The following is a 72,089-nucleotide window of genomic DNA, read 5'->3' as shown; positions in this document are numbered from 1 at the left end:
GTAAGGATCTGACCAGGTCATGATTACCACCAAAACAGAGAAGTTATTTCAACATGCTGTCAGTAACACACACTAAAGAAAATTAGTTTTCGCCACTGTGGCAAATTCTTGGTCCCTTGGCAACAGCAATGGTATGGAAATTGTTACACAAGGTGTTAAAAAATGGCAATGAGATCCATATTTCAGTCCCATCTGAGACAAGAATTTTTGAAAGCGAGAGATCTTTCTGTGTGTTGGTACTAAAGAACCTGCCATTGAAGCCTGGCAGTATTAAGATGGGGGATTTTAGTTATTTAAACTAAACTAGTTTAATCTGGTTAACTCCAGGTGTATGAATTTAGCCAACTTTTCCCAAAGTTGCTGTCTGACACTGTTTTTCTATGTATACATTATACTAGAGCAACATCTAGGAGTAACAAACCACTTGTCACTAGAAATATAAATCCACAACTGGCTTTGTGTGTTTACCCCCTGTGACTAAGGCAAGGAATGCACATACCTGGCTCCACATCAAGTGATCAAATATTTTATAGCTAACCAAGGACATGATTTTATGACATTAGCTTTCAGATTTTTTTTGCATTCAGTAATAAAGGAATGACATTTTTACCATCCCAAGCCAATAATCCTTCCTGATCTGTGTACCTTTGAGATACACATTATTCTAGCAAAAGAAATTTGATTATTGAAGAACTTGTAGCTTACAAGTAAAAACTGTGGCTAACAAGATACATATCAAAAAAGTGGACAACAAAAGTGAAGACAGAAAATTTTTCATTCTCAGTTTTTTGTTATGGAGGAGAAAACAGTAGCTGAAACCCTTCAAAACTGTTCGAAATGGAAATAAGCAGATGTATATGTTCAGTCTCCGAGTCCATAAAATTCTATGGTTTTCAATCTTGCTATTTCTCAATTAAGAAAAAATTACTTATCTTATTCACATAACCATTACAAAGGTTTTCAAATTGCGGTAAATGTGGAAAATGTATTTTAAGTCAAAATTTCAAGTATGAATTCTTGGGATTTAGTCTGAATGCCAGGGTCCTGACCTTTAACACTTCCTAGACCAAAAGGGAAACTATAACAAATATGTGTCAAGAGGTGATGACTCTCCTCTCTGTCATCTTAAGGAACTTAGCAGTATTCGTGCCTTCCAAAGCACAAGCATTATTACATCAATAACAAGTGATGTTCAGATGAAGCAAGAAAATCTTTAACTAATTAAGAATTAATCTGTTTTATATTGTTCATTATATGATGAGCTTTTATCTGGTAAATGCTATTGAGACCCTTGCTCATTTTTCTCATTTTGTAACTGATACCTCAAAAATAATCACAGAAACCTATTTTGATTGTCATAGCATTTACAACTATGAGAATTACAACTATGAGAATTACCAGTTGCTCTGTTAAGAATAAAGAAAATACATCTGCTTTCATTCTAGAGTGCTATTAATATAATACAGATGACTAAGTAAACTACTTACAGAATACAGTCTTGCCTGAACAAACTGGTGAGGAAATCTAAGAAAATTCCACAACTGGCTAAAGAATTTGGAAGTTAAGTCAGTTAAGAAATTTGTATAAATTAAATGCTCATCTGAAATAGATCATGTCACCTTATTAGGGTGGATAAAGTATTTTCCTTTTTGAGGTGATTATATGAAACTAGAGTGGTTTACCATGCCTAAGAGCAATTCAACTCCAAGGCTGGTTTTCTTTTTCCTAGAACAATCAGAGAGATAAGAAAATGGATTAAAAAAAAAAACAAAAAAACCCCCCCCACCAAACAGATCACTGTTTTCTTTTTTACAATGTGCCAGAAAGTGCAACAAAAGTACTGAAAACTCATCCAGGAAAAAATATGGTAAGTGGATGTTAATGGCCTTGAACTCAATTTTGACAAAGCGAGAGATAAGGATCTGCTGCAAGAACACAATGCTTATTACAGTGCAGGGAATATATCAGAAAATGCAGAATATCAGGAACATGGTGTCAAATCTTTACTTTAAGACTACAAAGAAGCAGCCAACAGATCAGTACATTCATCAGTAGCATTCACTTTACTGATAAATCCTGGAAATAAAATGATGTTTTCTCAGCTAAGCCTCTCATCTACAGATATGTTAAAAAAAAAAAAAAACCACAAAAAAACAAAAAAAACCCAAACCAAACCAACCAAAAAACACCCAAACCCAACACCCCCCCCCCAAAAAAAAAAAAAACCCACAAACCAACCAAACAAACAAACAAAAAAATCAAAAACAAACAAAAAACCTCTTACATTTTCCCTGGGTATAATGGAATCCAAAGAAATTTGCAAAGATGACTGACTCCATTTTGAAAAAATAACAGTTTGCTATCATGAATCATAATGCAACTAAACCTTGTAAGTCATTACAACACGACTGCTTGTCGGAGAAGGGAAAAAAAAAATCTCATTAGGAATGAAAGGGAGTAAAATAAGCAGAAATTGCATAGAACTACTGTCAGTCATGCAGTCACAAAATCAACCATTCTACTGTACTTGAGAGTTTGGCTAGTCTTTTCCTTGAGTGGTAAGTAACTCCATCTAATCATCTTTTTCCTCCTAGTAACAGCTCTGAAGTGTGGTCACCTTCCTTTTTTGCTAACAGACACAGGGTTTATTTCCTTGCTTCCTAGGAGACTGATTTTTCATAACTGAGAGGAAGAGAAAGGTTGAGGTATTGTTGACAAAGGATTCTGCTGTACACAGAAATATATGTACATATTTTATCTTAGGAATGATTTCATAATTCCCAATGTTTATGTCTATAAGTGTCCACCTATCATTTGTGAAGCAGAAGTTACATATCAGCTTGCATTCACTCGTCAAGATTATAAAACTATAAAAATCTACTACAGACAAGACTTCAGGAAAGATAATGAATTCTGTGAGGAATGACAAGATAGCCAACATCACCCTCATATATGTGCATAACACAGTAGGTTAAGATTTTATATCAGAATTGCTGGCCAGCTTAGATGCCATACCTCATTTCCTTTAATAAATAAAAGTACACGTACCAAAAAAAAAAAAAAAAAAAAAAAAAAAAGATTCATACTATTTATAGACTAATTAAACTCTTTAAGCTAGAGTTTAATGTGAAGAAGAGTGAAGAAGTTTAAAGGTTATTAATGGAACATTTGTAAACTCTCTTTCTATACTACAGGAAAAAAATTGGCATTTTATGTCCCATTTAGTACCATTATCCCAATGTTCTTCATCACTATCAGTAAGTACAAAAACACTGAAAAATATCCTCCTTTCATAATCATGAGGAAAAAAAAATAAAACAAGAAACCAACAAAAAATCTTCATTAAATGTTAAAAAAAAACCCCTTGACATTTTTTGAAAGAAAAGACAAAAATAAGTCCAAATCTGACAGTCGAATGCCATGAAATGTTATCAGACAATTTGGTTGGGGCTTTCATTGCTCCTTTTTTTTGTATTGCAATGCCCCCTGCAGGTATAACAGAGCCTCTGTTTCTCCATAGCATTTTCTTTAGCTCTTTGAGGAAGCATCTCATCTGACAAACCCATGATTTCTAAACCCCTTGTTAATTGCAAAATATTGTTTGAATCACAGGGGGAAAAAAAAATCAAAACAAACCCAAAAGAACAAAACCAACTCATAATGCAGAAAGCAGGAGAATAAAGGAAAAAGAAAACTCCATTGACTATGTGATTACCATTATCCTGCATAAGATACTTGGACAAATAGCAGATACTCATCCCTCTTTGACAGGTTTCAGACAGGAGTATGGAGCAGACAGTTGGAAAGACTGAGGAGACATGAATCTCTGACACCCAGGTGTGGGTCTGGTGGCCCTTGGCAGCAGCTGTGGTGGTATGATTACAGCGACTGCTGGTTTATCCCAAATACACTGTTAAAACTCGGTCATTTAAGGATTTGTGGTAATTGTTCACAGACTAGGAACTTGACTAAGGAAGCATGTCATAAAACGAGAAAGCAAGGAGATTTCACAGTTGTTGGCAGGTATTATTTGATTGTATTAGTTAAGTGTCATGTTTCCTACCTGTTAAATTCTGCAGGTATGTTAAACAGAAGCTCCATGAAGTAATTACAACATACTGACAACAGACAGGGCACAGTTGAAAAAGTTTCATTCTGGCAAGTCATAGTTGTTGATTTGTTTCTTACAAACAGCTCAAGAATGTTTCTTTTCACAAGCTGAAAGAGGAGACTACATTTCTTAAAAAAAAACCCAGCATGTCTGAGTGAAATTAGACTAAAGACATCTATCCATTCTTTCTGACTGAAAATGCTACAAATGAATCAAACATTTAAGAAATGTTTCACTCCAGCTTTATAAATACAGAATATTGAGACTGAGCAGCTACAAGATAATAACTGGCATAAGAATAAGTCTTGCTTTAGTATGATAGAAGACCATTGGCCTTTAGGAGTTTGTCAATTTCTTAAAAATTAGAAATCTGCTACCATGTTAATTTTTCCTTGGCTTAATTTATAATGATACACATTTTTTATTCAAAATAGAAAGGCAGAGAAAACTGAAACTTCAAGTTAATTCATGGAAGCAGAACGTTCTTTCAGTCTTTTCATACAACTCTGATTTAAACTCTCATACCTTCATCATCCCTATATTCCCCAGCAGGAAGCTTACCACTTGTTTCAGCATACACTAAGTCAGGCAGAAAACTGGATAATATTTTCTCAAAATCCCAGCCTATAAATCTTAATCCTCTGGTAGACAAAACTCGCAAAATAAGCACTTAGTTCACTTTTACCTTTCTGGAAAATTCAGTGAAATTTGTCAGAAAATATTACTACAGCAATCTTGATTAGCAAAGATATTTCAGAATGGCAGATTCAGATTCAATTTGCTATTTTTTGAGACATTAGGTAGTTTAAAGAAAAATATTACTAAACTGGTAATATTTCACAGTTCTTTTACCTCACTAAATTTCTTTGAGTATGGTAATGGTTATTATCAAGGAGTCTTGTTTGGGAAGTGGAGGACATACACAAATCACTCAGCACATTAATTTCAGGCAGGTTGCTTTGAAGGACAGAAATGTCACACCTATTCTGCCCCCTTTTTAAACTCCTTTTTGCATGACTATGTTGTATTTATGCACGTGTCTACTAGTAGAACTTAAAGTAATTTAACCAGATAATTACTTTAAATGTGCAGTCATTCTATGAGACTGGTGGTAGATTCTTAAGAAAGGCAAGGTCATGCAAACTCATCATACTTATGGCTTCACTGTCATAGAGTACAAATCAAATCTGACCTTTATGTACTACAGTAATGTAAAAAAAGTCCCAATTAACAAGTTTTTGCCTTAGGGAAAAGTTGTTCAATAGTTTTTAATGATGCTGCCAATTATCAAGACAATAATGTCCTTTTACACATTTTACAGTGATGGAGATGATATAAGCTAGTAAGGCTAAAATATAAAAGCATAAAATATGAAGGGAAATATAGAGCTGAAGCAACAGTCGAGCCACAGCAGAGACAAATTAGATATTTTTAAAAATTAACTAACACCATACACGCCAAAACAGATCAAAATACAAATTGGTAATGAGACAATTTTGTCTTCTCTTGCCTCCTATCTACATAAATTCTTATTCAGTTGCTCAAAGCCCCTTTCTATTGCCCTGCTCAGTAATTTTTCTTGTCTTGCACTGAACTTGCCACAAATTCTGTGAACAGGTTATTTTTAGATAAAAAAGAATATTTTGTGATAGTAAATCAACTAATACTTTTCTTCTTGCAGTCTCATGCTCTCTGAGGCAGAAAAGATGTTTAAAAGAGGTTCAGTGTCAATGACACTGTAAGTAATAGTATCTGCAGTAGTAAAAAGAGATGATGTGCATTTGAGGTGTGTTATGTGGTGAAAGAGTGGACACATCCCATCAGTTGCTAAATACATTTGTAAGCCCTTGGAGGCTGCGTGAACTCATCACATACTGCCAAACAGAAATACAAAGCTGAAGAGGAGCTTCCCCTACATGGAGGGAAGATAATAGGGCATAGGAAAATTAAAAATCTCCCCACAAAAAGCTGAAGCAATCATTTATGTCCTCACTATGAAGTCTGTCTTCAATTACTTTAAAAAAAAATTTTTCAAAGATCAAATTCGCATCTAAATAAAGGAATCAAAGTCTTATCAGTTCTTTTTACCTTTTTATGTGTAGAAATAGAAAACAAAGATGAAAGTGCTTTAATATGTCTTGAGAACTCTGTTTTAATATCCAACCATTTTTTTATGTCCACAAACTCAGCTATGACCTTTTTGATGCTGAATCAGTAGGTACAAAGAATTAATGGGGCCTAACTAATTCCCTCTATACTCACACCATTAGTTTATTTGGATTAATTTTCTTTATTGTTCTCATGTTCTCATAAGCTTAACAATGACTATTAAATTGATAGAAGGCATATTACAAAAAATAAACTGAGTGATGATTTGTTTCATGAGTCACTAAAAGACAAATATTGTTACAAAAAGCACTAAAAAATATGCTAAATGCAGTGGATGCACACAAAATACTTATATACAGATATGATGTAAGCACAGCTATTTTCATTGCTATCATACATACTTTCAACAGGTTTAACATTTAAAATATAAAGAAGGGAAGATAAAACAATGGAAAGGTGAGATAACAGCTCAAAAAAGGACAGATGGCATGAAGACTAAATATGCATATATATCTATTAATTCCTGGTAACTGAATATACAACACATTTTGCAATACAGAGAAGTTATTATTAGGATAAAGATTTTGAAATCTTTACCAAGCCACACAAAAATTACTTTTGCAAAATTAGTACACAACTGAGGGAAACAAAAGGTAATTTCATACGGAATCAGGGATAAACCTAGTAACTTATCAATCTCCTAAAGCTGAAGTATTACGGTCTGTGAAAGATGCAAAAAATCCTTACCTGCTTGCATATCAAACTGAAACTTGGAAACTAATGGTAGCCTACAGATCAATACTGATGATTAAGGGTTCTCACTGTTTACAAACACACCCCATTACCGTGCTGACCCTCAGTAACTTGTCTTTAATAGAAGAAACAACAAACAACATCTCCAAAAGGATATTCAGAGGAACAAAAATCACAGACTCATAGACTGGTTTGGGTTGAAAAAGACCTTAAAAGACCATCTATTTCCAACCTCCCTACCCTAGGCAGGAACAGGTTCCACTAGACAAGGTTGCTTGGGGACCCATCCAAACTGGCCCTGAACACTTCCCAGGGTGGAGCATCCACCGTTTTTGGGTAATCTCTTCATGGGCATAGCAGCTGTGAACCTGAACACAGGCATCCCCAAAGGCTGTGACAAGAGGAAAAAGAAATGGAAAAGGCACTTTAAATGAAGTGTTAGGAAATGAAATGAGACAAATTGTGAGCAGATGGAGCAATTTAAAAGCACTGAGCCATTCCCTTTCTATAGTGTCCATTTTCTGACTGAGTTTTCTATTTAATGGATGGTTTCAGGTTTTGCTCTCTGGCTTCCAGACAGTAATTCATCTCACCTCAGAATTTCAAGTGATGGCAGACTCAGCATTTGGCAGGCAAGAGAGTCTATCTACACCGACGCCAGGACAGAGGCTCCTTTTGCAAAACTTCAATCATTTACCTCTGAGGTGGTCTCCTCAGACCTTCCTCAGTGTCAATAAAGAAAAATAAACAGTTTTAGAGAATGATGCATCTAACGTATTTCAAAAGTGTACTCTATGCTGAAATTAATTCCTTTCCAAAAAGTGTCTTTTTCTCTTTGCTGACCACTGAAACAGCTCAGAATGACTAGCTGAAATACCCATGTCTAGACTGTATCCCACGCCTGCATTCCTTGGACAAATCCCACCCAAGATGTCAAAAAGTGAGAGGGAAAATATCAAACTGTCTGGTTATGCAAGAAGAAACAAAGAAAAAAAAATTGCTGGGCCCTTTAATGAATTATATGAACATTTATGGAAAATAATAGCAAATAAAATACATACCTTTGGGACACAAAAACCTCCTTTATTTGGGGGCTATTAAAGAACCAAGAGCAGCTCTAGATTGCCTGAAAAAAATATTCATTGTCAATTAGATATGTGGCTTCAGCTATGATAAAATCAAACAAAAACAGAAGAGAGGGGGGAAAAAAGAGTACAAAACTGCAAACCCACTACCCCTGCTGTGATTGTTCCCAATTTCATTAAATATTTCCATGCTGTGTTCAATAGGTCATAAGATTACTAGGAAATTTCAAAAGACAATTTTCAACATATGACAAAAATGTGCTTTATATTTACAGATTTATAATGATTCCTTGGAGTTTTTCATAGATTATTTTTCCCAAAGGAATCCCTTGGCAAAATCGAATCTTTGTTTTGTTTTGTGGTTTTGTTTGTTTTTTAGAAAATATTTTCATTTTGAATTTCTGCTTGACTCCTTGGCTGAATCAAGGGTCACTAGTCTCCCTCCAAAGCCATCCTTTTTTTTTTTTTTTTTTTTTTTTTTTTTTTTTTTTTTTTTTTTCTTTTCTTTTCTTTTCTTTTCTTTTCTTTTTTTCTTTTCTTTTCTTTCCCTGGGAGCACATATTTTCCTTTGAACTGACTTTTTGGGGGTACAATTCCCGTATATGCTTATCTGTCAACTTTTGTGTCCTGTAATCATTCCGAAGACACCTTAGCCAAACACAAACTGATTCTATGAGCAGGACATACTCAGAAGTATAAAAATTATTTATTGGTTATCACACCCAAATGATCACTACTAGTTTAGGCATTAATATACTCACCACTTTTTATAAGACATAAGCAGATTCTCTGATAGCCAGGTAGGCAAAAGTCAAAAAGGAGAAAGGGCAGCTCCTACAGCTCCCTGAAGCACAGCCACAGTCATGCCTCCCTCCAACACTCTGATTTTTCTTGATGATTTTATACTTGCCCATGTCAGTGATTTCCCTGTCTGCAATTTCAGCTTTCTCATCTCACATGAATCTCCTCTTCAGACTTTCTGACAGATTTTTTTTTCTCCCCTGCAACTTCACATTTTCCTCAGAATTCTGAGCCATGGTTGTGTACCTTCAGCAATGCACCTGGTATCCTCAGGCACAGGCATTTTCATGGACTCCAAGACAGAGGGATTTAGCACTGAGATGAAGGTGGCAAGGGCAATAAGGAAAGGAATTAGTTTTCAGTGGTCACCAGTCAAACCCGTGCCTTTTGAGTATCAGTTGCTCAGCACTATTCTTATGCTTATCCTATTAAAAAAGCTCATCTTTTCTTTGCTATGCACTACTATACATTTCTGCCATAAATCTTAATATAATGCCATAAATAATTACATTTCCTTGAACATTTCAATCCATGGATCAGCATTTGGATAAAGGCCAATTTGAATTAAATTGCAAGAAAATGCATTAAATCCTTTAATGACACCAATCCATGACTAGAATCTTGCATCCTCTCCATTAAAATTTATTCGGCAGAACTTACTGAAGAGACATATTTTTACATGTCTGTTTCTGAATTATACAGCATCTTTGTCAGGAATAAAAGAAGACCTTTAAGTTAAGTTTGACCCTCAATGATTTTCTTTATATATTTCCTCGTTTTCCATGTGGGCCTCCAATTTCTGAAGTAATAATTCAGTCTTACTGACAGAGACATGGTACAGTAGTCACACCACTAACCAGCTTAATTGTGCTGACCAAATACATAACTAAGTTAAAGTGCTGTTACTGAAAGCTCATTTCACTCCTGTAGCTCAGTTTGTTTCAGAAGATGATTTTACACACATTTCTAAAAACCTTGTTCCTTAAATATATGGGTGCTCCAAAATACCTGTTCTGACAAACACCATGTTGTAAAGCCATTTAAACACTTATGTAATTTATAAGATTTCTTTGGTGCACTTTGTTCGTAAGAAAATGTCAGAGAATTCCAAAGAACAACTTCTAAAGGAGCAAAGAATCAAAGATGTATGTAATGCTATAAAAACGTTGAATATGGATAAATTTATCTAAATGCTGCAGATGAAATAAACTTTGGCACTTGAAAGTTAAGAAAGATTACGTCTAGCTATGGGAAAGAGAATGGATTGAGTTGAGTTAGGGAGCCAAAGAATCACAGAATCAATGAGGCTGGAAAAGACCTCTGAGATCATTGAGTCCAACCTCTGACTGAACACCACCACATGTCACATAGACAATGACACTGAGTGCCACATCCAGAATTACCTTAAACACTCTCAGGAACACTGACTCCACCGCTGTTGGAGTCCAGGGCATTCCTTTGGTTGGAGTCCAGGGCATTCCTTTGGTTGCCCTGGAGGGTCAGGGACCTGGGCAGGGGGGTCTGGGACCCTGGCTTTGATCTCAGTCCATGGGAAAAACTTCCTACACTGAGAGAAGGTTTACAGGTCACAAAAATGTGAAAAATAATAGTTTAGCTTATCACAGGGTGAGAAAATAGTAATTTTAGGTTCCTAGCATTGAAGTGAATGGGGACAAGATGAAGAATCTGGGGCGTTGTCTCCTTCTTCTTCCCTCACTCCATTGCTGCATTGACGTGGCACAAAGTAGTTAGTGAGGACTGGGTCGAAGTAAAGATGACCTTTTTAGTAATAGTGATAGACATTGGTAAGAAATAGTAAACAAGAAATACGTAGTAATTAGTATAAAAGATAAGTACAACCCAGCTCGGGAGGAGACGTGAGGAATCCATGCAGCTGCGAACATCTTGTCGGACTCCGAGAAAATGGTAAGATAAGAAAAAGGTACACAACATTGAAAAAATCTAAACCTGAGAACTCCGTCTCTTCCTTCGGCTTGGCTCAGAGCTGTGCAGGGGAGCAAAGGACCCTGAAACCACCTGAAAAATGGGGAAAGCCCCTGACACACCGCTCCCCAGGGCCACCTACTCCAATGCTTAATCCCCTCCATGATGAAGTTTTTCCTGATGTCCAACCTGAATCTTCCCTGGCACAGCTTGATGCCATTTCCTCTCATCCTGTCACTAGTTGTCTGGGAGAAGAGGCTGACCCCCAGCTGGCTACAACCTCCCTTCAGGCAGTTGTAAAAAGTGATAAGGTCTCCTCTGACCCCCCTCTTCTACAGGCTAAACAACCTCAGCTCTCTCAGCCGCTCCTTACAGGACATGCACCCCAGACCCTTCATCACATTCCTTGCCCTTCTCTGGACATACTCCAGCAACTCATTGCACTTAAGAAGTCTTAAGGCCAAAGGAGGCATGAATGTTTCTCTTTCATGACCATAAACTAAAACACAAGAAGTTCCACCTCAACTTGAGGAAGAACTTCTTCACATTGAGGGTGACAGAGCAGTGGAACAGGCTGCCCAGGATGGTTCTGGAGTCTCCTGCTCTGAAAAACCCACCTGAATTTGTTCCTGTGTCACCTGTGTCAGGTGAATCTGCCTTGGCAAGGGGGTTGGATTAGATGATCTCCACAGGTTCCTTCCAACACCAATAATTGTGTGACTTCGAGCGCCAGCTCGATATGTGACACATCATCTCATTTGCTGTCCTTCACAATGACTTGCTGTGTTTATACCTGTATCTTACCTGGATTTAAGGTTTAATTGTACCCAACTCAGAAAGCTTCATCTACATCACATATTTTCCAATTTATTAATAGATTAGACACAGCACAGAAGGGCCAAGAGGCTAACTAATGTACTTGAGTCTGCATCCAAAAGAATAAGAAGGGTCCTCCTGACATGTTTGTGACTTGCTACAGCTGTCAACCAAGCATTAATTTAGATGCCAGTGTGGTCTTAATGATAGTACTGACCACTTAAAATTAGAACTCTGGCTTACAATTAAGGCAAGGTTTGTTTGGGTGGTGGTTTTTTTTTTTTTTTTTTTTTTTGGTTTGTTTTGTTTTGTTTTGGGTTTTTTTTTTGTGTGTTCCCCACCACTAAGCCTCATCTGGCCTTCTTATCTAAAATCTCAACCTGTAAACATGGGGAAAGAGTGTATGATGATGAAATCAGTAGGCAGTAACTCCACAAGATGGTGGCATTGCCGTAAGACAGTCCCAGGGCTCTGTTTTGTAACTGTTGCTCTTTAGCAATTGAAAGGCTGGCTAGACTCTGGAGACCTGTAGACAACAGAATATGCCAAAGTTCCACCAACACAGCTGCACCTCCTTCTATCTCAAATCCATCCCAGCATCTCCCAGATACTGGAAAAAAGCAAAGATAATGGATGCCACAAGTGAAGGAGACAAATCAGTGTGAAATCTAACACAGTGTTTTTTCACAAGTTTAGTTTGAACCCCAGTCAGTCAGACTCCAGGGAGAGTTAACACATCTACACTTCTGTTCCACAGGCATCTTTGCCCTCTCTTAAGCATGGCTTCTTCCTCTACTGCTGGCTGCATCTTGAATCTGCGTGCCGTGTTTGCTCTGGCTCGGGCCTGACAGAAGGCTGAGTGGATTCACCTTCGTACAACGGAAACACTGGGAAAAAAAAAAAAAAAAAAAAAAAAAAAAAAAAAAAAAAAAAAAAAGTAATGTTTTATCTTTATAATCTTTATTGCCCCTAGGCCACCTTGTCAGCAACAGGACGCAGCTGCAAGGAGCGCCGCTCGGCACAAGGGTGCTGAGGGTGCGGACACCGCCCACACGACAGCGGCGATAACCCCCGAGCGGGCCGGGCAGGGCCGGCGCCGCCGGCCGGGTGCCGAAGGCGGGGCGACGCCGCCTCGCCGGCCGCGGGCCGAGGCCCCGCCGCTCCTGCCGGGCCCGCGCTGCGCAGGCGCAGGGGGGGCCGGGCCGGGCCGGACCCGCCGCGATCTCCCGGTCCCGAGCGAGGTCGGCCGCTGCCGGCGCTGCCGCGGGGCCGCTGCCGGGAAGGTGGGGCCGAGGCGGGCACAGTGCCGCCGCTGCCTCGCGGAGGCCGCGTTAGCCCCCCGGGAGGCCTGCGGGGAGGCAGCGGGCGATCGGGACGGGGTTGAGGTGACTGACCTTTGAAGGGCCGTGTCCCGCGTAGGAATCGCCCGCTTGCTGTAAGTGTCCAAGCTTAGAAGGCGCGGTGGCTGCACTTTGGCATTGAGCGCCCCGAGGCTGTCACTTCACGTTCTGTGTTTGCTAGCTTTAGAAAACTTGTCTCGCCGTTTCGGCTGTTTTGCTTGTTTGTTTTGGTTGTTTGCTGAACAAAAGCGGAGGTAGGAAAAAATCCAGTCGTACCATAGGCCTGATCTCATGGCACACGAGAGGAAACAGAAAACCTTTAACTCACTTACTAGGTTGGGATTAAGTTGGAAGTTGGCGGTGTTCCGCCGAGACCTCTCCGGCACAGGGTCACAGTGGGGTTGTTTGCAGTGCTCGTCAGGCAGGAATCTACTTTTCGTCTGAACCAGCATAATTCCATACATTCTTCTTTATGGTCAAGGTGTTTACCAGGCTTACACTGGGTGTGTGAGTAACCCCTCTGCTGTTCTAGTAACAGAGAAGATAACGAGGCTTGCCTTGTACCAGCCAGCATGCTGGAGTGTCTCTTACTGGGGTCTTGACATCGGCTCTTCGTTTTAATGAACGTGCTGTTTGAAGGTGCTGGATCCACTGCATCTGCTAGTTTCAGCTGAGGTAGAAGGAGCAGTGTATTCACATTGTTAATCTTAAGGGACGATTTATTCGTTTGGGGTTCTCTGTTATTAACAATTTTACTTCTTCCTGTCTGTGAAATGAACAATTGACTTTATAGTCAGTGATGGATACGCGGTACCAGAGGGGGCTGATGAGGGGGAGAGAGAGGAGCTGCTGAACAAAACTTTCATTCTCAAGTGAATCAGCTGTTAATGCCTCTGTGTTTTTGGGCTGGATGAGTGTGGGGATGACCTTGTTACAATATCAAGGTCTGGATGTGAATCTTTCAACTACTTTTTCTCTTTTTCGTAATGTCTTTTAAACAGGTTATGCTTAAAAGAGAGTTTCTGCCGTGTGCTTTTATGGTATCCAAGCTCACCTATTGATGCTTCCTTTGTAACTTCATGGTAAAACAGCTGCGAGTACCAATTTGATTACCACATCATCTATATCCAGAGATCACTTTTACTAAAATGTGGACTGCCAAAAAACTTTGTAGTGCTCAAATACTGTTGCTCCAGGTGAAAGAAGGCCAACTGTGTAGTTGCATATTTTCCAAAACTCAGCAGTTCTGTATTGGAATTCCAAACTATTGCCCTGTAAGAGTGCCATATAACAGAGTTAAATTCCAGGTAAGTATTTTTGTGATTCTCTAAAGGTACAGGTGATATGCATAAAAACAGTGATACAATAATTCATTTTAGACTCTACAGAGCTAAGCTTCTGATTTTGCAGTGTTAATTCTGAATTGAAGATGCCTTCACTTTATCAAGGTAAAGGGGCAGGCATCAATAAGTGCTAGAATACCTGTGTTTCAGAGTGAATTTTTGCATCTGATAGTTCTAAGTTGGGGAGAAACGTTAATTTTCTTCAAACTGTACTTCAGACAGTAGTGCAGGATAACTGACAGGCTGATTAGTTAGAGTGACAGTCATTAAGTGAAGAATAGGACCAGAGTTCTCTGAAAAATGACTTACAGATGCAATGTTGTGCAACAGGGTAAGAAGGAAATGGATTGGTAAAGGAGGATAAAAATAGAAGAGTTTGATTATAAAAAAAATCTGTAGATATAAATGAAAATAGCAGTAAAGGACACAAAGCAAAGCTCATTTTGGATACTAGCATATCCAGATAGCAGAGTTTTCCAATATCTAGTTAATCTTTAAAATAAAAATTGCTGCAGGCATAAGTTGTGGAACATTGATGTTTGAATTGTTTCATGGTGGCTAAGCAATTGCAAAATTCATCTAGATGACTTCACAATTATTGTCAAATAATGTCATACTGCTGTTGTTTTTCTTTTTAATGGTAATATGTCTGACTTGCTGATTGTAGGTTTCCAAGATAAATGATAAACAATCGGTAGTTGATAGCAGAATGGCTACTAGTGCAGAGGGAACCAAAATAGCTGTTGGAAAAAGTCCCAGTGGAGTATGTGATGGGAGACAACATTCATTACAAGGTATTGAACCTTTTACCATTCTCTTCTGGAGAAGTCAGCTTTCCCTACCCTCTTGACATCTTAAGGATCAAGGTCTAGAATCTTAATATGAAAGTTTTGTATCATGTGATGTGTTTCTTTCTTTTAATTTTAAGGGGATTGTATGTAAATGTTATAGTTTGCAAAGACTTGTGATTTTCTTAAGGTTCTTAATGGCTGCTTAGATTATGTACTTACTAATTTTTTCCGTCAACTTTGTCAAACTCTTATATTCACTGAAGGCTATGAATTGTTATGCTAGTGCACTTTTTTTCCTGTAAGAATTGTGAAAAAACAAACATTTCTCTGTCAGTGGTGATTTTTGATTCGGGTAAATTAGTAGTTACCCTTATGACGTTTTCTTTAGCAGTGCTGCCGAGCTAAACAGTTTTTTTTCTGTGACTTTTCTGGTTTTGTCACTCGTTGCAAATAACTTATCCTCAGATGTGCTGTTATGCATCATACATTTTAGTTCCTGTGCTTCAGGGTGTTTGGTCATTTGCATTCTATGTATATTTAGATTCTGTTTGTAAAGGTGTTTGTACTCAGTTGCTTTGGGCATTTTCAGCTTTTGTTTACAAGTGGGATGACAGGGAGGTGGTTATGACAGGTTAGGACACTGGGATGGTACAATGTTTCTGTAATTACATTGTTCAGAAGGCAGCCCTATGAGAAACTGTTGTGCTATTTCATGTGCATGATAAGCAGGAAGACAGTACCTATCCTCAGAAAGCTGTGTGGTACTGGATCATAATTTTTCTGTACAGCCTTATCTCCTTATATACATTCTCTTGAAGGTTTGCGTTATAAAATGGATGGGATAGTGCTGAGTAAACAGAAATGCCCCCACCTCCCAGTAGATTTTTAATCACCAGTGGGTTGTTTTTTTTCCTGCAGATGTGGTAATCTTTTAAAGGGATCTCTTAGGTTTATGTTTATTCCTGAATGCTCCTGCATTATCTGCAGAATAATGAAACTGAATAGCCCCAGTGCTCTTGTACATCTCTTTTCTTACGCTTCTCTTTTTTCTTTTGTAGACAACAGAAGCATTTCTATCCCCTTGGCCAGTTGAAATCTTTATATTTTGAATTCTTCCAGTCATCTAAGATGACAACATTTTATGAAAAGCAGTGGCAGGAGTGTTTGCTCTGTCCTGTTTATGTCGTATCTCTACATTATGTGCATTGTCCAGCTGAAATGTACTTGTGCATCTTCGAGATTCATTGATACGTTTTCTTAAGACATGCCAATATGACAACTTTGTGTTAATAGGTATTAATATCTTTAATAGTCACAATTTATGTTAAACTCTCTAAGAATATTTGTTTTGAAGTCTTGTGAAACAGGTGCTTCATGCTATTTCTTAAGTAGTAAGATTTCTCCTCTCTGCTCTGGCAGCTGAAGGAAGTGGTTTGTCTCCACATGTGACTATGCCCTATTTCTGTTACTTTGTAAGAAATTGTCAAGGAATAGTAATAATGTATCCTTAATTGATTTTCTCTCTTCTTCCTCTTTGGAATTTTTATAATTATACTATATTGTTTTTTATCAAAAAGGCAGCGATCTATCAGATCATCAAAGCAAAAGACATTTTTGAATCATACTTTGTCTGAAATACACCATTATAACTTGCAAATTGAGTGATGCTATGACATATTTGCAAGAATTCTTTTAAAAGTGTCCTGTTTCCTATTACTTGCCTTTCTGATTTTATAAGACACTCATCTAACAAATGCTTTCTTATCTTTTCCTCTTTCTCAGCGGTTTGTTTGTAAGGTGAAGCAACACTGCTTAACAGTATCTATGAAGCAATTGTTCCTTACAGAACCGTGACTCCTATTTATCTGTTTCATCTTTGTCATGTGCATCCTTTGTAGGTTAAGTGCTTTTTTACAGATTTGTTGGAGAGGCCTCAGTTCCATCCACTTTCCTGTAGGTGGATGTATAGTACTGATTGAAGATATTAATGTTCTGTTTCCTCTCTGTAATGCTGAGTATTTGCAATACTCTACTGATTTTAATATTCTGAACAAATGAAAGAAATGATTGTTTCACCAAGCAACAGACAAATGCTAGGTATCACTTAGGAGCTAAACATTACAAGACTTTCAAATTAACAACCAGGTAAAGCCCTGAGTGACCAAATTTGATCTGATAGCTGACCCTGTTTTAAGCATAAGAAGGTTGGGCAGGAAGTCACTTGAATGACTCTATGATCCAGTGATTTTTCTTTCTCATTATTTACTCACTTAGAGGTTGATAGATGTATGTGCATACCCTGTTTCTCAGTCATGCAGCTAGATGTAACCAGTGGATCTGTCATTTGAGCATGAATGTCATCTGCCAATTAACATTTGTACTGAGGAATTTTAAATTTTTTTTTTGTGTATATGACAAATACTTAATGTATACCTGGGAATTGGTCCTAATTAGTAGAAGTGTAGTGTCTGGGTAACACAGCTATGCTATTGCTACCCTTAATTTGAGGTTCTCTTGGGGAATCTGTAAAACAATGTTGTATTGCATACCATACAAATCCAGTGGGTCAAGTATTTCTGTTCACCAAAAGTAAAAAAATTGTCTTTTTTTATATTGTGTTAATTTTTGGATTTGAAATTAGTCTACTCTTTACAGAGTGTGAGACTAGCAGCATTCTTGAACAGTATTCCTTGACTTGAAATCTTAGCGCTGTTTTTTTCTTCTCGTGTGTTCTTCTCCCACTGAATTGTTTTGTCAGTCAAGTGACTGATTCGAATACTCATTCAATAATCTCTCTTTTTTGTCTCTTGGGTAGGGAAATGAAGGAGGCAGAAAAGTGTGGGATCTAAGTGCTAAGAAATTAACACACATGAAAGAGTGAATGCCATGTATCCAGACACTCAAAAGAGAGTAGTGGTTACTCCCAGTAACTGATAATTGTAGCTACTCTTCCACAAATCAGATGAAAATATGTAGTTATGTTGTATATAAAGGTATATCTTTTTGATTGATTTAGAAAAGGATTTGTACTTAGGATTATTTTAGAGTTGTTTTCGGTTTTGGAGATACTAAACTAACTACTGATTTTTTGATGCATTTAGTGATCAAAAGCTTTTACTGTTCTCAAATAACATGTGTTTTCTTATATAGTTAGAATATGTTATGCAGAAAGAATGAATGTATATTGCAAGACAATTTTTTTCTGTCTGACGCTATTTCCGCAGCCCAAATGAAGCACATCAACCTGTCCTTTGCAGCTTGTGGCTTTCTGGGCATTTACCACTTGGGGGCAGCAGCTGCTTTTCACAGGCATGGTAAGAAGTTACTGAAAGATGTGAAAGCTTTTGCGGGAGCTTCTGCGGGATCTCTGGCTGCCGCTGTCTTGTTAGCAGTGCCAGAAAATATAGAGGTAAATTAATAACCTCGTAGGTATAGGCCATAATAATTTTCAAAGGACTTTTTATATATATATATAATCACCTTCCATTAAGTTTATTAAAATATTTTGTGTCTGGTTAATTTCTTCTTGTTACTTGCTAGGAACAGGACTCTTGTATTATGTTTTCATTAACCACATCTCTGACTCATGAGCAAAAATGTTAGTGATAAAAATATTTCGTATGAACTTTATATGTTAAGCTGTGTAAAATCTCATGTGTGTGAACCTTTATTTGTAGGCAACAGGTATTCTTTAATTTACCAAAATGTATATTTACTTAGTGATGGTACACTACAAAGTAGATCATTGTTCTGTTGGCTAGAAATAGGCTTTGCTAAACAAGTGCATAGTGCCACCCTTTTAATCTTTTCTGAAAGGAAATGAAAATGGTAGATGGAGTGTGTCTTCATAAACAACCCCACCTGCTCAGATCTTTTTTTTGCTGCGTGTGCACCATTGAGTAGCATTAAAGGTTTTTGCATCTCCTTTAGACTCAGTGCATCCCATGCCTTAAGAGCACCCTGTAGGATTATCCCTCACAGCATTCTGTTCTGATATGTCTGGGTTGATTCATCTCCAGGGATGCCACTCCTTTCTCACCTTAGATATGATGTCAAGCAGAGACAGCAAGCTTATATTCAGTGATTACAGTGTTACAGATCCTGTGGAGAACCTTACGGGGGTGGGGGGTTGATGTTTATTTGCCTGGCTTTCCCCATAGGTTAAGGCTGATTTGCCCTCCTGTACCGTATGTAGTGACTTTGCCGTAATAAATGTAGAGGACCAGGCATGGTCAAAATTTTAGTATTTCTTTAGTATTTTAGACTATTGTGGGGAAAACAAGCTGTTAGATTTTTGGTCTAAGTTACACTTAATGTTTCATTCCAAGTGAGCATTTGATAACTTTCTCTGGGACCTAGCTTATTTCACTACAATTGATTCAAATAAGAGTCCCAGCCAAACCCCGCATTGCCACTGATCTTTCTGTTTGTTAGTTGGTTATTTCTGCTGGGATATGAACTCAGCTTGCAGCATTAACTATACTTCTGTCGCTTTCAGCAGTAGGCTTTTCCCTGGCTTCTTTCCCCTACCCCACTCCCCTGCAAGCATTCTTTATATGACCTGGTATTAGGCAAGTTCCACTCTGTTTGGAGAGAACGTCATTGTATTCTGTGCAGTCATTACTCCCATTCTGTCACCTCTGACTGGTAGTTCATTTCAAGTTTGCCTGCTATAATGTGTATCTCTGACTTTAATTTCCTATGTGGTGAGCATGGCAACCCTTTGTTAGCCCAAGGAAATTTTCCTGCTTATTGCAGACCCTCAGTATGAGCCCTTGTTCTCATCCTGGTCCAACGTACAAAGATCTTTCTAAGTAAAAATATTAGAACAATTTTTAGTTTTTGTTTATGGAAATTAAGTCTATATTACATTGAATCTGTTGTATTTTTTTCTTGAAAATTTGTCATATTATTGCAAACTAAATAAATCTTCATGAACTTTTTAGTACTTTCTTCTTTTGTGTACGTTTTAGTTATTCTTTTGTATTGTTTAAATGGAAAGTTGAGAGTTCTTTTGTCAGTGGGAATAATTCTAATTCTCATGGTATTTAAGTAAAGGCAGTGTTCTGTACTGAATAGAATTAACTTTTCATATCAGGAAAATTATATTATTATCATTACTACATTTCTAGCTTGAATTATTTTATTTCAACAAATGTAGCTCCTAATCAGTTAATTTTTTTTTTTCTTTTTTCCCCCCTCTCTCCAGAGATGGCAATGTTAGATAAGCCATAATTAGGCCTTTCTGCATCTCCCAGTCTCAAAGCTGTAACGCAATCTGTCCTTATCTTGGAGAGAATGTAACATTAAAGATTTATTGTTTTGGCTTTTGCTGTTCTAAGACAGTTTCTATCATATATTGGATTTTTGTCACTGTAAAGGCGTGGGACTTGAGAATTCTAAGGGGGCTTATTTATTTAGTTATGGATAGATAACTATTTTAAAATTACCTTGGTCATGTTTGATATCAAGTTTGCTTAACTCAATACAAGCAGTTACAGTTGCTAAACATGGTCTCAGTGATTATTTAAAATGTAGATATATTGTTTAAAGCTTCTAGCACTCAGATTCTAAAATAATTAGCTTTAAGAAGTTGTCCCTTTTGAGAGCAGAAATTGAGAGTCTAATACAGTCTATTCTTAGCACTTGCAGTATGGAAAGTAGTTTTGTGTCATTCCCCTGGTCTGGTACTCTTAGCTCCCCATAGCTTTATTTAAACATCTTAGATACAAAGATAGTATCCATATAAAGAAACCTGATGCCAGAACTGCATTTCTGTCTTCCGCTTAGATGAGTGCTTTGTCACACAGGTGATGTGAGGAAGTTTAACTCCTTCATTTAACTGGCTCTGATCTCATGCTAATCCTCACCATCCTCACTCCACCTCCTTCCTTGTTTTCCTTTCAATAGATTCTGTATCCTCCTCCTCCGTGGGATACATTCATATATATATATATATATTTTTTTTTTTTTCCCCCTTTCCTTTCCTTAGTCACTCAGTCATTTATTTTGTTACTGGCAACATATTTGTTCTTTATGCACCTAATAATCCAGGAATCCCAAACTATCTTTTATTCATGTGGTTATATAGGTGAATGTGGGTGAATTTATAAAGTACCAATTGAATTTAGTTTTTTTCCAAAGTCCCTAAAATCATTAGAAAAGCCTGCATGAAAGGGTAAAAAAAGGATTAGAAATACCGAATAGTGAGTCTTAAGCACTCAGGGTCATAATTCATTGTTTCAGCATGTTATGGCTGAAAAATAAATTATGCCAATTCCTTTAGTGTCCCATTGGAGTTCTTATGACTCACACTTCAAGCTGTTTTTCTGCAGTCATTAATGCTGGGCATTTCAGCTTGCGTAAAAGGTTCTCTGTGCAGGAATCAGTTGTCTGGTTTTCTGCAGTTTATTTTCTTCCTATGTCATCAATCATAGTTTTCCATTCATTAAATACTTGTATAGTATTTTTTAAATGAAATATGTGTATTTCCTAGTAGCTTATTTTTTGCATTAGTGAGAAGACATTGTAATTTTTTTTATTATTATTTTTTTTATTGCTTATAAACATCTTAAGGTACTGGTGTCTGGTTTAAGGTCTAAAGTAGACCTTAAAATAAAAGGTGGCTTTAGATTTTGAACTAAATAATTGTTCTTGTAATGGCATGATCTAGGGAACTGATTATTTAGCTGTGGTAGTATACAGAAAAATAGCCTTTAGCTTTCCTTGGTTGTTTAAGTGCTATCCTTGGAGTTTATAATTTTTTTTTTCATTAGGGTTTTTTTTTTTTTCCTTACAAATTAATCCTTAGAAAAGGATCAACATTTTTTTATGCATGTCTTGTTACAAACCAAGCACATATGGGAAAATCCTTTAGTTTGATCTAATAACTCTTTTATTAAAGCTTTAGCCTCCAATGTATTTTAGGTACTGCAGATGAACATGCTTCCCATCACTTAAACATCTTTAATGGTTAATGCTTTTCATTTCCAGAAATGTAAGCACTTTGCCTATGGATTTGCACAGGAAGTCAGAAGATTGAACTTTGGTGCTGTAACGCCTGGTTATGATTTTATGAAAACACTTAGGTACCTATCTTAATGCTTCTGTAAGATAATTCTTGCATTAGAAAACTCTCCAAATGCAAATGGAGAGGTTGTGTATTTCTTCTGTGCTGTGGGGTGCTCACCCCTAGTGCATTTGCAAGGGTTTTAGATAAAAGTGGTGAGTAATGCTGAGCATTTTCTTTCCTCTAGGGAGGGCATAGAGTCTATTCTTCCTTCTGATGTTCATGAGATAGCTGAGAACCGGCTCTATGTGTCAGTCACTAACTCAAAGAGTGGGGAAAATCACCTGGTTTCAAATTTTGCCTCCAGGGAGGACCTCATTAAGGTAATCATGTTGAATATGGCAGTTATAAATAAAAACACTGGAGATTCTTCAAGGCTTAAGAGACTATTTTTAATTGTACAGTAAAATCACTGTTTCATTCAGGTATCCACTTCTCCCAGTCACGCTACAAGTATAATATAAACAATGTTTAAAGCAGAATTTGATCCTAGAGCTTCACAAACTTTGCTAAAATTTATTTGGTGTTTGTGGGTGTTTTCTTCATTGGTAATTCAAATTCTACCTTGTATGCAAAGTGTTTCTAAAAGTAACAGGTAACTAATTGCTTCAGTAAATGAGAACTCAGTAGAGAGTCTAAAAATGTTGTGAAAATGTTTGCATCTCTTAATTCACTGATATCATTATGTTTCATCACAAAAGAAAGTAAAGGAAATTTTTTAAAAAAATGCAACAATTCCTACAGGTGTTTGTGGATAATGGTTATAAAGTAATGCTAAGTACTGCATATAAGCTGCATTTTAACTGTAGCTGGAAAGTATATCTTTCACTGCCATTCTCTTCATCTGAGTGCCACATTTTAAGTTTGAATCAGGATTGAATGCATAAGCTGGTATGAGATGGTAGGAGCAATTCAGATGCATGTGAAGCAGATCTTCTTTATAGAAATTGCTTGTATCTTAGTGGAAGACATAATAAGATATAGCAGAATAAAGGAGAAAATAGAATAAGAAGGAATTCCTTCTTTCTCTATCCTTGTGGATGCTTAGAGCTAATAAGGGTTTCTTTATAGTTATCACTTTAAAAAAAATTACACTTGTTAGTAAAACCTCAAAGTGTGCATTGGGAGTTTGCCTTTAAAGTATATTTTTAAAAATTTTGATCCATTTATATTCTACATAGACAGTCCTCAAACTTTACCGGACTTTGTCATGCAAATATAATTATGTGAAAAGTTTATTTCAAGTTATGCACTGTTATTTCTAGCTATAGTGCACAATGGTAGCAAGCATGGAGATTTTTATTCTTTATGTGTTTTTGCAGTGAAATCTAACCTGGAGACAATTAGAAGCATCAGGGTGACTTTTGAAATGTGTATATTTTACTACTATTTCAATGGGTTTTTTTTCACTGATTTAGCCATTTCTGTTTTATTCTTTTGTTTTCTATGGTAGCAGTAGGGTTGGAGTAATAGAAATAAAATTACAAATAACTGCTCATTGGAATAACATTCATGTTGTCTGATCTTTCAGTCCAGCTCCTAATACCTGTTTTTGTGCATGCCCGCAGCCCTGCCTATATCATGAGTACAACTGTCTGAATGCTGGTGGCTGCCACAGGAGCAGGGAGGGTAGAGCTTGTTAGGTTATTTTATTGTATCATACCTAGGCCTGACCTACATCCAAGGCATAGATAAAGGTACTGCTGGGCAGATTGTTTTCTAAACAGCAGAATTTGCCAGAAATCTTTCAACTTCATATAGACTTGGTTTCAATGTTTAACAAATAAGCCTTATGGTTCCAGAGTTTTTCATAATGGCTAAAGTGAATGTGTGTTGCTATAATGCTAAGCTTTTGTCTTTTTTTACTATTTCCTGTGGACTTGGAAAGGCAGGTAATAATCTCCCACTTTAGAAGTGTCTCTACTATATGTGAAGACAATCATCTTGGATCAGCATTCCTAGATTTGCAGTTCTTAAACTGCAGGTGAGGAGGAAGGGAGGCATGATTTGTGTGTTTGTGAGGGAGCAAGGCACAGGACACTGGTAATAGTTTGGGAAAGTAAGGCAGTGCCTAAAAGTCCACACTGGTCTGTTAGTGGTAAGAAATACTGAGTGTTTGTTCTTCATACTTGTCCCGTCTCTCTTCTCTCAGGAGATCTAAGTGACTTTATAAGAAGAAAAACTGCTTTCTTCAGTCCTCTTAAAAAGAACTCAAACTTTGCAGGAGTCACCTGGTTTTGACTCCATTCACTAAATCTTTTTTTCCACATTTTTCTTAGTTTAGAAGGGCCAATGTCAATGGGATGGAGTTGAGGAAGAGAGGAGAAAAAGATGCTGGGCTGGAGAAGAAGTCAATGTTGGGAACTTAGGAATCTTGTCTTAGGCTTTTGTGAGCAAAAGGCCTGTTTGGTAGAGAAATAGCTGCAGTTTCACATTAGAAAACTGCGTGAGCCTTTTTATCTGAGCTCAGGCAAAGCTCTGCATCACTCGGTAGAGAAATAGGCAGGAAAGCAGTTCTCAAAGTGGGAGTCGAAGACCTCATAAACATACACAGTCTAAATTAAAACTTGTTAGGGGAGCAGAGCGGTTTAATAATGAAATAGCTTAAATTTTGTAGGAGTAAATGTAATTCCAGCCAAAAGAGCTCAGGCATTTTCTTTCATAATCTCTATGGATTTGGGTTTTTTTTTCTGCACCTGTTCATCTTTCACACAGTGTATGCACCAGTTTGTGACCTGCTTCTGTTCCCTAGGTTGGTCGTCCATGCCACCACACAAGCATGTGCATGTTCTCCCTATTTAGCTGGATGAAAAATTCTGATACACTGCACTTTGTCCATGCATTTACCTCTTCTGGAAATGCTGTATACTGATTGCATATCAGTATGGGTGGATACAGAGGTATAGAGATATCCACACTGTCTCATAGGTATTGTTATGAATGGATAGAAAGATATATGTGTGTGTACAGTTGTACATGACAGAAGAGGTGTCCTGGTCTAAAAAAATTAAAATAAAAATTGAAAGCAGCTATACATATGTGACTTTCCAGGATGTTCATAGTATTTTTGAAACTTTGAAAATCGGGTGTATTAGAAAAGGAAACACTGTATTAATATGCTAACAGACTGACTTGGTCAGCTTCTTCTTTAACAATATACTGCTTTTTTTCATCATATGCATATTTAATTTCTTGAAAACCATAGATTTACTTCACACTGTGCAAAACTAAGTCCATACTCTAAAATCACATTAATCATTGAGTTAATTTTTGATATTTTGTTTTGAGAGTTGTCACTGTCAAGTCACAAACCCCCAAACCCTGTTGAATAATTTTAATCACATTTTGACACATCACAACAAAAACACATTTTGAGATGACAGTGGATTTATGTAAAACTAATATATTGACTGGAAAATATATGTGAAAATATGTATTGGTTCTAAATTACTTGGTTATAATTTTTTTTTTTCTTGATTTCTGCTTTCTTCCCTCTAGGTCCTGCTAGCAAGTAGTTTTATACCAGTGTATGCAGGAATTAAGCCAGTGGAATTTAAAGGACAGGTAATTTGTCATTGGCTACAAACTTTCTTTTTATATGTTCTTCATTTACGGTGTAACTATTTTGTCTTAAGGGAAAGCAACTTCAATACTATACTTTGTATTTCTTATAGGAAAACCTTTTTACAGTTGTCTTTACTCATCTAGCTCCTACAACTTTTTTGTCTTTCTCACATAAACATATTTAACACCTTAGGAATAATTTTAAAAGCATGAAAGTGGCTATTTCTTCTTTATGATACTTCAGTTCCCCATTCATACAAATGAGGCCTCTAGAACCTTTATAACGGTCACAGCCCCTCCGCCAAAAAACCCCACAAAACCATATGTATTTGCTGCTAGCTAGGTAGTCATTATATCAGAAAGCTTGTCAGCTTTAGAATTATAGATACAGCAATACATATCAGCTGAAATACTGGAGGGGTTTAAATCAGTATTGTTTGACTGCTTGAGTTAAATGGAGACTGCTTGCAACTTCCCAGGGTCTGGAATTTTTTTGATTGAGTCTATATGTTGCTTGTACGATTTCAATAGGGAATATATGGCTATTTTAGGTTCATTCTGCCATTAAAGGGAAGTTAAAGGGAAGAAAATGTCATTATTAAATTTCTTGTGGTATTCTTTCAATTAAGAAATTGAAAAGTTGGCTCAGAGCATTGTCCAAAAGTTACTTGAAACCCGTTTTACTGGATGAACAGTTCTATTATGATTTGCATAGATACTGTGATATTTAATGAAGCCTTTTTAGATTTTTATTTTAGCTTTGTAGTATTTTACTGCAGACTTTTTTCTAGGGGACAGTTCTCATTCCTGAGTATTTTTTGCATTCAAAAGTTAAATCAATGAAAGTTTCATGGAAATTGGTTCTTCTGTTTCTTGAAAGCTTCATGTCATTCCCAAAGCTTCTTGCTGCTCTCCTTTAGTAAATTCAGAATAAGTGGTTTCTGGGATGAGGTTGCTTTCGTTTATTGTTACTTGTTGTAATAGTTAGTTCTGCACGTCTGCCCTGACTTTTCTCAGATTCTATAAAACAGTGAATCTGTGGACTGGGGAGGTTTTTTGGGGGTGTTTTTTGAGAAAGCTGTTGCCTGTAAATGCTTCTGACTTGCATTCTTATGTCCCAGATGTTTAGCTCCGGGTGAGAGCTCTCACTTGCAGTAGCATTTCTTTGTTCTGGAGTCGTGGGTAGTAAGGATGTGTGGGTGTGTGGCAGGGGCCCCCAAGCGCACGCTGTAGTGCCAAATACATGGAATGTACTGTCATGGCCCAGACACGAGCACCAGCCCAGTAAGGTGCATTGGGTATGGATTTGACTCTGCAAGGTCACCTATCAAAGAGCATCATATTCCAAGTTTCCAGAAAGCTTCATGTAGCAGACCAGGTTCTGTCTGTCTGCATTTACCCTGGTTTCAAGAGGTAAATTCCTTAGGCCATGGGTCCATGGCAGCATGGAATCAAGATTACTTCCTGTTAGCTGCTTGAGTCTACTGGCCTTATCTGTACTTTAGAACAATTGATCTGCATTTTCTCTGGGCTACACGTGTCACCTGCACACACATCACCAGGTGACCGAGGAGTGTTTCTAGAATGTATTTCACCGTGTTACTTGTGCTGTGTTATCAGCTAGCATTGTTCAGATAAGTAAGGGAGTATGGTGCGCTTTTGCTGAATTAGTCAAATGTGTTGCTAACCTGCCCATTTGCCTAGAGATTGAACCCTAGGGTAAACATTGCACTTTAGTTTTATTTTTAGGAAGAGTATTTTTTGGGGAAGCATTTGGCTTCACAGGGGATTAGCTAGTTTACGTGTAAATATGCATGCCTGCAGGCAGGACTCTTGGGATGAATAAGCTAGATTTCATGTTAGTATGGACAGAACATTAGTCTGCTCATAGTATGTTTTCTGATTAATGAGCCAGAAAATAATCTGATAAAGTCTAAGATGACATATGAGAATTTATAGTCTGTTAATGTCCTGAACCTGATAGGACTAGTTTATTGCCAGGATTGGGGATTTCAGATATCCTGGAATTGAGCTTCCAGTAACACTAGTGCAAACTTGCTCCATGTGACATTATCTTTCTCTGACCTGGTTTGGTGTCCTCTGAGTCTCTGACAAGGTTAATTTTCAAGACAGATAAAGATCTGCAGATGATGGAGTTGGCTGTGTCTGCTGATGAGTCTGTAGTTGGTGTGACTGTAGTTCTCATGGAATATCTTGGTAAAAACCCTCTGCTGCTAAATGGGTAGGTTCTGTTAGGCCAAGCCTTCATGCTGTTGTCTGGTTTGGTTTTCATTGCAAGTTATTTCAAAACTTTCTCTGGTTTTGCATTGTTCTAGAATATTAATGAAATGCTTTCAGAAGCTACCAGGAATTTGTCTCATCAGCTAAGAAGCATTTTTCAAGAATTGAGTGGTGCAGTTAAGAAAAGCTGATGCTTCACTTGTCTTTTTGCAGAAAATAAACGTTCTATAAATGTTTTACAACTAGGAAACATGAGCTAAAATATTTTTGAGCGAAAAGGAGTTTTCTCTCAAAAGAAAGTAACAGAATATACAGAAAATAGTGTTAAATTAACAGCATTGCCCATGCCTTAGTAAATATTTCCATTTTCAAGTAAATATTGAAGTTACATAAGGGGGGAAGGGGAAAAATAAATAATCATAATTTTTAAAAATGTGAGAACTTTTGAGTTTTAAAAGTACTAAGTTATACTTATGAAAAACATCAGTAATGTCATTTGTTATGGTGTCTTTGACATGGCTTACACACAGATTCTACTGTAGGAAATGCAGCAAAAAGACATTTAGTACTCCAAGGAACATTGCACATAAATCAATAATAAATTACTATTTATAGACAGACACAAAAAAGCCTTGGTGCTAGAAATTCTAGTATGTTGCAGCTTTGCTCACAGCAAAGCTGTAGTGGGAGTCTGAGAAATCTGGAAGATAGCTTTAAATGATTCTGGAATTCTCTTTTTTTACTCTTGTTCTAAGGTGAAGAGATCTACTCCTCATTGAAAAATCAAATGTTTGTGCAGAGTGAAGGAATTTAGTGGTATATTTTGGCTACTGTCATCAGCTAATGTCAAGGGTCAGGTGCTATAGCATATAATGAAATAATAGGATGAAAAGGGCCATAGAAACTACTAAATGTTAATATTTGTAGCTTAGATTTTGAGATCAGGAGCATAGAACTGATCTGAGAGAGTGAAGAAAAGAGTGCTGTGGGGAGGCTGTGTATGCAGACAAATACACAGATGAATGGATAGATACCACCACTAGCCCCTTGCGATGTATTCATGTGTTGAAGAGTAACTCAGCACGTCACCAGATACTGGAGTTCACAGGGGAAGTCAAATGTGGCACTAGGAGAAGTCTGTGTAAAATTAAAATAAGATTTGCTTTAAGTGAGAGTAAAGGACACAGCTGAGAGGGATCTATAAAGGCGATGAACCTCTGAGAATCTCAGGGGCTTCTGAAGAACAAACACTGTAACTGGAGTTAATGCTTCCTGTATAGCAGTACCTACACTGAGAGCTAGTGTCTTGCCAAGAGCCAACAATTTACTTTTTGTGAGAGGATTTTTTTGGTTTGAGTTTTTTTTTTTTCGTTGTTGTTGCTTGTTTTTTAAACTTTTGTGACTAAGTTCCTGTAGTGTTTTCAGGAATCGTGATGCAAAACTGGCATTATTTTGCCATTTATGATGGTCACATAGAGCATCACTTACATCAGGAAAGCAGTCTTTTGCTTGATTGGTGCTGAAGATTACTAGTACAATTTGTCATTTCTTCTTAGTGGTCTGTGTTAATCTAACTTGAGGATGATATCCTGGAGGTAAAACTCTTAAGAAACGCTGAGGTGGATCTTAATTATTCCTACAACATTTCTGCTTGCCTGGCTTTGCGTGTCTGCAGTAGTCTACATTTTACATAGTTAATGTTTGTTTCCTTTATAATTAGTGAAGACAAAAATACTTTTTCAGCACAATTAAAGTGAAATATAAACACCTGCTTTATGATAAGGTGAATCATGTGCTAGAAGTGTTTTCTCTCCCTTGATGATAAAGGAAGTGTAGAATTACTAATTGACTTTAGACGTGTAAAGTTCACTGAGATGCATCTGCTCAACAGACCTCATGTGTGATGTCAGTGAATCCATCTAGCCAGCAGACTGGTGTTGATTTTGGGCTATGCCTGTAAGCACAGAAAGAAATAGGATGGTATAAATACATTAACAAGAGATGCTGCAGCTGTGCTGTTTATATTGCAATGGAATTTGGCCCCTAGATCTCGTTCTTGACCATATTCAACTCTTGCAGCAGACTTAGGCCTGCTCCCTCTTATGTCATAGTTGTTCAGCTCCTTCCCATCTTTATCCTTCTAGCTGCTGCTGTGTTGTGTAGTGTATCTAAGAAATGAGGCTCTGCAAGTAAAATCACAGAATAGAGGAGTCACGTATGGTTTAGCTTCTGCAGTCAAGAGTACCTCCACATACAGTTTGTACAGCTCCTGCTGTCATCAAAATAATGTTCTAGAGGAGTTTACATTATATGATATTGTTTATGTGTAATATTAACAGTCTTGTCTTTTTGTGTATGTGTTGAGAAAAATTTCCTCAAGGGCATTTTATTTTTTAATAAACTGAAAAGTCTTATAAGTAGCTTGGTAAATTCATTACACCAAATTTGTACATCATGTCAAATGCTCATTGATTCAAGTCTCTGCTTGTAGATTGTCGGTTCCTTGATACTTGACACATGCTGAAGCTTATTCGTTGTATTCTTAGAGGGAAACTTGTAAGTTTTCTTGAGAGCAGAGGAGGCAGGGTCAGCAAGGGTAAAGTATTGCATTATGATCATACTGTACTGGTGTTACTTTGAAAATATTTCTGTTTTCCCATAGAAGTGGGTCGATGGTGGCCTTACCAATGGCCTTCCTATCTTGCCTGTTGGAAGAACTGTGACAATTTCCCCTTTCAGCGGTCGGTTAGATATCTGCCCACAAGATAAAGGGCGTGTGGACCTGTATGTTAAATTGGCAAAACAAGATATGATGGTAAGTTGCTTGTTTATTACCTTGAAAACACTAAAAAGCACTTCTGCAGTTATGTTCATATTTGAGTGCCTATTTCATGCTTACATATCAGCTTATGTAAAGTTTTGGTATTTTCTGTTTTGCAAATGGAGTTTAAAACTTTTCTTAAACACGAGGAGAATGTAGGATAAAGAAAGTTTGAAAAACATTGATCTAGTACAAAACTGAGCAAATTATAACAGGCTGTTCAGTTAACACTGGGTTTGCTTTACAACCTGTCTTTGACTAGGCAAAGTGTTTATAGAAAAAAATAAAATGGAATACCTCAGGAGAGGACAGCTGCAGAGCATTTCTTCATACTTAACTGAAATCAGTTGCTCTAACTAAATTTAAAATGCAAGTTTAAGTTGTACATTTTGAAATGGTATATATACCATGACTTGTCACTGCATTGGACAGGAGGGCTTGTCAACATTTGTGACTACAATGCTTTTCCAGAAGTTTTGTTAGAAGTTGCAGAAACATTTCTGTATATTGAAATATGAGACTGATTTTTATTGTCTCCTTTGCATCATTGACATTTCTGTCTTTTCAGCTTTTCTCTCAAACTTTAACCACAGTTTTGCTTTCTTCAGCATGCTAAAAGAAAATATTGAATAGTGATAGACCTAGTGGTCAACAATATTCCATTAGAAAAAAAGATTAACAATCATAAGTACTTTTTAAAACTTCCTTTCTATGCGGTTTTTAATGTTTTCTTAATTTTACTAAAATTAGTGTTATGTAACACCTTTCTCAGTTGGACCAATTTTTGAATCTTTGTAATGTTTCACTTAGAGATATTAAGCATGATAATACTTGGTGAAGATCATGAAGTACGAGTTTATTAATTCATATATCTTGGAAATATATACAATCATTGTATATTGGTTGTGTTTTGTATCTAGAGGATAAAAATGAGCTGGTGTTCAGTTTAATTTAGAGACAGAAAATTAATTGCACAGTTACATTGCTTCTGGGGTCATGTGCAGACTTGTGCCTAATCCCAGGCAACATCTTAAACTATTCAAATTGAAGCACCTCTGCATTTAGGGCTGTGAATATGATCACTAAGAATAATTTAATTTCAGCAGTGTTGTAATCTTCATAAATTGAAGAGTTGTACGTCTTCATTTATCTATATTGGAATGTGAATAGTTTTCTGTCTCCATCTCCTAGTGTCAGAATTTGAATAATTGCTTTCTTCAGATAGTGAAGATGATTTTGATATTATTGTGCAAAATTGTTTATAATAATGCGGCTAACTATTAAATATATTAAAAAAATGTTGTGAACATTATTAAATATCATTATATTTTTAGTCAGTTGTAAGAATAAAGTCTGTATTCAAGAATAAAGCTCCAAAATATTTTTAGGTGTCAGAATGACCACTTAAGATGCTGAGTAGCTCTTAAGTTGTTGGTAGTACAAGCTACATTTATACTCATATGTTAAACATTGCCTGGGAATGTTCCCAAGAATGTGGTTGTTTGCACTTTTAAGTTGTCAAAATATTTCCTTGCACAAGTTTAACATGTGCCAGCTACCACTTTGCGAGACAGTTTCAGGAGTGTTCCCAAAGCTCAGGTGTTTCAGAAACTTTGGACAGTTTTATAGGCAGACAGCCTGTCTTGCATGCTGCGAATTTAACTCTGTGTGTGTGGGCTGTTCCAGTTTGTCCTGGCACTCAACAGTGACCCTGGATGTGGTTAGTTCCTGGTGTACACACAGCCATGCTGGTCTTTTCATTTTGCATATGCTCCATGAAACAGATGACAGAACAGTCACATTTAGATTGCATTAATAAACTGATTTATGGCTTCTTGCTCTGTTGCAGCTGTCTCTCGCCAACCTAGTAAGACTTAATCAAGCTTTGTTCCCACCAGACCAGGAGAAAATGGAATTGTTGTACCAAAATGGCTTTGATGATGCTGTACGCTTTTTATTGAAAGAAAACTGGTTTGAGTAGACAACTCATAGAAAATTAGCAAAACATCTTGGCTGTCAAAACAGGGCTACAGGCATCCTAGAGAATCTCAGGGATTGCTACCCCAGTTCCTGTTCATAAAAATAAGAATCCCAATGGATTTGCATCTGCTTCTGCTGAGAAAGTATCAGTTGCACTCCACGGAGCTGTATAAACATGTCAGAACTGGAGCTGGACGTGCCTGGTGGATGTCTTGTTTTGAGGAGGTTCCACTTAGATTCATTTTGCTTCAACTGGGGACTTGAGTGTGGGATTTGTAAAAAACTTGTGTTGTCATAATTTCAGAAATTCGGAAAAGTCTTTTTCAGTGTTATTTGAGAGGAGAATTGATGTTATATCATGAAAAATTACAGTCTGTATTATTCACTTAACAGAATTCTGCCTATTAGTTCTGCATATTAATTGGATGCTTGCAGTGTTACTGATTTGAAATATAACTTGCACTATTGTAAAGGACTTGAAAATTAAGTACTAGCCACAAGAAAATAAAACATTTGCACTCTTATGTATTTTTTCACATTAAAAGTTCTTTTATTGTGAAAATTAAATGTTTTATTTTAAAATTTTAAATACTGCTGAATTTTTTAGCAGAAATGTTATATAAAAATAAATTGTGAAGGAGGGTGTAAAAAATTGTTCTATTTATTATGTTTTCTTCTTATGCCAAAATTGAATAAATATATTTTCTTGAAACTTTTGTCAAGAGTTTATTTACAAGCGTCCTGGAATGATATGATGATCTTACTATCTAGTATCAGTCTACTGGGGTGGAGTTGATGAGAGTCAATTGGTAATGAACTCAGATTCACGTATCTTGTTACTCTACTATTCACATTGCGTTGACTACCTTAAGTTCAGGATTTCATGTCTCAGTGCCCAAATGCTAAAATCTTCAACTCTTTATGTAAAACAGAGTGTTTGGTTTATAAGAGTGGGGCTTAAGTTGATTTATGAATAAGTAAAAAAAATATATAATTCAAAATCAGAGGTTGAATCAAGCATGTATGAAATATTAGAATTCCTAAAATCAACCGAAAAACCTGAAGCTAAGCAAAAAACCCTTATAGCTTTTTGAAAGCCTCTTCAGCAAGTAACCACCAGATTTATATGAATATGTAGACTGCATCACATTAGAAATCATGTGCAGAGATTTAATTATTACTGTTACTGATAAATATAAAAAGATTATGTGAAGCAGCTTATATTTATTTTAGGACAGCATTTGTTTCTAAATGCATGGGGTTCTGTATATAGGATAGCTTGCATGACTTTCAGATAGTAGGATAACATTTTTGCATGTAAAACTGAAATAAGTTACCTTTGTGTGTCTCCCACTTGCATTCTCATTTGTACAGACAGTAGCTTCCAGCATGAATTGCAGTAGTAGATAATGCTATTAAAAAAAAATATCTTCTTTCATGCTGATCTGCTGTGGTCAAAGTCTTGATTCAATGGTAATAACTGCCCTGGAATTCTGGTGAAATCTTGAAACTGTTCTTTTTCACTCAGAGAAACTGAGAAATCTGACAAGATCAGGGCCTGTTAGATTTTGGTTTCTATATACAATAGTTCTGTTCTTCAGGGTGTGAATGTGATCCTTTTTGAATGGAGGAAGTTCAGGGGGTTTTTACCACTTCACAAGTTCTTCAGGTGATATGGATCTTTACTAGCTAATTATCCTGAGTAATAGCTGGAATTTTCTGTGAGGCTGTCATAAATCAGGTGTGCTGAAAAAGGATCCTTGCCACCTTATTTTTCTCACAAAAGCCTAAGATATTAGAGAGTCCTCCTTACCAGGTCCTAAATAAGTGGAGTTGAAAATTAGTTAGTGATCTCTTTGTTAAAATAAACCCCAATGAAATAACTGGATTTTTAATTTCAAGAATACTTTAGATTCCGTTGCTTCTTTTCTTTTAGATGTGTTCTAGGTGTATTCCTTGTGTGGCTGAAGGCAAAACCGACACTCCACAGAATTTTGTCTTTTGATGGACATGCTCTGCAAATAGGGCCGCATAACTATTTTTTAAAATGTTACTAATACCCTAAAAAGAAGAAGGAGATGAACCTTGCAAAAGTTTGTACCTACTTTGTACCATGTATAAATAGAAGGTTCCATTTTTGCTGAAACCTGAGTGGTTCTGATGGCTGTGTTGTCTGGGAAACAATTGTTTTGGTTTGTTTGTTTTTTTGATTCAGATTTCATTATGTCTTTTGAAAATCCTCAGTACAAACAGTCAAATCTAGAAGATGAGACAGGCTAAAGTTAAATTTTCTCATGAGAATGAAAATATTTTTTATTACAAAGCACATGTTCTTATCTGTGCTGATATTTCTTCAGATTATGCTAAGGTGCTTTTTTTGTGTTTATATATTCTGAAGTATGTTTAAACAGGACATACAAATCCTAAGGAACTATTTTATTCTTGGATTTCATGATTTTCCATATTTCAGAAATGCAATGATTCTATATTTTCTAAGACCTCTGTTTTCCTAAAAGACTCTGGACTCTGAACTCTACTCTGACCTTGAAAACTTTGGTCATCTTTGCTGATGTGTAGAGATTGAAAATGAAGATCACTATATATATATATATACACACATACATACATACATACATATATATATATACACACACACACACCCCCCCCACACACACCCACACCAGTTATTTTGTTAATAAAAATAGTAATTGGCTGGGAATACTAGGCTAAGCAGTAATGCTTATCATCCAGATGTAGGTACATCCATGGATATCTGATGCCTGGACAGATACTTTATTTCTTCAAAAGCAGTTCTTCATATGATTATCAATACCCTTTGTTTCTCCTATGTCACTTTTCTTATGGACATTAATTTCAATCTTTTGTTCAATTTTCTTTCATTTCTCTAGGGAAACTATATGGCATGCATGCTATTATTTATATTTTTCTGGAGTCAAATGAAGTGTTTTCTGTCCAGTTTTCCACAGAATGCATCTTGAAATCTGTAATTACTGTTAAAGTCTGGCTGAAGGTGTGTTGAATAATACTTAATTACCAGATGAAGTAATTGAAAGTTACTGTTTAAATTACTATTTTCCTTTAGCTTGTCTGAATGTTTCCTATCAGAGAATATGTTTAAGTGATTTGAAGGTAAACTTGAGTCCTACTAAAATTATCAGGAATTCTTTCTCCAGTTCTTGGAGGGCTGAGACTCCATCATCCAGATATTGGGTCATGAGCTTGAGGTTCTTCTTTTAAGTCATTTGTAACTGAAGATGTACTCATGGTACAGGCTGCAGAATTGGTCTGAGAGTATCTCTCAGGTTCATCAAAGAAATGGGCAAGTTCCTGCATTAGCTTTGCACAGATGTATCCCTAAGGGGGGGTTACAACAAAAGGACCATGAGCCAGCAATATGCTTTCACGGCAGAGGCATCTAGCCGCATCCTGCCATGCCTTAGGCAGAGGTCCTTCCTGTGTACTCAGAAGATTCTGGACCAGACCTGGAATACATTCTGGGTTCTGGGTTCCCCAGGATAGGAATATTATGAGCTTTCTGGAGTTAGTCATCTGCAAGCCCATGAAGATGGTTAAGGACTAAGCCTGGGAGAACTGTGATTGTGTGTCCTTGAGAAGGATCAGGGGAATCTTATCAATTTGTATAAATACCTGTGGACAACATAGCCAGGCTCTGTTCAGTGATGCCCAGGGACGGGATCAGAGGTAAGAGACACAATATGAAACACAAGAGGGTCCATCAGAATATCAGGAAAGTCTCCTTCCTTGGAGATACTCTAATGTCATCTAGACAAGGTTGTGGCCAACTTTTTCTATCTTGACTAGTGGTGTTGGAATATATGATCTTCAGAGGTCCCCTCTAAACAGCGGTTCTGTCATTGTTTGATTTACTGCAGTCCATTTATATTTCATATAAATATTAATGTTCTAAATACTACTATATTTTTAAAGGGATATGTCACACAAATTAATGATATTTCACACATAATTATTTCACACTAATATTAAGAAATTGTGTTCTGAACTCATTCTGAATTCAGTCCTGATGTTTCATTCTGTGGTAGGCTTCCATAACAATCCATGATGTTGGTGACTGAAACACAACAAATAACGTATTTCCATTTGGTGTTACATGATGGAACATATTACATATTAAGTTTTTTTCAGTTCCTCAGAACTTGCCAAATTTTTAACTTTTTAGGGTGGAAATTAGTGTCCAACTTCTTTCAAAGCAGCTTTCAGCTGTTTCTGAGAAGCATGTGAAAAACTGCAGAAATCACACTGACCTTCATTTGAAGAGCTTTCATTTGATCAAAAGTGGAGGCAGTATTATCAAGTGGAAAGAAAATTGCCCAATTTAGGTATATGAGTTATCTGAATTAGATGCTTTTTAAATGCACCTTCTAGCTGTGTGCTGGATTAGGTATAAATTCTTGTCAGTTTTTGACAAAATGTCAGAGCTGAGAGACTTTGCTGAAGGCATTGACCTCTGTTCTTTGTTTACTTGGAGGTGACTGTGGTTCAGTGGCTGCTGCCTTCAGTTTTTTTCTTCAAAGAAGTGCATCTCTGGCTCAGACAGGCTTCACACCTCACATCTAAACTGATGGAATGGCTGTATCTGCCCTTAAAGCTCTATGCTAATTAGATAAACATTCAGTGTACTTAATTCCCTTAGTATTTAAGCTAAAATATTAATATTAATATTTAACCCAATTTATAATTTTACTTTAAAAGTTAGGAATGTATTATATACAATGAGTATTTAATTTTTTTAAGAGTTTCAAAGCAGAAAATCTGAAGTGCTTCTGAAGAGAAGTTTTGCTGGAAAAGAAATGGACTACATATTTACATCCACAATTACAATTCAGTTTACTGACTGGAAGCCTGAATATGTCTGACTGTAAATGGAGTCAATTCCCAGTGTAGATAGAGAAGGAGGGAAAACCATTATTTACTTCCCAATGCCCAAATAATAACTAACAATTTTTAAAAAGATACTGCAAGACTCTTCTTCCCTATCTGAATGCTCGCAGTCGAGCTCTCCCTCTGAAAGTCACATCCCACTTTGTCTAAGTGTTGTAGCCAGCACTTTCACCAAAGGGAAACAAATGCTCAGATAAATTTCTTAAATTTATTTGGCATCTGTAATGTTACACTAAGAATTTCAGAAAAAAGGCTAATCATGAAGTTGAAGCTGAATCTAGTGAGCAGCATGTATCAGTTCTTAGAGCACAATTCAAGTATGAGACTGTATCCTCACTTTTTATTCTATGAACTGTTTCCTTTCATATATTTACAATTGTAAGCAACTTTGAAACACAGTATTCATTTTGCAGTATTTGACTAAAACTAATTTCCTTCAGGTCACACGTATTAAACTATGCCAAGACCGCGTTTCCTCGAGTGCTATGCAAATTATTATATCTCTTTCTATGCATCTTAGTTGTATTGTTATTTCCTTAGGTTCCACAAGTATTCTAAGCACTTTAAAACAAGTTTAAAATACACATTTTTAATCCAAATAATTTCTGTTACCGTCCCAGATATGGCATATAAGCCCTACAGCAGTAAACCATGTAGCCTATCTACCTGTCAAGATTATTTTGGTAATTAATATTTCTTAAAAAACAGATAAGCTATGACTTTTAAAATGACATTTGGTATTTTATATTGGAATGAAAATGTGCATTATGAGGTGGCATAACTGTCTAAATAGCCAAGAGTAGAAAGAATTTCAGGGATATTTAAGTGTGGGAGATATGACAGGAGTTAGAAGTAATGTCAGACAGTGCCCTGGGAGCATGTGAGGAATTCCTCTCGGACAACCTTTCATTACAGTGGGCAGATACTGTTTCACAGAATTGTATTTTTAAAGCAAAGAAGCTGCCTTAACCAGGGAAAAAACCACAAAATTATAACTGTGTGCTTTTATTTGAAGTAGAAAAAAACCCAATATACATGGTCAGGTATGTTGGCATTGAAAAGAGGTTTACCTTTAGCTTTCACATTATTTTGATGATAGTTACATACATTGATGCTCATTTCACTTATAGCTGTGTGGAGTGAAAGTTCTTTAACTTGAAATGAATACATGAACAAAAAGTATTCCAGATTAATGGAGAGATTTTTATGTATGTTTCTTTTCTTTGATAGAAGTAGCATCACACAAGCTCATATCTTGGTTACAACTGCATGCACTTTCTTTTTCATATCATCTTCCTTCCAGTGTCACATAGAGTTCTTATTACTGACATATCTTCATATTCTTGACTAAATCCATTATTAACTGGTCTTGATGGCTGGTTATAAATCCATTCACTTTGCTTGGTAGTGCTGCTATCTGTATTTCTCAGCTTATTCTTGCCGTTTGTATGGCACTGGTGAATCTGTTGAAATAGTCACAACAACATAATATTGTTAGGCAGTAAAATGGCTAACTTCACTGAGATATCAGTCCAGTGTTTATTCTGAATTGTTATAAAAGCTGTTATGCGTATTGCAGTCAAAATGAAAAAAAATGTAGCTTTAACTACAACTCCATGAATTTTCACAGACTATTAATAGCTGTTATTTTAGTAGTTAAATGTTAGTAATATGTAAGCTAAGTTACTGATACCTATATAGTTATTTTTTATAGCTTATTGGGTTCTAACTTAATAAAAATATAATATAGCCAGATGTGGGCCATTATGATGCAGCAGAATAATTATGGTACATTTTGGTTTAAAGTTATTTAGAATTAGTATCTTACAGTGTTAGATAAATTAATTTCAGTTAATTGGCATCTTTTATGATGAATTTTAGGTCTTTACAGGTAGCAGAGTAAGGATGTTTCATATTGTACGCAAGAAATTAGCTGAAAGTGTGTCTAACTCTGTACCTGTGGTTTCATGTAATGCTTCTCTGTTTTCCAGTATTACCCTTCAAGATGTTTGTGTGCTGTTACTTTTGAAAAAAATAGGGCATGGAGGTGGTGGGAGAGGCATTTTCATTCATTCTTGATTCTTAGGTAGTATCAGGGTTTAGTAGACAGGGTTTTTTGGAGATAGATGTCTTCTTTTGGGGAGGATCCCCAAGTGAGTATTTGTAATGTTGCAGTTGTCAGGCACAGGTGTTGTTGGGATGGTGCCTTGCTATCTCCTACTCTAGACTTGAAAGCCCTGAGAGAGTCTGGCAGAAGTAAGAAGCAAGGGAACAGCTGAGTGTGCTCTCGACTCAGAAGAGGCGGGTCAGACTTGGTTTTGAGGTGTGTACAGAAACTGCCTTTAACCAGCCATGACGTGCTGGATTTAAACAGTGGACTGTAAGGGCCAAAGGACCTTTGAGACATCCAGTCTGGCTTTCTTTAGTTAACACTCTGATTTTGACACAATGTACATTTTCACAACAGGAAGCATTTGTCATTTAGTAAAGAAACTATCTTTAAAAGTTCCTAACTTTATAAATTTCAGTGTTCTATGCGGTAGGTTTAGCCCAGCCAGAAGGCAAGTATCTGCAGAGTGGCTTGCTTGCTCAGTTCTCCATCCCCAGATTGGGACTGGGGAGAGAATATTAAAAACAAAATTTAAAAAAAAAAAAAAAAAAAAAAAAAAAATGGTGCCAATATAGAGACAATCTAACAGGTGAAGGAGAGAGGAGAAAAAACCATGAAAACCCAAAAACTTAAAAAAAAAATCCCCGCAAGTGATGCAGAGGAAATCACTCACCACGTCCATGCAGCAAAGCAATGCCCAGCCAGTCTCTGAGCAATAGGTGACTCAAAAGCAACTCCCGTACTCCAGCTTTTATTGCTGAGCATCTCTTGCCCACTCCCAGCCTCCTCTTTGGAGCAGCGGAGTGAGAAACAGAGAAAGCCTTGATGCCATTCAAGCGCTGCTCAGCCAAATCACTGCTGCGATATCAACCATGTTTTAACCACAAATCTAAACCAGCACCTTTTGGACTGCTATGAAGAAGGCAAAATCCATCCCAGATTACTGCTGCTGCTTGCTAATTGTGCTCACAGTGATTAGTTCTGGGAGAGACTTGGTTGGCTCACCTTGTATGTTCAAATGCAATGCATCCTTTGTCAGACTTGTGCTTCTGTTGTATTTTAACAGGGTTTGACTTACCACATCTCTCTCTGGCATGAGTTCACTGTGCCACTCAATACTCATATCTTGTCTCATACTGCCTGAATTCTGTGAACACTTCTCATTTTGTTGTGGCTTTGAGGTAACAGTACTTAACAACTGGTTGTTAAGGAAAACAAAACCCAAACCTTGACCTTGAAAGGTAATCAGATAAATATCTTTGTAATTCTTGTAACTTATGTCACTGGTGCTTGTGTCCTATGTGATCATGAAGTTCTTGGCTGTCAGCCAGCATCAGCAGAGAGAGAATTGTTGCCATAATACCAGATTCAATAGCACTGAAGTAGCAGTAAATTTAAGCAGCACAAGCTGAGAAAGACAGAATAGTGAAGGAAATCCTGCCTTTCAGTCGGGATTTGGCTCTCTGAAAGATCCATCTCTCTAGATTTAGAAGAGCTACTGGTTTAAACCATGTTGATTCCTCCAGAGGTGAGTTTTGTTCCCCTAAGCCTGTGTAAGTTTGGTACCTATTCCCTCTTGATCCAATTTAGCACATGTTTTTTAAGGACTCTACCACAATAACTTTGAGGAGAGATATTGGTGAAGCAGGAGCTTTTGAGGTCTCATATAAATTATAATTTGGAATTACACTTCCAGGTGCAGACCTTGTTAATGTAAGTAGAGCATGTTGTACTGTTGGGGGTTAGGCAGGAATATAGTGTCATCCATGTTTTCAAGGACTTGTGATGCTCATTTGCCTCAAGTTATGGCATAGCTCAGCTGGCTTCCGCACAAGTTTGTTTCCAAATGGTTTCATTTACATGATTATTACCAAGCAGAATCAAAGTAGAGCTATTCATGAACTGTCTTTTTAGGATTTGGTTCCACAAAAAGTACTCCATTAAAATGACTATGAAGTTTTACCTGAAGTGGGGAACAGAACCACAAGAAGAAAAGACTGAAGTATTTTTAAAACACCATGGGAAGGACACGAACTCACACTCGGTGTAGACATTTTTGTATATACAAAAATTTTCTTGTTCTCTTGCAAAAGTTTTTCCAAGTATTCCAGGGTGCTGCACTGCTGGCCAGGTAAATGTCCAGCAGTGGCCCCAACCAGCTAGTGGGTGGGTTTGGGCAAAGAGCCCTGGCATCACTGGTTGGTTGGACAGAACATGAGTGAGACAAAAGATGAACAGACAGTGATGAGTGTCCACAGGAGCTCATAAAATTAGAAGCTGGTGTTCAGAATCATGAAACAAGCTGGATGTGTTTCAAACTTCTAATCACTTTAGGCATTTGTTTTCTCTTTTGTTTCCAGGTAAAAGTAACAAGATCAGCCAGCAATATAGAAAATAGCTTCCCTGTTCTCAGCAAGCTCAGAAAAAAACTCCTTGTCATTTGTTTGTATGTCACGGCTTCCCTTTTTTTTTTTTTTTTTTGGTGGCCATGTCCTCAAAACAGGGTGGTGTCTATACCTCTAACCCTTTAGTTAACAAAAAATACAAGGACTTTTTACTTTATCACTGGTGAATACTCAGGCGAATTTGCTTATTGTTTCTTTCCATCAGAGGACCCTATCTATCTTTAGGTTTGTATTATTTATTTTTGAAGTTATTACTTACACCAAGAGCTATGATAACTGTGGTGACCAAGATGGTATATCCAAGAAGAAAGAACCAACACCACCAGATCTTATCTGATGTTGTACAGTCTTTGCATTTCACATCTGGAACAAAGAGAAGGAAAATTAGGTATTTGAAATAGAAAAAATAAATTGGTTTTTGATAAGATTTAATTTGAAGAATTAGCGAGAATTGACAAAAAAGAAAAATAGTCTTTGTTTTTATTGCATTTTCTTTTACTGTTTTTTCAGGAGTAAACCTTCTCTCTTTTAACTCCAGACATAAATTTTTTCAACCTGTTGCAAATTACTTATGCAAGGGAAAGTAAATAACATTCTTTGTTTAGTAGAAGTGGGATATCTGAAAATATCTGTTACGTAGAAAAGGCAATGTAAATTACAGTTATCTCACCAAGTCTCTGACAACTTTTTCTTCCTTTTTTTTTTAAGGCTAAAACTAACATATGGTGTAATTGTCAATAGAATTTCCTTGATTGTTGTTTGTTTTAGCAACTCTGAAGAATTGTTGGACAATTATTAAATACAATGTGAAATCTGGAATGAGAAAATTGCTTTGTGGCATTTTAGCACTTGATAACCTGATTTAGCACTTGCTAACTCTCACCTGATATGAGAGTTCACATAAAGAAAGTTTGGCTCGTGAAATAGTGTGTACCAGTCACTGAGGCCATATGCTCAGCAGAATTCTGGAAATTCAATTCATAATTAGAAGACAGAGAAAAGTTATAAACTCTTGAAAAATATTTTACCACCAAATAGAAAAAACACTCTTCTTCCACATATCCCTACTTCTATGTACACTATCTAAAAACATTCACACTGCTGTGTGAATTTACTATACGTGTTTGACAAACTGGAAGGAAAGCCCAAACTGCATTTTTCAAGAGACCATTTGTTTATAAAGACTGAAGAAAATTATAAAACCTGTTGTCAAGGGCTTGGTTTGGGTGCTTATAAGTTTGGCATAAAGACTAAAAAAATATTTGCAGAGGAGATTAAGAAAAAATATTAATATAAATACATAAATACAGATGCCATATATTTTGATACATAAATATTTAGAATTTCATAAAATAGTCAATGTTCTGCAGCACAACAAATGGAACTGGTTTAGATCCACAGAAACTCACTGTCCCTGGGAAGTCTGTCCAGCTGTATCAGCACCAAACAAAAGTTCTACCTACCCTCCCCTACTCATATGGCTGTACACTGCTCCTTTACATCCTTCTTTTGGCAGACGCAAGCAGTGGGAGAGAAGGCCATAAGGCTGAAGGAAAATTTATTTCACCTTGCACACATCAAATCTGTTTTCTATCACCTTTTTTTTGTCACTCCCAAACTCTCCTTACCATGCACAGTCAGTTTGGTGCCGTTTCCACATTGGCCCTGTATTTTCTCTGTTAACATCACATCACAGAAATAGGAGTTACTGGCATTCTGGTCAACGTTGCTCAGTTTTAAAACAGAGAATCCCTTGAGGACGTTTTTTGTAATCTGCACCTGTGGCCTGCCTGTGGTGGGGCTCGACTGGAGACTCTGCTGGTTGTGGCAGTCAGGACCTTTCCTCCAGTACACCACCGGCTCCTCGTTCTCCTCGCTGGGGTACTCAAACACACACAGCATCCACACCGTGGAGTTGAGGAGCACACTGGCATCTTCAGGGTATTGCAGGACCGAAAGCTGTGGCCCGCTGCTGGCTGTGGGGTGTAAATAAAGCACATGCAAGTAAACAGAGGAATCTCTCCTCAGAAGCGTGGTCTTGGCCAGCGGAGCACATGGGTGGGGCCAATACACAGATGTACAGAGAGCCGCAGCCTCGGGCATCTACAGTGAAAGGTGCACTCCAGTGAAGCAAACAGGTTTTGCTACAGCATTCTGAGAAGCCAGAAAACCAGATTTCCATTGTAAATGTCCTTGTATTTGTAAAAGTACTTTCGAATGAAACAGGTTTGTCTGATAAGGGTTGCATATGCATTTTTATATGGAGTATTAGAAATTGGAATGTCATTGCTAAGAGCAGATAAAACTTTGTTTAAATATATAAGAACAAAATAATACGATTTTTACAATGTCTGGTTACTTCTGGTTTTATATAGTCTTTATTTTTAGACTTTTTGTCATTTCATCGTATGATAGAATCGTTTGGGTTGCAAGGGACTTTAAAATTCATCTCGTTCCAACCTCTTGCCATGGGCAGGGACACCTTCCACTAGATCCGGTTGCTCAAAGCCCCTTCCAACCTGGCCTTGAAGCTTCCAGAAATGGGGCAGCCACAGCTTCTCTGAACAACCTGTTCCAGTGCTCCACCACCATCACACAGTAAAATATCAGTTTTTAATATCCAACCTAAACTTTACCTCTTTCAGTTTAAAACTCTCATCCCTTGTCCTATTACTACATGCTCTTTAAAAGGCATGTAATTTGAACATAATTCCCAAGAAATTAGTTTTCAGAAATTACGGGTCTTTGTCAAAAGAGATTCCTGAAAGCTAATATGAAAGACCTTTTAAAATAGTAATAATCCAGAAAAGTTTCACTTTTAATTTGGGCAAAAAAAAATATTTTAAAACATCAGTATAGCACATCAATAGCAATATTTCACTACCCATAGAAAACCAGTCTCACCTCAGTTGAATGAAGGAGAGATAGGTAACTTTGTGAATGGAAAAAGATGGCTCATATCCTGAAATATTTTTTGCATTTTTATCAGGCTAAAAAAAAAAAAAAAAAAAAAAAAAAAACCACACCTTTTTTTTCTTTTAAATTCTTTGATGTGACTACATACACTTTTAAAAGTTCTTCAAGTCACAGTTTTATAAAAAAATCCTGAAATAATATATTGTCCAGTTCAACTAATTATAAAAATACCTACATGGATATGAACCAACATTTTCTACTTTCCATTCAGATATAATTTTAATTTTCTGTCAGATACACTTTTAATTTCTGTCTACTCTTTTAAGTATTTTTATACTTTTTTCCCCCTTATTTCTGCTTTTCTCCATGAAACAGCAGCTTGAAGAGTTTAAGGAGTAAATGCTAGCAAATGACATTTTCATCCTTGATTATTAAATTTGCATTCCCTTCCTCAATCAGTTAGGGTTTGGGGAATTCTGCACTAAAATAAATAAACAAAGACAAAAAATCCCTACTTACCAGCAAAGTGAGTGAAGAAAGTTGCCATCATTAATATATCAAGTCGCATCATTTTCTTGGGACTGCTAATGCAGAGATTTTAAAGCTTTGGCCGAGACTACTGATAAGACAGCTTTCAGCAAGTAGCTGAAAAGTAAATTCAAGTTCTGCTAAAAACATGTTTTTAATCTTGTTTTTAAGGGGAGGTTCTTGTGGTTTCATTCGCTATAACTATTTCCTTTTGTACCATCAGACATCTTGGACATTGCAACATATTAGCTTCTAATGTAGTTTCAGATTTAACTCCACGGGGATTATTTTTCCATTCTGAGAATTTTCTTCAGGTGACTAGGAGTATGATTGGTTTTGCATAGCAGATTTTCTCAAAGCTGCCCATAGGAAGAAAAAAAAAAAAAAAAAAGAAAAGCTATAACCCTCTAAGTTTGGAAGCAGTGCCTATGATGTAATACAGCAAAGTTTGCAATAGACACCTAATTCTGATGCTATTCCTCAAAGTTCCATTTACACCTTAAACACCAGATGATGCCTGTGATTTATCTAGTATTGATCCAATTAGAGAAGTCAAATGTACTACATGAATTATTCATAGGAAACATTATTGCAACTCTTTGCTGAAATGATCCTGAATGTCTAATTATCATCCTGCGGTCCAGGACATGTGAACATTAGTTGCCAAAAAATGTAAGATGGCAAAGAGGGCAATGTATTTAATATGTACCTTCTGGATTTACAGGAGCCCACTAGGTTACTTAATATCCTTGTAGTGTCATCTATAAACTATTGTATTTTGTCCAGAAAAGTTACTCCTCAGCTTATTTGGAACTTGTTACCCAACCTCACTGCCTAGAGATTTAAATGTTTGGGTTTGACTATGAGATGACTTCCATGGGAATATCCAGTTTTTATTCAAAGGCTTTAAGAGACAGAGTCGACACACTGTATGGTCAGCTGCTGCAATGACTAATCACAGTCATCATGAGTGGCTGTGCCTTAATTTGTATTCTGAGCTCTGTCTTGAGCTGCTCATCACTGAAACAGCTTTGAATCTCCTCTACAGCCCTGTAGTACATCCCTATTTTTTTTTTTTTTTAAAGTGATACTTATACATGATATAGGATTTTTTTTGATATTATTAAAAAAAAAATCCAAAACTTCTTGCAACTGTTGTAATTTAAAGCTGGACTCCTTTAAAACTCATTTATTCAGGGTTAAAAATCTAATTTTGATTTTTTTTCCCCCTCCATCTTGTTTATAGATACAAGAATATTCATCCACAGATTCCTACTGGAAATTCCCTGTCAACTGATTTTCTATTTGAAATTAATCTTTTCAGAGTGACTGCTTTCTTATATGGTACAGGAATATCACACATTCCTTAAATAAAATTAAGGCTACAATCAAACCCTCCAGCTTTCCAGTAGATGCTATTTAGGGATGTCTCCTCAGTGGTAACTTTCAGAGCTGTTTTGTTAAACTGATCTTCAATAAGTCATTTTGTACTCTGATACTAACTTGCACTTATATCTTAAAGAATTTCATTATTTTAATTTATTTTCATTCAAAGGTACATCCTGGGGGAAAAAAAAAAACAAAACAAACAAAAAACAAAAAAAACCCCACAAACAAACAAACAAACAAACAAACAAAAAAACCAAACAAAAAAACCCACCAAAACAAACAAACAAAAAAACCCAAACCCCAAACCAACCTGTGTTACCTCATTTTGTTATCAGCAGATAAACACATGTATTTAATGATTTTTGCCAACATTTGAATATAAGAATATCTAATTGCATATGCTTTTTATTCATCATATCTGAAAATAACCAGGTAAAATAGAGAAACTAAAAGAAACTGCAAACCAGCAAATTTCCTGTTATTAGATAGTAGCTCCTCAGATAACACACTTCTTTTATCGATAACATTTTGAAGAACAGTGATAAGGCCCATTAAGGTACTAACTTAAATAAGAAAGAAGAGAAAACTGATCAAAGACAATCATAAATAAATTAATGAAGCTAGTCTGGGATTCATGAGTGCATTTAAGCAGCTATGCAGTATCAGAATAAACAGGGTGGGGATTTTTTTTTTTCCTGAAAATTAATTTAATTAATAGTATAGCAATGAAGTTATTTTATACTCTAACTCACTGTTTATCGTAGTATCTTGATTCAATGAATTTGGCGCTGATAAAGTTTAACATGGTCTTAATAATATATAATAACTATAATGCTAAACTATACTACTAAGTAGAATTGCAGGCTATAAAAAACATTGGTTTATTGGGTGAATATTCAGAAAACAGAAAGGCTTGCCTGCAGTTGTGACTGACTAAACAGTCAAAAATTTCTATTTTAATTGCTTGAAGTTTCTGTTAGCGGTATACAAGGCAAAAAGTAGGTATTGTCTTTCTAAAATACTAGAGAAAATTACTAATGAGCTGAAATTCTGCCATAGCCTTAAGGTTTGGCTCATCAAGATCTGTGTTCATACTTCTAAACAAACTTGTGCTTAACTCTTATTCTGTTCATTAAAGATGTTTGAGAAGAAGCTCTGTCCCATAGGATTGATAAGCATGTGGCATAAGAACTTTCAGGAGGAGAAATCAGATGACTTTTGTACATAGCTATGGAAGTGAAACTTGTGGCCGAGGAAATATGATGACAGATTTGAAATAATGAAAAATTTAAATAAGATTAAATATAAAAATGCTCTTTTATGACATAGAATAGAAACTACTAAAATGCCCTTGCATAAAAAAATGCTTTTACCCTCTAGCATGGAAGTGGTATAATTCTTTAAATATATTATATTTTCCTTGTGCATTAAATGGCTGACAGACAAGATTTTAAGATTTGAAACTTCCATCGAGTTAGGAAACAGGCAATGACATTATAAATCTTAAAAGTAAGTGCGTAGTTTTGAGATACCTAAGGATCAGGGGATCAGTGTATAGATCTATTTCAGGACCGTCTCATGATGATGAAAATAAGAATTGTGTCTATGATGATATTAAAGACATGCTAGCATATAAATACTATCACATTTAAATTTTCTGTCAGTCCTGTGTGGTTTCCTATTCTGGCTTCAATTGTAATTCCAGGGAATTTAGAAATTAGAGTCTGATTACCTGAAAAGTATATTTTTAATTTTCTGCTGAAAGAGGGATTAGATACAGGCTCATTAAAAAAAAAGGTCAATGCATACTAAAAAGGCCTTAATTCCACCTGCTTATTGCCCTTCCACAGGACTGGAGAAAAACATGGGTGTATGTAATGAATAGACTGTACCTCCTCCATTATCAACAGTGTTTTCCACTATGCTAAGACATATTGAGTCATTTAAAAACAACATAATCATGGACAAAGACCCTCTATTTAAAGTTAGAAAGTGGTATGTTTATTCACCGGCGGGTAGCACAGGAGTCATCTCCGAAAGGCGTGGCCGCCCCGAACAAGGCTCTTTGCTCTCTATTTATTTTCCAAAATCTTACATACAATACGTATGCATAACCCCAGCACCTTCCATCCCCGCTCTGTATTAAAATGAGGCTATCAGTCCTTCACACGTGTGCAGTTCTTCTCTTGAATTGGGTCGGTGGTCTTGAATTGGGTCAGTGGTCTCAAAGGATGAAGTCAGGAGAGTCTTCATCAGGTCTCTGTGACCCTCTGGCACGGTCCAAGGTCCCCTGCTTGGTGATTGATTAATACCAAGTCCAGGTGCTGGCCATTGTTTTTAGTGGTTTCAATCTGTTCATTTAACAGTTCACTTACTCCACTTTCTTCTATAAACAAGCTCATAATATAACAGTTAGCTCTAGCTTAGGTATCTAATAATCATTAACCTACCATTTACTAATCTAACTTACATCTTGATCAATATATATTGCTTCTAACCTTTAGCTAAAATCTTCTCTTTAAAACCATGTTTCAATGTGATAGTTGAGAATGTAACTGAGTGACTGCCTCAATACTCTGCGGTTGCAGTCTGGAGGAGTGGCATGGTTATGTAGTGGTTAAATGAAAAACATGTTTGGGGGTATTTGTCTGTGAGAAATAATCAAGCATTTTATGAAGTCTTTAAAAGTGGAGGTAAATGTGGCTTTATGAAATAAAACAGTGCCTTGTAGCTTGACAACCCCAAAACAGCTACTTTATAATATAGGACAACTTAAAATAGGCATCTCCTTAGCATATGTTGAACAAGTAGCATAACATACGCTTTTATTTTTATTTTTTTTTAAATTTATGATAGAGTCAAAAAAGCAGGCAAACACAATAAAATCTTCTTAATGGTGAAAAACAGCATACCTCTAGAATAGCTGCTCTGATGAGGCAAGAATGACACAGGTGTTGTGGATCCAGCACTGTCTGACAGTGGAGGATGTAATTCATTGCTGCTGAGTGTGTGTGGCCTCAAGATTTCTCTGTGTTTTCTACTCAGGTGTACAAGGTGAGAGAGAGTTGCAGCAATAGCACAGATTGAGAGAACCTACCTAACTCCAAAGCTGCTTTATGACCAGTGACTGTTCTTGAAAACTTCAAAGCAAGCCTGCAGGTTCCCCAGAAAAAGATGAGGATGTAAGCTCCTGCTGAGTGTCCATAACAATGCATCTTCAGTCCTATTAAGAAGCTGAAGTCACTACACAATCTTTTTCAACGAAAAACAGAAAAATACAGGAGTATAAATGAAATTCAGAAGGGAAAAGCAAATACTCTAATGGTACTCTACATTCCCAACTGGGAGAGAAAATTAATGAAAACACAGATGAAATATGGAAGAACGTGTACTCTTATTTGATCAAATTTACAAGCTTATTTAATTATGTAGCTGTTTCTAATTGTTATGGCCAAGAGAGGGTATGCCATCAGCACCAGACTATTTACCATGTGTATACATCTCTTTATTAACCACTGTGAATTAAAAATGCAATTAGTCACTTGAAATCTGCAAACCAAATTCATGCAGTGTTCCCTTCAGTAAGTTGCTCCATCCCGGGAAGTGTTTAAGGCTGGATTGGATAAAGCTCTGAACAGCTGGGTGAAAGGTGTCCCTATGCCAGGGGAGTTGGAACTAGGTGATTTTTAGGGTCCCTTCCAGCCCAGAGCATTCTGTGAGGAGCATGTATGGATAGAGATGCCAACAGTGCATGTCAGTGGTGGATCTGCAGCTTGAAAATTAGAGCAAGTTGCTTCTGAAGTCAGCTACCCAAGGAGTGTTATGCATCACTACTAAATTAAAAACTAGTTACTGTTTCAAAGATCATCAGAAGAAAATACCTTGATTGAATTTTAAAAATAAATGTTATGCAGGAAAACTGACTGTTAAATACATTACTGGGTGGAATCTTAGCTGCCAGTTTAATCAGAATAGTTGGAGATAAGGAACGTGATACTTTCCGCACAGAGCAATGTAGAACCTGTGACCAGTTCATTTCTCTCTGTGGACGCATCTACATGCTTTTCCCTCTGTATTAAACATGCTTCCACATTCTGCAGGCTTCTTCCATATTCCCTGAGTAGGCGTGGAATAAGCTTAGACTAAAACACCTTCAGTCTGTGTATGTAAGGGGTATTTGAGCAGCCATCACAGTTAATGGAGGTGCTGCCGCTGGGGAGTCCATAAGGAGTCTGTGAGACCCTTCAGCTGACCAGCTCATAGGAATCCACAATATAATTAAAATGAGTCATTGAGATGACTTAGTATTCCTGGGGGTTCTTTTCTTGAATCCAGTATAGAGAGATCCAAAACAGTTGTTAAATCTAACAAACCACTCAAGCTGGCTAGTGGCACTAAATTCTATCAGACTGCATGAATCAAAATATTTCTACCAAAACTGACATAGTGGTTCAACAGTCTGATCCTGGACACACCTGAAAGTGATAATTCTATAATTTCACTAATCATATATGATCCTCTAAGATTGCATGTAGAGACCCAATCCTTGATATGCATTCAGAGGATTCTCAATGTGCGTGGTCATCTCTGAACTGAGAGAACTCAAAAAATCTGTAATAAACATATATTTTCCCGAAGTTTTAGAGCACTTGGTTAAGAAATGAAGACTACAGTTGTGCCTTGGCTTACCAAATTGCTGCATCTCACAAAGCATCAGAACACAGTACAAATCAAGTTATTAAAGAGTCAAAACACCCTTCCTTTGTTGTTTTTTTCTCCATTTTTGTTCCCTTGGGTCTCGGCTGCATTTAAAGTGGAAGTGAAATTTACCCTTTTAAATTGCAGAAAGTTTACTGCAGTGCTGATGCACCAGAGAAGGCAATCAGTTTACCAAATAGCCAGAAACCAAATTATTTTGCTTTTTAAACATCAATATCAAAACTTTTAAAATCCATATAGAAATCTCAAAACAGGTAGCGCAAAGCACAGAATTGTCACATTATATATTCCCACTGAGAAATCAATTCAGTAAAGAATCCATAGATTTTTGTATTGGCTTTTGCTTCTAAGATTGCTTGAGATGTAACAACATTTTGGGCGCCCTGTGATAAGATAGTCTCAAAACTCTAAACACAGTAGTCCCAGAAAACTAATGAGAATGCCTCTTGAGATAAGAGGTATTCATGTTCAGATGAAAGGACATTGTCACACAGAAAACAAGAAGAAAAATACCTTCTTGCCATCCTGTTTGCACAGTGATGACATAATTGTTATGTAAACGGATGTTATTGGCAACCACACACTCCCAGAGAAGTCCTCACCTTGCACTGTTTTAAAGAATCAACCCTATCAATTGCTTTGTGAAGTTATGTGGACTGAGCTTCATCTGCCCAGCTGTTGCCTTTTCCTTCATTAAGTGTGTGGCAGTCCTTGTAACCATCTCTCAGCCACATGAATGCTGCCAACACAATGAAAACTCTGGAGCAGATACTCTTACCCTTCACAGTCCCACTGGCCAGAGAAAAGACTAAGCCAAGTATAAGTCAATCCTTACATGAGACACAAAAGATATAAAAGAAATTTTTATCAAAACTATCCTTTGAAACAGAAAAGATGAAGCCTTCTCAGAAGTAACTCTGTTCACTTCCAAGTCAACAGGTGTTTTCTCATATCAAAAGTAAGTAACACACTTATCAAGTCCAGCGTACATGTTCTTTATCTGTTGGCAGCAAGAATAAAAATAATATGAGATCTTTCTGTTTATTGGTTTCACCTCGAAACATGTTCATTCTCTTTGGAGTAATTCCTTTGTCATATTCTGATAATTTTCCCCTTTCAAAAAGCATTAACTTCATTACCTAGATTTCCCTAAAAGTTTTAATATTTTTAAAATTGCCATTAGCTTCAAAAAATACTTGTGCAAAATATGTTTGAAATATGATTCTCTTCCTTGAAGCATTGATATTTTCTCTAGTGCTTATGTCAGTGTTGATGGAGAAATACAGAACAAGACAACCATCCTTAGAAAGCCCTGTGTTGGTGCCCTTCAAAGCCCACTCACTGTTGGAGTCCAGGGCATTCCTTTGGCTGCCCTGGAGGGTCAGAAACCTGGACAGGGAGGGTCTGGGACCCCAGCCCAGAGCCCAGAGGGACAGTGACTTTGATCTCAGTCCATGGGAAAGACTTCCTGCACTGCAGGATGGGTTGCAGGCCACAAGAGTGTGAAAGATAGTAGTTTAGCTTATCACAGGGTGAAAAAACAATAAATTTAGGTTTCTAACATTGAAGTGAATGGGAGCAAGATGGAGAATTTGGGGCGTTGTCTCCAACTTCTTCTTTCTCCTTCCCTCACTCCATTTCTGCAGTGACGGTGGCACAAGGTAGTTTGTGAGGATTGGGTCAAAGTAGAGATGACCTTTTTAGTATTAGTAATAGGCATTGGTGAGAAATAATAAATAAAGAATACGTAGCAATTAGTATGAAAGATAAGGACAGCCCTGGGCAGGAGGAGTCATCAGATGTCCAGGCAGCTGCAAACATCTTTGTTGGGCACTGAGAAAATTGTAAGATACGAGAAATAAACAAAGCATGCAACCTTGAAAAATCAGAACCTGAAGACTGTCTCTTTCATCTGTTTGGCTCAGAGCTTTGCAGAGGGCAAAAAAGACTCTAAAACCACCTGAATCTCGGGGAACAAGCCTAACAACTCACATTATACCAGTACTTAGATATTCTATCACTTGTATATCAAGTCATGGACTTCTACGTGTACAAAAAATACATTTCATGCATGGAAATAAAGAACTCAAAGAGGGGAAGGAAATGTTAAAGTTTAAAAAAGAGGAAGAGATCATCCTAAAAATAAATGTAAAAACCCAACTGCATTTACATATCTTTAAATCAGTGATCCCCAGTCTGCAGCTCCGAGACAGAATGTTTCCTGTAAAAGTCATTAATATTCTTTACAGATGCACAAATTAAATCCCCTGATAAGGATTGTTTTACTGCTTGAGCAATACCAGTATTCTCTACTGTATGAGAATAAAAGCTTGGATTCCTCACAATAGCTTTTATATTGGCAGCCTGATATAGAGGCTTACAGAATCATAGAATGATTAGGGTTGGAAGGGACAGTAGAGATCATTTCGTTCCAATCCCCAGCCTGCCTTCATTTCTTACTTTAATAAATTTATCTAGGTCACAGTGCTGGCCATTTTTTATCTTCATCCAGCAATTAATGATCAACCTCAGAGTAAGGACCTTAAAGATAGTATGGCTTTTTCAGCAGCCCGACATATTTGTTCTCAGCCAGCAACAATCACAGGTGTTAACAATCAGGCAACTAAATGACTGTTTTCTATCCCTGTGGAGATGCCAGCAGCAATCAGAGAAACAGATGGGATAGCAAGAGTGGTAATTCAGATTCTTATATACACATGAGATTGAACTTCAAAATAGGTGATTGCTACATTAAACAGCAATTTTTTTTATGTGTTACTCTGTCAAACTGAAACAGTGAAAATGCTATGCGTGTTAAACCACTGATAGGGACTGAAAAGATAAAGCTTCCTATTTTTAATTTACTCTCTTAGTGTAGGTTTTTTTTGTTACTGTTGTTTTTGTTTGTTTATTTGATTGTTTGATGGTTTTGTTGTTGTTGTGTTTTGTTTGTTTTTTTTTTTTTAAGGTTAGGAAAATCCTTCAGGAAAATTGATGTTTTCTACTGTTAGTTTAGCGAGGTTTCCATCTACCAGAAATCTGAATACTCAAAACTCTTATGTGATATTGGCTAGTTTAGGAGTAGGCAGATAGTTTCAGAATCAGAGTTGATACAATTTTTGAACCTTTGAGGGCAGTCACTCTGGGTGAATCTGGAAGGAAGATGTAATGATGAAGTTTTATGTGTCTGTTGTGATACCTCTCTGTTCAGTGAGAAGCACACATACATTTTCTGCAAGTAGAAAATCAAGGTCAGCATCTGTTTTTTTCTTCATGCTTCAAAAGATATGGCAAAGTTTCTTCTGATGTTTTCAAATCCTGCTTTCAAAAAGGAAGTTTGAGCATTATTGAAATTCTCTTCAATAACATTTAATAATAGACTTACCTATTCAATGGAAAGTAAGGTAATCATGTGAAGGATAATTGACGAGGTTGGGAAAGATGAAAACAACCTATTATTTCTGTTTCCCTCATCTTTCCCTTCTGTTTCAATTCCATTTTTTACTTTTTATATGATCCTGTTTCAGCAATTGATTGTGGGAAAAATAATGGAATTGCACATAGTTCTCTTGTTTTGGTCTCTTACATCATTAGCTTTTTAATTATACTTATTTTTGAAAACATAAACAAACCTAATATTAATACATGCAGCTTCAATTCACATGTTCAGCCAGTTCTGTCACCTATACCATATTTAGATTATGATAAACACATTGCATTGTTCAATTTGTTTTATTTTACCATGTATATTGAACTAGATCTACAGGCTTATACTTTTTGAAACATCTAATTTTATTCTTGTTCATTTAATCAGATTAGTATTGTAGAAATATGGATAATTTGCTGTAGAGGGCATATAGAAACATTTTGTCATAAGCAAATACCTGAGGCATAAGTTAGTACATAATCTTTATGAACCATTTAAACTTGAGTCTCAGTTTGCCCTCTGTAAAGGAATGATATTTTCTTTTTTCTATTTTCATTCTGTAGATTTCTAGAGGTGTCAGACCAGGAACTGCATCCTCTCATTTACTTATACAATGTCAGAGAGAAACATTTTTGTGTTCTTTGTGTGTTGTCATTTTAGTGTTGCAAAGACATCTGAAGATTATAGGTAGCCTCTACTTGAATAAATTTGTGAAGTTGTTCAGGTAGAAGTAGGCTAACTCTGGCTTTTCACAAAAGCCCCAACGCTGTCACCGAGTCATTCAACTACGTAAAATTTCTCAGGGTCTTCTTTTTTGGTTGGTTTTATGTAGGATTTTGTTGTTGTTGTTGTTGTTTTAGTTATTGTACTGTTTTGTTTGGTTCTCATTAGTTTAATTTTTGTGGCCTGGGAGGACACTGTTAAAATTATAATATAATATATGTTGGAAGTTTAAATCTATTAAATCTATTACAGTTAAATTGTAATATTTAAGTTCCCAAAAGGACATTGCTGAGTGCTGTAGGGACTCTCTTTAAGAAATGTCCATTTTTTTTATAGCAGTAAAGAAAAAAACAGTAAGAAAGTAGATGTCCATGTTGTAAGAGCACTGAATGTAAGGAAAAAGGTTGGTACTTTTAGGGGAGTTACAGGAAATTCTTAAAAGTCATTATTTTAAAGTCATAGTACTTTAATTTATTACTGTAATGATAAATGAAACAGATTAATTTTTGTATTTGAAACTTGAATTAAATATTATTCTCACATGAGAAATGTAAGGAATTTTATGAACTTTTGCTTTATAAAGTAAATATCACGTTAGGAGCCAAGTTTTCTGCAGCAGGTGTAGCAGCTGAAGGATTTGTTCATTCATGTTCTGCCTCCGTTTGCTGAACCGTACATATTGTTTAATGGCAGCGATTGGCCCTCAGGATGCACCAGCAACATCACTCTCAGGTGACATCCCTAAAGGATGGCAGATGGTATCTAAGCCAGCTGTCAGATCCTTATAAGTTGAGGTCAGATCAGCATCTGTCAGCATTACTACAAGATTATTGACATAAAACAAAGCTCATTTAAGTTCTGTTTTAGTTCAGTGTGGAAGGGTCTTTTAATGAAAACATAAGATGATGAGGTGCGAGCTGCCTTTCTGTTTGGTTTCTGCATTTAGAAGTCAATTTGCAGATACTGTTCATAATAGATTTCTTTAAGTATATATTTAAAAATCTTTATCACCAAAATGATAACCACTACATGTTGTCTCAGGACGAGACTATTTATTTCTAGTTGAATAGTGTAAGTCCCAGCATCATTTGATGGGAGGTTTGTTAAAGTGTCAAGGAGAAACTATGATTTTCATATTAAAAAAAAAGGTTCAGAGGCATAGTGAGTACAGATGGATTTAGTGACTTCTGAATAGCAAAATCTTGAACATTTTTCCTGGCACATGATTGCATTCATCGATGTTAAAAGATGTTTGTTCTGAAAGATTCTTTAATTTTAGAGTTCATTGTGGATGCATGTACACTGAAAAAGTAAAAGCATAATTAAAGTGCAAAAAATTTATTTTTAATGTGATAAATTCCTACTTTATTTTTCTGATCTTGTCTTTAGAAGGTCTGTTTGTCTATGGAGGTAAAAGTAAAGGAAATAAAAGGTGAGGGAGAGGGAAAGAGGGAGAGAGGGTGAGAGGAAAGGGAGAAGGAGAGAGGGAGAGGGAAAGGGAAGAAAAAAGATAGAAATAAAGAAGTAGAAGGAAAGTGAATGAGGGGATAGTAAAATGTGTTACTCATGATGGAGAATGATGGGAAATTTTGAAATTACCAGAACCCACTACTGAACAAAGAAGTAGCAAATTAAGTTTTATATGTCTGTGTACATGGGTCATGTACAATGTAACAAGTGTAAGCTTAATGTCCTAAAGTGTCCTTTTATGTTTTCCATCTTTCTCTGCAGTAATAAAACTGGAAAAGCATTAACAAATTTTTCAAATACAGTTAGGGATCCTGACTTATTTTTCATTAGAGATCTGTCTTTTAGGATTCGACTTTCAGAGGAAGGCAGGGTCAGTTGGTCAGAATTTGGCATGTCTTAAGACAAGCTTCTGCTTTTCAGTGCAAGGAGTTTCATAAGGGTGACTTGCCAGAACTATTCAAAAGGTGGCAAAAAATTTCCAGAAGGCTGCCTTTTGAAGAAATTTGCACTTCTTGTAATTTCAGTTTACCCCTTTACCCTCTGCCCATCACCTTTTTTGGTGTAATGTTATTGTTATTGTCATTAGTTATAACATCAAGGATTATTTGCTATTTTTATATTAATAGTTCTTTTCCATCATCACAACTGCCCTAGAATTTTCTAATGAGTCCTGTTATTGCCTTATTTAGTTGACAGCTGCCCCCAGCTTTGCTGGTTTATTACTGATAGCAGTTGCGATATGAGAGCTACATAGTTCCCAGTGGCAACAAATGTAAACAGAAAGCAAATAGACCTGTCTGGGAAACCTCAAAAACAACACACAGCTAACCAAAGAAACCACGACATTCATGGGGCTTTTAATGAGGCAGCCTTCCTTTGATCATTTCACTAACCTAATTGTTTTTATGGTTGGCAGGACAGGCTCTTCTAAAAAGCCAGGGAGAATTGCTCTTTTCCTAAGTGGTAGTGTTGGTTTTGTGGCAACTTCATCATAATAAGTAACATCACAGAGGCTTTCATTGTGTCGTGTGGCAGAATAATATTATAAGGAGAATCACTGTATTTCTTAACATCTATGTATCTGCTCTACTTTATCTATTAGCTCTTTTATCAATGAAGTTGTTCAGTTATCAGTTATAAACTGTAATATTTTGTGACACATACCATAGTGTATTAATCTCCGGTTTTTCCTTTTTAGCAAGAACAGTTTCACACACAGGTGCCCTCTAAGATCTGCACATCCTTGTACCTCTGCTGCATCATTTGCATAATGGAGCTTTCCTGTGAGGTTGCTGTTTGCTCTGCAGGGCACTTCTGGGTAAGATTCTGATTGTGGAGAAAATACAGAAACTACAGAGAGATATTACTGCTTTATTTTAATGTCAGGGTGAATCAGTGCATGTTGGTTTTTGTGTTTTCACAGAGATCCAACCCAAGAATCAACAACTTTCCTGCTCACTGCTGGACCTTAGCTTGTGCTCAGGCTTAGTGTGGTAATATATTGACTTATTTCAGAAACATCAACAAAACTGAATGGGCACTCCCAGGGGCAATAAATCTCTGGCTGGATTATTGTTACCCACCTCCGGGTCTGAAGGATCTCTTGCCTCAATATTTAGTTTTGAGGGATGATTGCACAGTTTTTGTCACCTCTCGCTTTCTGTGTAGCTGAAAGCCAGCCTTGGTCCTGCAGGTGACCTCAGTTCAGCCCGGAAAGGAGCTGCTCCCAGGAAGCTCTGGACATGTGCCCCGAGGCACGCATGTTGCTCTAAATGCCAGAGCAGGTAAGCAGCAGGGCCTCACTGAAAAAACAAGACAAAACAAAACAAAAAAACAACAACCCTAGAACAAAGGGTTGTGAGGCCTTAGAACTGGAAGCAAAGTCTTGCTGCAAGATTACCAGGAGTTTTAAATAGAGGGAGGAAAACTGATGCCTCTAATTGCCTTATGAAATATGTCACCTCTGATGTTCAGATCTAGACCTAATAAGTTTGATATTTTAACATAGCTTGGCATTTTAACTTTCCTACAGCACTAACAAGGGAGTGTTCAGACTAAAGTAATTCTCAAAAATTATGTGGTAGGTGCTCTGGTATCTCTTTTCTGGCTGCATTATACTATGATGTTTGAACTGTCTTTCTAGGGTAAGAATGATATATTGTTGGATCGAGAGGCTTTCAAGGAGCTCTCTGTGATGGTGCCTGGCCTGAAAAAAGATGGAGACATTTGGAAAACTTTCAGATATCAGGTATTCCAAAACATCTTCATTTTGGCACATATATTATCTATGTCTATTTATATATATAGACCTGTATTTAGATGCATATATTTAGATTTATGGTTTAAATATTTGTGTTTCATACTATTGCAGGAAAATACGAAGATTCAATGCTACCTTTATGGCTTTATTTTGATTTCTGGCTTTATTTTGCTTGAATTGGATGTACAGTTCCTTCTTTATTCTCACTGAGAATAACTACCCAAATGAATGTAAAATACAGAATGGTGTATGGAGAATTTAAAAGGTGAACTATAAGCCCTAACTGAATGCCTAAAATACCTTGATGTAGATGGAACATTTCTATATATTTTAGAGGTAGAATTAATTACAATTTATCTGCCTGACATTTTCTCTGTCAGTTTTATTCATACATTTCACTTTGAGTAAGTTGTATTAGTCTACTTAGAAATTTGCTGTTACTGAAATGCGTTGTTAGGAGAATCCAGAGCTTCCCCTTAATTAATTACTAACTAGCTAACTTTTTAATCTATTTACTAAGTTACTTATATTTGTTTCAAACTTCATAGCCTTTAAATTATGGGCTTTGTATTGTACTAGCACCAAAAATACCAAATCTCCCAGCTGACAACTGGCTGAAAGTATAGGCACAAGAGTCAAACTTCCTTTTCCAGTGGTTTGCAGTCTAGGTAGTACAGTAAATACATATATTTATTTTGCTATGTCATTCACAAAAAATGGCTTGGCTATTAATTACTGTGATTTTCAGCCCATATTTTTCAGTTGTTTTTTTCTTTCAATTTATTGTAATATATAGTGGCATAATTAGTTTCATACAATACTGTATATATAAGATAAATACAAGACTTTGGCCATATATTTTTCTATTAAAAAGCTTGTTAATTTTGCTGGCTGTACCAGTACAGCTTTGATATACATCATACCTGCACACAAGGCAACTGTTATTTTTGTCTTTGCTGCTTCAGTTAAGCAAATGCAAAACTATTACATGTGCATCAATCTTGTTCCCCAATTATATGTCTTTATCAATATTTTCCCCACATCTTCATTCTCTCTACCAAATGCTGATGTACATCTTATGCATGTATAGGACTTAGCATCTGTTTCTATGGGAAAGTTCCATTAGACCATAATAACCTCCAGTTAATTGCACAGCAAATATTTATTTCTCACACATCAAATTAATGAAATAAGTTCAGTGAAAGACCACATCAGCTTGGCAAACAACATCTATCAAGCTGGATAAGCCTCTAAAGGTGTTCTTGGCAGAAATCCTGTATCCTGAAGAATTGTGTATCCTTGGGAATACTGCCATCATTTAATTACTAGATGATAATGTTGTTTCAGGTTTGTTTATTGTTGTTTTGTTTTTCACCTAGAAGAACTATAAGAAAAAATTGGTTTTCTTTTTTTACTTATGTACTGTGCCATGGCTACAACAGTATAATTGAGGAACAATAATTTTCAAGCTTCTATACCCCCCATTTAATTCTAATATTCTATAAGATTACTATTACATTAGTATTCAATATACCTGGAGCACTTACTCCTCTTCATATACAAATGTGAAAGGAGCTTTAAAAATCTGTTTTCAAACCCCCCACTTTGATTACTCTACAATAATGACAGACTCTTTCCTAAGAGCAACATGGATGTTTTCCATGTGTCTGCAACAATGATAGTTTCACATCCCACACATATCTCTGTATTCCCTTCCCACCAGTGCTAATACTCCCTGCGCTGTGTTGTGTGAGAAGGCAATGACATTATATGCAACTTCTTTTATAGCAGCAAAGGACAATGATGCAGAAAGTCATAAAATATTTTTAAGCAGAGGAAGTAGGAAGTTTAAATTGTTCTCTGACTTAATAAATTCATTTTGATGCTCTAAAATTTATACCATTTTCTTCTTAACAATAATTTCTGAGAACTTCACAAATATTTCTTTTTGCTTGCACAAGCTTTTTTTTAAATACAATCTACTTCTTCTGAAGCTTACCCAAAGTAGGTGCATAGAGTTTGTATGACTTATAACAACTCATGGTCTGTCCATAGAGATTCAACTTGAATAACTAAGAATTAATTAACATTTTAATTAATAGAATTTAATATCAATTACCTGGACAGACTAACCCTGTTTATTGAAACATGAAAGAAAACAATGACATATTGTTGCTTTGCTTTCTTTTTTCTTTTATGCCTTTATCCAAGTGTGATTTGCTTGTTATTTATTATGTGAAGCACACACAGAACTCTGTCCATGAAGGTGAAAAATTTGTTCTAAGTTCTTCCTGCCTGTACATAGAAAGGTAACCTCTTTCACTCAGAGATATGGTCATTATAAATTTGGAGAGAAACCCTTGGAAATGCAAAATTCTTTAAATAAAATCTACATTTTGTCTGAAATGTGAATAAGGATTGTCTTCTGAAAATAGATGAGTTATAATTTTCAAGTCTTGTAATGTGGAAGGATTTGGATAAGTTAGGACTTCATATCTCTTGTCCATGAGTTAGATAGTTTATTTAGAAATGAAAAGTAGCCACAAGGAATTTCTAATTTTTTTTTTTTTTTTTTAATCTTATTACTTATTGTTGTATCAAATTTTCAGGAAGAAATATTCCTCATTTCATCCCAAAACATTTTTTGTACTGAAAAAGTCAATTAATAGAATGGATTTTAAACCCCCCTTTCCTATATTTTTTAGTGTGTGTATATATATATATATATATATATATATATATATATATATATATATACACACTTATTGTATATATTGTTTGCCATTTAAATATTGTCACACTGCAGAGATGTAATGTGAAGCAGTAAATTTTAAAGGTGCTAATTCCAGTGGGTGTTATCCTTGAATATGTTAAAAGTCATCAAATTGCTATATGTTTTGGTAATGATTCATTTTGGGGACACACACCAAGCAGACTAAAAACAAATAGAATTTTCTATAACTCTAAAAGAACCCACCAAAAACCCAATAACAAAAAACACTCAGAAATATTACAAGTCCATGTTATCTTTTCCAATTTCACCTTGAAATAAGTGATAGAAACACACAATCTAATATATAATACCCTGTAACATATGGAACAATGTGTACATCAAAAAGATTTTCTGTGATATATGTATTACTGCAGAATTTGATAAGGAAGTGACATGAAATTTTCACCTCGTTTCCTTATGGGATGCCTTGCTTTGCTTTTACTAAGGATTAAAGCGACTATCCCAAACTCTTATGGAGTTAAATCTTAATATTACATAATTGAATATTCTATAGATAAGGAACAAAGATGTAGTATTTGAAGTTTAGTAACAATCAGTAACCGCAAAGAGGGAATAGATATCATGCCTCAGTGAAGAAAAAGATATCCTTGAAAACCTCCCCACTCCTCTCTCTCCCTCCTTTTCACTTCCATGTATTACCTATGCTAGCTGATGTTATGGGGAAATATTCATGAGAGATGATGTCCTGGTCTAAGTAAGATCTGTGAAAACAAAAAACAAACAAACAAACAAACAAAGAAAAACCCCAGCACATGAAATAAAAGCAATCTGTCAGGTCATCTTAAAATGAATCAGAATATCTTCATTGTGAGAATCTCGCCACTGGCGTAACACAAACCCGCAGACTGTTCATTAGTAGTAATAGAGAACCACTGTTTTTCTCCTTTGTGTGTTTTAGAAACTATTGTACTATAATCTTGAAAGCAGAAAATTCTCAACTGACTGAAGCTGTGTCATATCAAACTTTGCAATAGAATTGTGTATTTGCTAGAGTTTCTGAATAAAGAAGATCAGAGGCCGCAGAGGGAGCAAGAGAGAGGGAAAGGAGAGAGAGAAAAGAAAAAATGAGCAATTTTCCAATGGGAAGAGGATGGAGAGCTTTTGTAAAGAAAATTATTTCACAGCCACCAGTTCTCATTACAACCTGCTCAGCTTATGTGCACTGCTTCTGCTCTGGCTGCAAATGCTGAGATTTTTGCACGACACTGAAACTCCTTTCCAGGACTCCAGGCTGGGAGGAAAACCAATGAATGGAAAGAGAGTGGAAAGCAGGCACTGGGCTTTGGAGTAACTTCAGCAAGAACTCCCTCCAGATTTTTTTCTCTTGGGTTGATTATCCTCCTAAAGAAGACTACTGAGTGGTCTTTTTGAATTACTGAAATAGATATTTCCTTACTTCTGCTGGGTGGAAGAACAGAAAATTTACCTGATAACATCAGTCCTTGCTTAGTGTACCAACAGAGATCTCACAAATAATTTTGTAAAGTCTATGCTCTTTTCATAGTTCTTAGTTTGAAATGGTCCTTATTTAGTGCCAGTTAGCAGAGCTAAATCCTTCACTAACCAAACTCTACAACTCTAACACCATTGAACAAGGAAACTTTTGCCAAACGCTTTTTTTTTTTTTTAATTAGATCCAAATTGACACAATTCTTAAACCTCCAGGCAATCCCATTTTAGTCCGCGAAAGACATTTTTCCAATGTTTTTCACTTTGCCTTACAAAATTTGTCTCAAATTCAAGACTTCAATTCAGTAGGTGAATACAGAAAATTTATCTCTTCATTGTTTTGTCTCAGTCATTCTCAGTCACACAATGTCTTAAATTCAAATATAGATCTCCAACATTTACAGTTTCCTCCTTATCTGTTTCATAAAATAAATACAACCATGCAGCATGCTCGTTGAACAGATTTCTATTTTTTCAAGTGACACAAAGAAAAATACAGTTATTATTCTTATTTCTTAAATATGTACAAAACCAGAACTGAAAATCCCTCCTACTCAGAGGCAGAGGATATTTTATTATATGTTATTAGGTATGTACTGGATGCAATTTTTTTCAGTTCACTTACAAAGAATTTTGCATGGTATGAAACAAGACTTCAGTCAGAAAATTTTAAGAAAACTGACAGGCTTCTCCCTGACTTAGTTGGTAGAAGTATTTCCTCTGCTTTCAACAAGACTAGAACTTAAGCCTTAATTTCCAGTCAGTTTTTATGTGCATAAATTTGTAGTATTTAGGAAATGGTAAAGACCTTTTTGAAATCAATCTAACAAAATCCTTAACTTAGTGAAACTTAAGTCTTCTGAAGCTTTGTATTCTCCTTCATTTTGTTTTTTTTTTTGTTGGTTTTTTTTTTAGTGTGGTTTTTTTTTTTTTTTTTTTTTTTTTTTAAGTTAAAACATTAGCACTTCAGTTCCTCTACATGTTGGATGAGTAACTGCTGAGAATGAACAGTTATATCATATAGGCCTCTGAAGTAAATTCAGCAAATGTGAAGTCTTCATCATGCATTTAAGCTTTCTTTTGTTATTTTCAAATATGTTGAAATTAAAAGCTGTGTTCTGAATTTGATAGCTGGAATGCAAAATATAAGGAGTAAAAAAGAAAAGTAGCACAGGATTAAAAGCAGCAGCAGCAACAACAAAAATACAAATAAAACAAAGCAAAACTCTTTGAAGACAGAAATATTTTAGGAAACATGAATTTTACTCCTAAGTTGGATATAATTTACAGATATAATGGGAAATATATCTTTGTCTTTCCTCAAAGTTTTCAAAAGTCTACATAAATTTTTACCTATTAAGATAAACTTGGATAAGTAATTTTCTCGTCTCTGTCCATTACCTTCATTTTGAATAAGATAACATGCCTTGGGACTGAAACTATACAGTCAAGAATGTCTCTGTTTTATGTTGTACACTCTAATTTGTTTACAAAATAAAAAAATACTAAGTGAATAATATAACCATTCATGTCAGTTTTCTATTAATATTTCCTTTGCATTAATTGAAACTTACTTTATTCTGTGTGTGTGTTTGTGTTTATCTGACGAGATAAACATGATGCTGAAAAGCAGAGGAGAAAACTAATAATGACTTAAAAGAAGATCTGCCTCCCAAAGAAAGCTCTGGGAAGTGCTGTGATTTGCACACTAAACTGAATTCTGTCTTAACTGAAAATACCACTAGGATAATACCACCTTAAAAAAAATGTGTTAATTAATTTTTTTCTTCACTGGTTGTAGTGAACACGCCCTGGGCCCAAGGATGATAAAGACACCATGAGGTTTGCGGCACATCAAAATATAAACTTCACACCAGCTGTGTTATCTTTTACTCCCACACCCACAGCTCTTCCTGTTCACATTCTCACGGTTGCACATAGGGAAACCAGTAAATAACAATTATTTTCTACATATTCGGAATATCAGTTTAGGACACAAATGTTGTTGATTTATCAGGAAGTCGTTCTCACAGCTGTTAATATGGAAATGAGACCAGAAATGGTGGTTCCCTTACAGCATAAATATGGGATAGATTTGTTTAAAGTGAACAATCCCCTTTGGATTTGTTTTTGCTCAGTATAAAAACAGGAGTTCCAGGGTTTTAAAAAAATACACTGCAGAGGGATTTTTCATCATTTGGGGATTTAGTTTTTGGATTTGTTTAAATTAAGATTTGACATGCCATGCACTTATGGACTTGTGAATTTCAAGGTGTTTGTTTATCTTCCCTCTTGACAAGATTAATTTATACTGGTACCTACATTTCCATGGTGTAGAGAGAAGAGGGATAACAGTATTATATTATCCATGTGAAAGATGGGTAAGATATGGACCAGAAAAAATAACTTGAAATCCTGGTTTATGTCAGCTGGTGCAAAATCTTTTAAATTTAACAAAAACATTTAAATAGTACCATGCAAAATGCATCATAGCTACTACTACAGTAGCAGTCTATTTGGGTTTTATTGTTAAAATTTTGCAGTGAGCTGAGATCAAAGCTTTTAATATGATGCAGAAAGATGTGAATTAGATTAGAAGCCAGTCAGATACAGTCTCCTATAAGGAGAGATATGCTATAGATTTACCTGTAATGGTAGGTATTGGAATATGAGAAGCAACATTATTATTCCTGATTATAAATTTGGAGAAATATGAACAGTTGCAATAAATAAATCTCTCTATGTCAATTTTAAAACTGAGACTACCTTTGTGCAGAAAATGAAAAAAAATACTAGAAGAATTATGCCAGTTTGGGCCTAAAACTTGAAAAGACAAAGGAAATTAACAGGCAAACATAAAATGTTTTGCCTTTACACATTCCTTCTTTATCAAGAGAGAGGCAGGAGATGAAATGAAGTAGGTTTTCAAAACTTTCTTTGCTCCTGTGGAGGTCACAAAATCCATCCCAGTGCATCTCTTATGTGAAAAGATTGAACCTTCACTTTGGTACAAAAATCCAAAGTACAATAGGCTGCTATTTTTGAAATTTCCGCTTTTACATTTTCAGGGAATCTCTGGTTTCAGCCTAATCTCCCAGGAACCTAATTAATGGAGGTTTCATAGAAAAAAAGTAGAACAGATTATAGTTATTAAATATATTTCCTTTCTCACCACTAAAGAGATGCTCTGATAATTATGTAACACCTATCAAAAGACTTTTTCTACCCAGCCACTTTTCTTCCCTGAATATAGTGTTATTTTTTCTTTTTTTCTTGTCTTTTTCAAACATATTCTTACCCTTGATTTCCCTACTGCACTATGCAATTTGTCTGCAATATAACTGGAAGATTGATTTTGTCTTGCATTTTTACATGCAGGAATGAAAGTCTCAAATATGCAAGAAATATATTAGTCATCTTCCATTTTGAACTACATTCTGGAATTTATATACAGAAACAACAAAATGAAAACAAAAAATCTTAGAGAATGGGGCCAATATAACTTTTTGTTTTACAGGGGTGATAGGTAATTCAGTGTAAGTCTGTGCAAATACAAAACATCAATCCTATCAAGTACAAGAAAGTGATATTCAGTATGCTCTGAAGAGGCTTATTCTTTTAAATGTTATGTAATAAGTGGTTTAGGAAACAAAACAAAAACAAAAAAATATTATGAATTGGCAGAGCTACAATTAATTTATCCCTCTTTGTTTTTTATTTCACTGCAGTAGCCCTTTGACTTAAAAAGAATTTGATCATATTTCCCCTTGCCTGCCAAAGAATTTCTCCTAGGAACAAGCAATTCAGTTCACAAACACACAGCATGTAAATACTCTGAATTCCTGAGAGTCCACAGGAAACGCTTTTTTTGACAGAAGAAATGTGACTAGCAGGAAATTAATTTGGAAAACAGCTGTTGCTCTCAATATTTAAAGAACTTTCCCATTTATTTAAGTCAAACTGGAAACTCCTGAGTTTGCACAGTTTTGGATTTGTTTCTCCCCCTTTTCCCAACCACAGAGATCTGAAGTATCTTCAGCATTACATTACCGGAAATATTTTGATAAAGAGCCTATCTTATGTCATGTTTTAGGAAAAGAGTCCAAGAAACAGGTGAGGGACAAGGAACATACTGCATCTCAGTGATTCCCAGCTGCTGTTCACTGTGCTGGGCAATACTGTAAATGAAAAATAAAAAAATAAAGAATGTAATAACATTAGCCATAGTTGAAGACAACGATTAAGGAATCTGTTTTTTTGTTCTCAATATTGTTGAGGAGATTTACTTGCTCTTGGTGCTGCAGTCATCCAAGGCTGCACTATCCATGTACACTCCCTGGAGACATCCACCGTGGGATGAAGACATCGTAGACTGCACCCTTGACTACATGAATTGAATGCCAAACATGCAGGTTGTTTGTCACTTTTTTCCACATAATATTCTGGAATGCCAATAGCTGGTAAAAACCTTGTGTGATAAATACAAGATTTGAATTCAGAAGTGTGTTTTTTATCAGCAAATTAATAAACGGTGCTAAGCATTGGTGAAAAAAAAATTGTTCCAAGAAAATTCTATTTGAAAAGTATAGTGAACAAGTTATTTGTCAAATAAAATGCTTGTGACTTCTTTACCAATAATAAAGAAGTGTTCCAGAATGTCTGTGCTTTCTTTAGATAACTGTAGATTTTGCTAGGAAATTTTATTTTATTTTATTTTATTTTCTTTAATATAATTTTCTTTAATTTTATTTTTAAACAATCAGTTTTGTGTTTGTCTGGTTTTGCTAGCTGATAAACATTGTATCTGGTGGTGGGATCACAGATTTTGTGCATTAAAATCCATTAACTACATTTTTACTTTATTTCATTCATTTCAGTATTTTCTCCATCGGTACATTTTATCAAGATTTTTTTTTTTTTTGGCTCACAATTCTAGCATGTTTTCATCAAAGATATCATATTAAGATTTACATTCCATTCTTGATCAAATAAAGAGTAAAATACATACCTCTACTCCTAAAAGTTAAATGCACATCACACACACAGCCAACACTATTGTATCAAATAGAGAATGCAACTTACATTTACATAGAAGTTCTCTAAGAAGAATTGTAACTTGAAAAAGAAAGTAAGAGAGGACATTTATGCTATGTTGTTTCTTGTATGATACCATATTTAAATATTGATTTGACATTTGACCAGTGGAGTAGATTGAATGAAATAAATAGTTAATTTCTCTCTACACAGTAAAGGGGGAGCTAACTGTCCTAGAAAGCAGGACACTGAAAATTATGTTTTTAGAACCATCTGGCCAATAGAGAAACTTATGATTCTGCACTGGAAATCATAGCTCTTTGTGATTACCCTTCTCAGAATTGCTTCTCCATCCAAAGACAGTATTGTTTCCTGAGGAAAATTTCCCAGAAAAATTTCTGGAAAATGGAGTAGAATGAGACATCATTTTCCCACCAAAACCCACGGTGTTTCAGAGAACTTCCTAGTCTAAGAACATGCACTCTTTCTGGTCTTTTAGGATGCAGACTGCGCTGAAAATTCAGAAGCTGCCATTAACCTTTCCTTCAGAAGCTGCCTTTCCTACTTTTGAAATCATTAGATAGCTAGTGGGGCATGCAAAGAAAGCTGTGCCAATATGCTCTCCTATTGGGAAAAGCATTTGTTGAACAAACAGGTTTGAGACCTGTTGGGATGTGCTCAGTGTGGAGACAGCAAGTGCACAGACAGACATTTTGTTTATCTAGCTGTCCAACCACAACCACAATTTCCTGCTCTTCTCTGTCTTCTGAAATCTGCCTTCAACATGACACCTCTTTTTGAAGTGTAGGAGTACAGAAGCACTAAGTATTAAATACTTGTATGTGAGGTGCAGGGACTGCTCACCATTGCTTTCCTTCATGTATTACTTCAATGGCAAATGACCATGGATGTAAGAAATACCTGTCAGAGACAAAAAAAGAAAGAAAAAAAAACCAAACCAACCAGACAAAAAAACCAAACCAAAACAAAAAGCCCAAAATCCCAAAACAAACAAACAAACGAACAAAACCCAAACAGGTTTTGAAGTTTAGAATTTACTGATGGTACTGCTGATGAAACAGAAACACAGCAGCATCTAATTTACTTCTACTTGGCCTTTTTTGTTATCATAGAATATCCTGATTTGGAAGGGACTCACAAAGGTCACTGAATTCTAGCTCCCTGCTCTGCCCGAACCCTGTCAGCTACCCGGTGCCACCCGGCTGTCCTGCTCTTGGCCGGGAGAAGATGGCCCCGACTGTCAGGATATGCCATCTCCTGCAATGGGAGACACAAGGTGTCCTGAAAAAAGTTTAAAGAATTTTGGAAACTGGATTTCTCCTGAGAAGTCTTCTATCACTTTATCCTCTAAAATAGATCATATTCTTTAAAGAGTCACAGCACAGGGAGAAGTCTAAGGACACTTTCGGGTTGCTTTTCCCCATATCAGCATCTACAGAGAGGCAAGTATTGTCTAGATGTATACAGCATCTCAGTGACCAATTCCAGTCCTTTGTATAATTTCAAAGGGAATTAAAATGCTTCTTTCTATTTCTGAATTCTTCATACTTGTAGGTCACAGCAGAAAGATTCTGCCAGATGATGATCTACTATTTATTCTGCTTTGGTGACCTTGTTTAGGTGATAATGAATTTCCAGGCAGAAAATCCAGCAAATAATCTATTCTGTTTGGTTAATATATTAAATATATCACAACAGTTACTTTGAGTTTCATTTTTGAAAAATTATTTCCAACAAGAGCTGTGGTGGTTAAAAATTATGCTGGAGGGGTGGCACAAAGGCCCTGGTGCACTGAAGGACCACTGCCAGAGAGTTGTGTTACTTTTCGATTTGTCCACCTGTGCCATGGATTTACAAATATTTATGCTCAAGGCACAGAAGAAACACAGAAAGTGGAAAAAAAAGGCGTTGAGGTATTGACAGAGGGAAGTGAGGTTGGTTTTTGTTTTTCCACTGAATCTGAGTGAGCAAAATGAGTAAATCTGATGTAATGTGAGGCAGAAATCTGATAAATGGGTGTAGTCTTCTTCCAGCAGATCAATCTCTTTCAATTTCACTTCCCTTTCCATCAGAGATATAAAAGCTGAAAAGCGTTACTGTGAAACACAAATCCAAGAATAAAGTGTCAGTTAGGAAAGTGTTCTTCCTTTCCAGAAAAAGGGGAACAATGGGACTGAAGAGGCACTGGGATAGATATCTGCTTTTGGATGGGTAATTTGACTTAAACAAATAATAGAAAAGCTCATTGCATACCTCCTGTGAAAACAAGTGAGGAGATATTTCTTTCCAAGGAAAGATGAATAGCATTCTGATAACAATGAATATATAATTAGTTAATTAGTAGAAAACACCAAAGACAAGGACTTTATGGTTCATCTTATCTAGTAGTCCTAGGACAATTTAGTTGTTAATGCAATGATGTTTTTTGTTTCTATTGTGATCTTAACGAACCTGAATACTTATGACAATACTGCAATTGTTTTCAAATTTCAAAGGTTTCATTCTGTTTCAGAAGATAAAACATGCTTACAAAATTATGAGAAATATAAATATAAATAATAGTGCTATAACCTTACATTAGAAATTCATCCAAGTTCTTGAAGCTGTATTTAATAATTACCAACTGTACACTCAGGTACTACTGTAAATTATTGAACCTTTACTTTAGTTTTTTTGTAGTTTATTAAAAATAACATTTAGTGTTTAATAAAAATTAAATAAAATAAAATAAAAAATAAATTTGGCTTTATACATTTCTCAGCAGGAGATAAAAGCAAAGAAACGTATTGTCATTCAGAAATGACCAGCAAGTCTTTGTCCTCTTTATCCTCTGCAGAGCAGAAAAATAGACAGTAAAAAGCCATTCTTTGCTGAATCAGGAGAGTAAAATGTATGTCACTAATTTTTTTCTGTATATTTCCATGTTCTTGCCTGTCTTGGATTCACCCAAAGGTGCTAAGGGACTTGGATTTGCTAGTTTAGTTAGGATCTAATGAAAGATTTTTTTTTTGCCAATAAAAAATTACAGTTTTTATTACATATGTGCTGCAATAACTGAAGTTCAACTCTTGTTTAAAATCACGCCATTTCCAACACCCCCCCCCCCCCCTTATTGAAATAAGAATACAGAGTAAT

At 36.1% G+C, this 72,089-nt stretch overlaps 1 protein-coding gene across 4 annotated transcripts; it reads left to right on the top strand.

The window, feature by feature from the left end:
* The first annotated feature begins 12,888 nt into the window (after nt 1–12,888).
* PNPLA4 (patatin like phospholipase domain containing 4) lies at nt 12,889–33,433 on the top strand. Of its 4 annotated transcripts, none has more exons than XM_040056555.2 (9): nt 12,889–13,054; nt 13,961–14,266; nt 14,970–15,096; nt 18,351–18,502; nt 22,087–22,181; nt 22,350–22,485; nt 25,661–25,726; nt 30,630–30,782; nt 32,638–33,433. In XM_040056555.2, the coding sequence occupies exons 2-9, from the start codon at nt 14,108–14,110 to the stop codon at nt 32,767–32,769; spliced, it is 1,020 nt and encodes a 339-aa protein (XP_039912489.1). In that variant the 5' UTR covers nt 12,889–13,054; nt 13,961–14,107; the 3' UTR covers nt 32,770–33,433. The 4 variants fall into 4 exon arrangements, with proteins under 4 accessions (XP_039912489.1, XP_039912488.1, XP_039912490.1 ...); XM_040056554.2 differs by having other exon boundaries at nt 12,890–13,054; nt 18,318–18,502; nt 32,638–33,432; XM_040056556.2 differs by lacking the exon at nt 12,889–13,054 and having other exon boundaries at nt 14,132–14,266; nt 18,351–18,407.
* Nucleotides 33,434–72,089: the final 38,656 nt, after the last annotated feature.

This window comes from Hirundo rustica, chromosome 2 (genome assembly GCF_015227805.2).
Source record: "Hirundo rustica isolate bHirRus1 chromosome 2, bHirRus1.pri.v3, whole genome shotgun sequence".
Taxonomy (NCBI): Eukaryota; Metazoa; Chordata; class Aves; order Passeriformes; family Hirundinidae; genus Hirundo; species Hirundo rustica.
Note: the sequence above shows the minus strand (reverse complement) of the source record. Positions and strands in the feature narration are given on the sequence as shown.

Excerpts from the sequence above, each read along its gene's own strand:
- PNPLA4 (XM_040056554.2), top strand. The coding sequence starts at position 14,108 with ATGTGGACTGCCAAAAAACTTTGTAGTGCTCAAATACTGTTGCTCCAG. Across the intron at positions 15,097-18,317 it reads GAGACAACATTCATTACAAG|CCCAAATGAAGCACATCAAC; the intron begins GTATTGAACCTT and ends CTATTTCCGCAG. Across the intron at positions 22,486-25,660 it reads CCAGGGAGGACCTCATTAAG|GTCCTGCTAGCAAGTAGTTT; the intron begins GTAATCATGTTG and ends TCTTCCCTCTAG.